The sequence below is a fragment of the Cyclospora cayetanensis genome, unplaced genomic scaffold (genome assembly GCF_002999335.1).
Source record: "Cyclospora cayetanensis isolate NF1_C8 unplaced genomic scaffold, CcayRef3 CcayRef3_contig_81, whole genome shotgun sequence".
Classification (NCBI taxonomy): Eukaryota; Apicomplexa; class Conoidasida; order Eucoccidiorida; family Eimeriidae; genus Cyclospora; species Cyclospora cayetanensis.
Window position 1 is genome coordinate 1 of NW_020312754.1, and position 61,694 is coordinate 61,694.

General features: G+C 55.1%; 12 protein-coding genes across 12 annotated transcripts in view; 8 read left to right on the plus strand and 4 right to left on the minus strand.

Annotated features, from left to right (window-relative positions):
- The first annotated feature begins 2,704 nt into the window (after positions 1 to 2,704).
- Positions 2,705 to 4,680, plus strand: LOC34624040. The gene is made up of 5 exons (XM_026335807.1): positions 2,705 to 3,047; positions 3,195 to 3,334; positions 3,500 to 4,008; positions 4,166 to 4,326; positions 4,511 to 4,680. Exons 1-5 carry the CDS (start codon positions 2,705 to 2,707, stop codon positions 4,678 to 4,680), a joined length of 1,323 nt encoding a protein of 440 aa, XP_026191592.1.
- A 3,851-nt stretch (positions 4,681 to 8,531) lies between these two features.
- On the plus strand, positions 8,532 to 10,265 carry LOC34624041 (the record flags this gene model as incomplete). The annotated part of the gene is made up of 4 exons (XM_026335832.1): positions 8,532 to 8,606; positions 9,184 to 9,259; positions 9,464 to 9,780; positions 10,197 to 10,265. Coding segments are annotated over 4 exons (537 nt in total), but the record flags the coding sequence as incomplete, so codon positions are not given.
- A 6,318-nt stretch (positions 10,266 to 16,583) lies between these two features.
- LOC113146944 lies at positions 16,584 to 17,105 on the minus strand. The gene has a single exon (XM_026335810.1). The coding sequence runs from the start codon at positions 17,103 to 17,105 to the stop codon at positions 16,584 to 16,586; it is 522 nt and encodes a 173-aa protein (XP_026191595.1).
- Positions 17,106 to 18,659: 1,554 nt separating this feature from the next.
- LOC34621480 (uncharacterized protein DDB_G0271670) lies at positions 18,660 to 20,572 on the plus strand. The gene is made up of 3 exons (XM_026335811.1): positions 18,660 to 18,984; positions 19,361 to 20,337; positions 20,456 to 20,572. Exons 1-3 carry the CDS (start codon positions 18,660 to 18,662, stop codon positions 20,570 to 20,572), a joined length of 1,419 nt encoding a protein of 472 aa, XP_026191596.1.
- Positions 20,573 to 23,264: 2,692 nt separating this feature from the next.
- Positions 23,265 to 27,669, plus strand: LOC34622870 (spidroin-1). The gene is made up of 6 exons (XM_026335812.1): positions 23,265 to 23,609; positions 23,834 to 24,427; positions 24,662 to 25,195; positions 25,372 to 25,743; positions 25,852 to 26,364; positions 26,779 to 27,669. Exons 1-6 carry the CDS (start codon positions 23,265 to 23,267, stop codon positions 27,667 to 27,669), a joined length of 3,249 nt encoding a protein of 1,082 aa, XP_026191597.1.
- A 4,538-nt stretch (positions 27,670 to 32,207) lies between these two features.
- On the plus strand, positions 32,208 to 37,529 carry LOC34622871. The gene is made up of 10 exons (XM_026335813.1): positions 32,208 to 32,460; positions 32,652 to 33,216; positions 33,555 to 34,069; positions 34,283 to 34,330; positions 34,527 to 34,769; positions 34,910 to 35,211; positions 35,584 to 35,730; positions 35,888 to 36,043; positions 36,448 to 36,612; positions 37,332 to 37,529. The coding sequence occupies exons 1-10, from the start codon at positions 32,208 to 32,210 to the stop codon at positions 37,527 to 37,529; spliced, it is 2,592 nt and encodes an 863-aa protein (XP_026191598.1).
- Positions 37,530 to 37,858: 329 nt separating this feature from the next.
- Positions 37,859 to 43,566, minus strand: LOC34622872 (the record flags this gene model as incomplete). The annotated part of the gene is given in 7 exon segments (XM_026335814.1): positions 37,859 to 38,055; positions 38,271 to 38,747; positions 39,120 to 39,375; positions 40,576 to 40,660; positions 40,870 to 41,064; positions 41,173 to 41,505; positions 43,535 to 43,566. Coding segments are annotated over 7 exon segments (1,575 nt in total), but the record flags the coding sequence as incomplete, so codon positions are not given.
- A 100-nt stretch (positions 43,567 to 43,666) lies between these two features.
- LOC34622873 (60S acidic ribosomal protein P0) lies at positions 43,667 to 45,326 on the minus strand. The gene is made up of 2 exons (XM_026335809.1): positions 44,741 to 45,326; positions 43,667 to 44,028 (listed from the first exon to the last, which is right to left on the minus strand). Exons 1-2 carry the CDS (start codon positions 45,324 to 45,326, stop codon positions 43,667 to 43,669), a joined length of 948 nt encoding a protein of 315 aa, XP_026191594.1.
- A 1,531-nt stretch (positions 45,327 to 46,857) lies between these two features.
- Positions 46,858 to 51,595, plus strand: LOC34621641 (pre-mRNA-splicing factor prp46). The gene is made up of 7 exons (XM_026335815.1): positions 46,858 to 47,749; positions 48,068 to 48,205; positions 48,596 to 48,660; positions 49,692 to 49,820; positions 50,388 to 50,509; positions 50,662 to 50,821; positions 51,506 to 51,595. The coding sequence occupies exons 1-7, from the start codon at positions 46,858 to 46,860 to the stop codon at positions 51,593 to 51,595; spliced, it is 1,596 nt and encodes a 531-aa protein (XP_026191600.1).
- Positions 51,596 to 54,206: 2,611 nt separating this feature from the next.
- Positions 54,207 to 56,741, plus strand: LOC34621639. Its single transcript, XM_026335816.1, has 7 exons — positions 54,207 to 54,214; positions 54,296 to 54,804; positions 54,939 to 55,041; positions 55,194 to 55,276; positions 55,487 to 55,620; positions 56,395 to 56,438; positions 56,612 to 56,741. Exons 1-7 carry the CDS (start codon positions 54,207 to 54,209, stop codon positions 56,739 to 56,741), a joined length of 1,011 nt encoding a protein of 336 aa, XP_026191601.1.
- A 1,304-nt stretch (positions 56,742 to 58,045) lies between these two features.
- Positions 58,046 to 60,553, plus strand: LOC113146945 (myb-like protein Q). Its single transcript, XM_026335817.1, has 3 exons — positions 58,046 to 59,545; positions 59,815 to 59,851; positions 60,372 to 60,553. Exons 1-3 carry the CDS (start codon positions 58,046 to 58,048, stop codon positions 60,551 to 60,553), a joined length of 1,719 nt encoding a protein of 572 aa, XP_026191602.1.
- Positions 60,554 to 60,567: 14 nt separating this feature from the next.
- LOC34618038 (chromatin modification-related protein eaf-1) overlaps positions 60,568 to 61,694 on the minus strand; it is a gene marked incomplete at its 5' end in the record, with an annotated part of 9,752 nt that continues 8,625 nt past the window's right edge. The window contains 2 exons of the mRNA XM_026335818.1: positions 60,568 to 60,621; positions 60,940 to 61,001. Of these exons, the coding sequence (XP_026191603.1) occupies positions 60,568 to 60,621; positions 60,940 to 61,001 (116 nt within the window). The remainder of the gene's footprint in view (positions 60,622 to 60,939; positions 61,002 to 61,694) is intronic.

Below are 61,694 nucleotides of genomic sequence, written 5' to 3' on the forward strand. Positions count from 1 at the left end.
CTCAGGTGGAGAGGAGCGCAGGCAATTCTCTCAGGCGTCAATAGCCGTTTTTCGCCATCGATATCCCCGAAAGTTGAAGGTGTAGTAGACCTATCGATTGTGGCCTCCTATCAATGTTTACAAGCACTATGAATTGATATGGACTTTGCAGCGCAGGCAAGTGGTCCATGGGGAAGCGAAGGGCGCACAGGGAACCATAAAAGCTCTCGATTCTACAACAGTTTAGCACCAAAGACAAAGGAAAAGGTAATTTTCTAGTCGAATGATGCGGGCAACTCCGGCCTCAGTGGTCGACGAAAAACGGTTTGTTCCCTGATGGAGAATTTGTGGCTTTGTTTGGCTAACATGGTTGTCGCCATGGGCGGCAACACCCGAGCTCCTTGGTAATTATCCTTTCCTAGCACACGTTCTGCCCAAAACGTCTGCTTTTATCGTTGGGCATTTATGTAAAGGTTCCTGGTTATTATGGTCCCGGTGGTTTGTGCACTCAGATACATGCACAGGCACTAAAAGATTTGTAGTCCTCACCTCAGTCCTTTTGCCTCCTTGGTGCATCGAAATCGAGTATAGTGCATGGACCTGTGAATGCGTCGACAGACTGCTCTACAGGACGTAAAGGAGCGTCTGAGCTAGTGATGACGAAAATAGCAAGGGGCCTACACATTTCAGAGCGTTGACGACAGCGAGCCATCGCTCCGCTGTGGTGGTGTCGGTTTGGTCTTTCTTTCGTTGTTGGCTCGTGCGTGTGTCTCTCTTTTTGTGGACTTTACTTTACTCATTAATGCACGTATTTGCCATTGCCTTTGCACTATTCTCGCGTTTCTGCGTGCCTGGGGAGTTCCGATGGGCGGGAAATCTGCCGCTGCGCTGCAGGTAGCTGATCCCGATGTACAAAAAAGAATCACGAAGGCGCATATTCTGAAAATTCAGAGGGGTTAAGGCTGTACTGGGGCAAGCTAAGCCTCCCAAATTTCTAGTACAGTGCTCTATTTAACAAGAATTAGGAAAGAATTGACAATGATTTTGTCTGTCCGTGTACCTTTGCAGCTACTCGCATCCTAGCTGTCCCACTCTCCTCGCGTCGGAGACTGTGGAAAACGCAAGTGGGGAGCAGCGAAAGCTATTTTACAAAATTCTTGATAGCTACTTATCAAGTTTGTGTTGAGTCTGGAGTCAAGTGTGTCCCTACGAGGCATTGGAGCGCTTCACCGCAAGGCTGCGAAGAGTGCTCCGGTTTGTGGAGCTTCTTTAAGCAAATCCCTTCATTGCATATAGTTCCATGCTCTTCACATAGGTGGATACAACAGCTGGAGCTGAAGGGGAAATGGTGTTGTGCTTCTCACTAAATTTGAGGGATCTGGTGCTGCGGAGTCTTCAGCATGCGCTCTTCTCTCTAAGAATAGGGTCACGCGAGCTTAAGTGGTGGCTCCAGCAAGCCGCATTCAAGGCAATGTATTGCGCTCACTTGTCCTTTGTGAGCATTTTAGCTCGTGGAAGCAGGTTCTCAATCTTTTTGGGGCCTTGGGATATGCCTAAGCGCCTCCTGGTTGAACTGTTGGTGCAACAATAGACATTATCTAAAGCAAACCAACTTCTAAGTAACCGCCGTTTCTCAGTCCCCCGATATTTGGAGACTATTAATGCATCAGAAGGATGCCGATCAGAGCTGCGGTATGAGTGGCATCCTTTGGGTTACAAAGAGAGGGAGGCGCTCACCCGAAACCTTAAATGCTAGCCAGCGCTCTAGAATCATACTGATTAAGGCTTCTGTTTTTTTTGCGATACATGTTCCACGTTTTGCCTCGATGAGCTGCGCTTCGGCGTTCGGAAGTGCAGGGTGTCGCTCTTTCAGGGAACAGTGTGCCAGTGTTGCGTGTAGGAACCTTTCAAACCTTCGCACCAATTGGATGTTTCACTGATTGCTTGCATTGCCTGGAAGAATTTTATATAAATGCGCCTGTTGACAGATGCCTTAAGGCGTTGCCAGTGTATTGCTGGAAACGACTTTCCCAGTGACAAGAAGTGCACGTGTGAGCTGCCTGCAAGTACATGTTTTGCAGCAGTCCCATGATCCATAGGTGGCCTTTCCACACTTTTTACAGTTCTCTGATGGCATCGAAGCACACACACTAGTGGCACTGTCCCACAGAGGCCTATAGCATCTCTCGCGAGCACCAACTTAAGTGGGTAATGGCCGATGAAGCGGATACTTATTCTTCAGCTGTAATCTAAGGAAGTGCAAACGTCCAGCTGCAGGCTTTGGGGTCATATATTAGGCCGATGGAGGCTTAAGAGCTTGTAGCCAGAGTTGAAATAAAGCGTGCTAGGTTCGTTGTGGAAGGTGGACTGCCTTTCATCAAAACAATGGAGCAGCTGTAAAGGAACTTTTGTAGGGAGGCACTGCATTCATTAGCACTCACATGCTTGTGTATTCCTCCCCTATTTCTCCTAATCCTAGCTTGATCAATTAGGCAAATGCAGGATATAGGGTTAGCGAAGGCTAAAAAGCTTTCTTATGTCCTCCAGCTTTGGCATGCGCATGCAGCTCGGTGCCTAGTCTGATACCCCTGCAGATTTTGGACTGGCTACACTGAAACCTTTGTAGCTCCAGCACGAAGGGTACTTGCTTACAAGCGTATTTTTTTCCTAATGCAATTTAGTAAAGCAGCACTTTCAATAGCAACTTCGCTCGAGCCATGAGGACATGGAATCCCGGTACCTGAGCGCCTCGGAGAGGGCAGACAATCTGTTGGAGAGTTTTGCGAATGGCTTCTCATTTCTCTATCCAAAATGCTACGCAGATCTAAGTGTTCACAAAGAATCCGCCGGAAAAAAGGCCTTCGGGCCTTTATTTAGCCCCCTGTTGGCTTGGCTCGGGGACGGCTCCGGGGGAGTGACCTCGCAAACCCTGGCAAGACTTGCTGAATCTCTTCGCCTCGGAAAGCTTAGAGGGTTCCATGGGGAAATTGATTTGTCGAGAAACTCTATTTCTGATATAGACCTCGTGCCACTTTTGCAGGCCCTCAGAACCGTGCACTGCGTTACGGGTGGGGTTCAAGATGGGACGGTTCTAAGCGCACGGGAATTTGAAAAGGAGAAATAGGAGTCTGTTCAGTAGCCAAAAGCTTTTAAAGCTCGTGTAAACTTCACAGTCAACTGACTGGTCAAATGTCCATGTTGCTTTCCCCGTGCAGGCCTCCGATTACGAGACACTTGGATAGGCGATGCCTCAGCTCCCCTCTTAGCAAGTATCCTGAAAGAGAGGTCCTCATTTTTGTCTCTAGATGTATCTGGTACCAACCTTACGGATGTCGGGGTCATACGGCTATGCCAGGTAGCCAATGTCTCGGCTGAGCTACTCAGCGTCTGTTAGATAGTTTTTGGTCCCCTCTCCCCTATCAAGCCTCCTGTTAGAGTTATCGATTTGCTGCGTTCAAGGGATGCACAGACCGTCGCATGCTAAGATAAATATTGATTATGCACCAAGTGCCGCCTTCAGGCGACCCGGGTACACCGCTCAGTCAAGCGTCTGTCCCTTCCGAAGCTAAGGCAAAGGGGTCTCTTCGCTGTCATCGCCGTAATCCAGCAGTGTCCTTTCTTAGACGTACTGGAATTTGGCATTCACGAAAATGTCAGCTCGTTGGAGGCCCCTGGGGGCCTCTGCGAGCCGGATGGACCTATGCCGAGCGCAGCAGGAGTCGTACCCAAAAAATTGTTGGGAAGCCGGAAGAACATGCATGTACCCACACAGGAGGAAGATGATGCAAGAAGTTTGAAAGACAGCGAGGAGGGAAGCTCTGGACTGCCTTTTACTGGGGTTGAAGTGACACGCCAAGCCAAATACATTGAGGTACGCAGATCTCACATAGGAGTCCAGCTAGGAGTATTCGCCTGCTGGTATCTGCAGGCGTTTGCTCGGGGGCTCAGCGGAGAAACGCTATGGCATCATGGAGAGAGGAGTAGTTTTTCTAGAGGGCAGCCTTGCCTGTCGCCGGAGAGCAGAGAGGGGTGCTTAGGATGCTCGCCAATAGTTGGCTTCTTTTGAGGCTTGAGGCGCATGATTTGCGTCTTTAGATGCATGATAGGGCATCTGCTAGTGTCTGCAGGAGTTGAGGGAGGTGCTGGAAAAGCTGTTTGGGATTTACGAGAACAAGCCAAGCCTTAGGATCAACTTGACTGGTGGGGGCGTGGAGGATTTTCGCCTTCGTCATGTTGGACTGGCCTTCGAGCAATTAGCCAAAGAGAGAGAGCTCGCTCTGGAGAAAAATGCCAAAAGCCAAGACAATACAATATTGAGTCAAGATGATGGAGAAGGTAAGGCTATGGGCTCTTCTTCCGCCTGTTACATCCTGCTTAAGCTTTTTGGTGGATGAGAATGAGTTCAGGGGTGTTGCTTTAGTTTGGGCTACTACGTTTGCCAGTTTTACCGCGATTTCTTTAGGTCTGCTGCACTTTTTGTTGTGAAGCGTAGACGTTTCTACACTGCTGCTCTGTGTGTTTGCTTCCGAAGCACCCATGCCCCCTGTGCCTCTGCGCGTCTACGTCTCCTCGGTGCTGGAGCAACGGCTGACTCAGGCATTGATGCGGTTAGTTGCAGCAAAGAAAGAGCTGCCGTGGTGTGTTGATACACCTCAGAAGGAGATGGCCTTTGTAGCCAACGAGCTGTATGAGGGCACATAAGGCGGTCTCTGGTGGTTCCGCTACAAGCAAGCGACAAGCCATCTTTATTTCATAAAAGTTTCAAGGGAAGTGGGGCGTATGTAAACCTCATGACACGACAAGCCCCCATGTGCTTCCCACTTCGTTTTACACGCCTCCAAGATCGGGGTCAGGGAAGCATAGAGCATAAGAACCAATAGGCCCTAAATCCACTTGCATCTTAAGCCCTATGGCGAAACCGCAAGCGTTCATCAAGTTGGCTCCATCCCAGCACCAATGGCGCGACAAACAATGAACTGAAAGCGGAAAAAACGAACGAAGCAGTCCCCCTTTGCCCTCCCGCTATTTGGTTCGGCTGTAGCCCATTCAGGTAACCTCTCTAGCAACGAGCTCAGAACGACTGTCTTTCAGGTCTGAACACATTGCAGACGACTGGCTATCTAGGATGACCAGATACATGTGTGCGACTAAGGTTTGTTGCGGTTTCTTAATTAGCTAGTTTGCCTCTGGATTTTACAAGAATCTTCCCAGACATCGCGCTGCCAAAGGGCAGTTGCGGGAGCGCCTGCACATTGCGTGTCGTGAGATCCTGGCAGTCAGGGGTATGTGCCTTTGTCCTCATGATTTCTCGATGCTGTCCTCATTAGAATCCGACATTTAAGGGCATTATTTCCTCCTAAATCCAAAAAGAGAGGATGGCAGGGGGTCAATTTTCCACCTTCTGCCCCCAGGTGTGGAACCATGACAGGGGGCCCCCTAGAAGGCAAACCGGTCTGCGCTGCGCCACAGTGTCTGCTGCCATGTTGAAAGTGCCACTGTAGTCAACTCTGCTTCTTTTCTTGAGATAATCGAACTCAATTGTGTACTCTCTGCACGGAGAGACGCTCTATTTCCTTTCCTCCATGCGAATCACGCCAGTGCCGCTGCCAGTTCAGCTGCAACAAACCGCTGTGGCAACCCACCGATCTGCGGGGCCCCTTTCCCTCCCTGTCTTTGCTACCCCGCTACAAGCGCAGCGCAAGCAACCTCCAGTGCGACGAGAAGAGAAGCATCAAACACTCGTAGAGCCAGCGGCAGCCTCTGATCGGCGCACAGTGCTTCCGCTGCTCCAAAACAGCAACACGCAGATCTCCTTCCCCCACTTCTTGCTACTTGCACTCTGAAGTCGTTCTTTACAGACGAGCGGGGAGTCATCGTGCATGCAGGCGCTCTGGCGACCTGCTGACGGCGGGCAACGCAGGGGCCCCCCGCGGGGGCCCCCCTAAGACACGGATTACAGAGACATTGCGCCGAGCTGCAGACAGCTGCGCCGGACGCTGCAGATCGGATTCCGCCGGCTTTACTCGAAGAGGCACGATAGGTGCTCCGACGGCAATCGCACCGTCCAGTGCTGCAGCACACCAGGCGGCAGGAGCGCTGCACAGAGCCGCACGCTCATACACAGAAACGTTGAATCATGGCGTTTCATGCTGTTTTTGAGCTCTGCATGCAATTTACTTCTTTCAGAAATGTGGACCTGCTGCATCAGGGAACGTACCGTATTGAATCCCAGGTGTACGTACACCCCGAAACGGAGATCCTGTATCCGACGGAGGCCGAACCAGAAGGAAGCTCCGTTTCTTCGGCAGCTGCTCCTGCCTCTGCTTCCGCCGCCAGCCTGAGCCAGCAGCCCTCCAAGCAGCAGCAAGAGCCTGGAGTGTCAACTTCTTCCGTTCCGACGAGAGGCGTCTCAGGGATAGGCGCGGAGCGGAACGGCAGCGTTGCCGTGCTGCAGGGACCCCCTTCTTTCGTACTGCACAATGTGGCAGCCCAATGGGGGGAATCGGCTGTCGCCGCAGTTCCTTGTGTTCATTTTGCATCGGCAGCCTCAACAGCGAGTGGCAAGGCGGGTCGGTGCTCGGCAGGCGTTGGCACATTGGGGGGGGGCCCCCCAAGAGGCCCTCTGGGGGGGCCCCTCTTATGCCCTGGGGAAGGGGACATACACCCGGAGCGAAATGCATTCGCCAGCAAGCCCTTTTACATCAAGTATTCAGATGAACAGGTATTCCCTGGGGCAGCACGCCAATAAGCGCGAGAGTCTGTGGGATGCTCAGCAAGGCGGCAGAGGGGTGACGCACAGAGTCGCTGTGAAGCACACGCTGGATCGGGGGATGCATAGCGTTTCTGAACTGCTTCATTTTTAGCACTGTAGGTCGATCGCAGGTGCCTCCAAAGGCTGCAACACGCATGGCTGCGCTGCAGCTGCTGTATTTTTCGCGCGAATGTGTGCAGGTCGATTTATCGCAAGTTGTCACGTACCGTCTAGAGATGCCCTTTGCCTCTCTCGCCGCGCTGCAGTCTGCAGCATGCGTGCTGCAGCTGCTACTTTTGTACACTCCAGGCAGTCCAGCCGCGGCAGCCTCAGGAAGCGCCGCCAAGGCTGACTGCTGCACGTACAGCAGCAGCGAGATGGAGGTGTCGGAGGCGGCCAGGAGATCGCAGCAGCAGCACCGACAACAAGTGCATCGTGCACTTGCAGAAGGCTCGACTGAAAGCGAGAAAATTGTGGGTCAGAGTGACGAGAAGGCATCTGCGTCAGCAGATCAGCATATCACCAACAAATCACAGCCTCCGCAGAGGCAGAAGCCGCCTGGAAACGAAGAAAAGAAGGCACGAGCAAACTACCCCACTGCAATAGCCGGCCGATGGCTGTTGCTCAGAAACCTCTTTAAAGGTCAGTATCTCCTCCTAAGACTGCCGTCTCGGGCTGAATACGAGCGTTGTTGCGTCTCTGCTGATATCCAACTTGCTGCAGAGCAAGAGGCGATGGAGGCACCCAACTGAGCAATCCTGCCTGTGCGTTGAGTTCCCCCTTCCTTGTGTGTCTAGGCATCTTCTCTTACATCCCAGTTGTTTTTGAAGGCAGCTCGAGCAGCCTCCTGGAGGTGTGTCTCCACGCAAGACTTTAGCTGGCGGAAGGCGTGCTTCTAAGCCGCTTCTAAGCCGCTTCTAAGCTGCTGCTGCTGCTTGGCTCCCGTTTTGCGAGCCGTTTCTCATGCTGTGCGCGTATGAAAGTGCGTCTTCTGTTGCCCCCTTCGCCTTTCATAACAACCTGCTTCTCCCGCTGTGCTTCTTGACGCGGCTCCTAGCACACCCCTTGGACGCAAGTTGTTTTTTTGGCTGCCTCGCTCGCTCTGTTTCTCCGCTTGCTGCAGGCAGTCGTATGTGCGTGTCTTCTGGATGTGAAGATGCGGCTCCGGCCTGAGCTTCCTGCTGCCGACGGGGGAAGTCTCTCCGCTCTCCTGGCTCCTCAAAAGACACTTGCGGAACGAGCTTATGCAACGGCAGTCCAACGCACACGTGCAGTCAACGCTGCAGCTACCCGCGCTGCTGCAGCTGCAGATCCTGCCGCTGGAGTGCAGGAAGAAGAGGAGGGCCGGCTGGAGGACTGCCTGTGGGGATTCTACGAGCAAGAGCTCTGTCAGCAACAGCAGCAGCAACAGCAGCAGCAACAGCAGCAACCGCAGCAGCAACAGCAGCAGCAGAAGCAGCTGCTGCTGCGAAGTCAACGGGTACGGATCATGAGGAGAAGCAGGGGGGAGGAGGGGCCTCTACTGGAGGGGCATCAAGGAGACTGGTTAATTAGCTCTTCCTTACACGCATTCCTGCTGGCTGCAGGCAGACGCCTGTGTCAGGAAGACTCCGCTGCTGCAGCTGCAGCCGCAGCCTCACTTGAGCACTGCAAGCGGCAGCAGCAGCAGCAACTACTAGAGCCGCAGCAGCAGCAACTACTAGAGCCGCAGCAGCAGCAACTACTAGAGCCGCAGCAGCAGCAACTACTAGAGCAGCAGCAGCAGCAACTACTAGAGCAGCAGCAGCAACACGCAGCAGCAGCAGAGCTAGTGGCGTGCGCTGCTGCACTTCATTTGGTGTATCTGCGGAGTCTCATAGAGGCCAACATGCGTCTGGTGCTGCATTCTCGCGCAATCACGAAGGCATGTCTGCCAAAGCCACAGCGGCTCCTGTTATCGCCGCTGCTGCAACAGCAGGATCTGTTGCTACCAGGAGGCTTTATATTGCCGCTGAGCACGATAGTAGGCACTGGCCATGGTAGTTGTGCCACTGCTGCTGCTGCTAATCCTGCTGCTGCTGCTGCTGACGCGAGGGTCGCTAACGCAGCGTCAGCAGCAAATCCAGCAACTATGCAGCTTGTGGAAGTCTGCATGCCATCGCCTCCGTCCCCCTTGCTGCGGAGAGCGTCCAACACACGCACCAAAAAGTGCAGCCTTTCGAAGAGCCAACGCAGCAAGAGAGCAGCCGTTTGGCTGCCTCAATTGACCTCTCGCGTTTCCCTTCCGTGTACTGCTGAGGATCTATGCAGCGCCTTGTCTTCGGTGAGGAGCTTCTTTGGTGTCTCTCTGTCTCTCTCTCCCTTTGCCGCTGCTGCGGCTGCAGGGGCGACCGCTCCCTCAGAGGAGGGTGCTGTCTACTGCACAGCATCAGAGGTGGCATAGCAGCTGTTTTGCGCTTGCGAATGGCGCACAGGATATACACGAGCTTGCTGGACAGCACTATGGAGCCTGGCAGCGGCTCTGCTGCTCGCTCTGCCAATCGCAGCGAGGTAAGGTGGAAGAGCGTCACACTGGGAGCCGTAATGCCTCCCGTGACAAAATGCTGCATGCTCTCGAATGCGCTGCTCGAGGAGCACCGCAAAAAAGGCGTTTGGGCTGATGCAACCCACCATGCATTGCACATGCGGAATGCGAAGAGAAAGAAAGCCGCTGCTGCGCTCCGTGACTCTCTCTGTCTCTCTCTCTCTCCTCAGCTTTGGTTGCCTTTCTGCGCGTGGAGTGGGAAAGACAATTCTGTCAAGGCTTGGCTCCTTTCATTCTCCACCGCACTCTTCCGGCGACGGCAGCTGCCGTCGCAGCCACGCATCATCGCATGCATCCGCAAAAAGCCCAGCAGCAAGAACGTGAGAGAGCCTCCAGCGAAAATGCCTCACCAGCTGCGGAGGAGCATACCCGCGCACTAGAAGATCTCGCAGTTTTAGGAGTAATTGGAGATCATCGTATAGGAATGCAAAGAGCAAAACGACTTCTGCAAGTTCTCAGAACGCGAGTGGAGCCGCAGCAACTGGCTGTAAGCTTTTTGGCGATGCTGTTGTTGCTGCTGTTGCTGGTGTTGCTGTTGCTAGTGTTGCTGTTGCTAGTGTTGCTGTTGCTAGTGTTGCTGTTGCTAGTGTTGTTGCTGTTGCTAGTGTTGCTGTTGCTAGTGTTGTTGCTGTTGCTAGTGTTGTTGCTGTTGCTAGTGTTGCTGTTGCTAGTGTTGCTGTTGCTAGTGTTGCTGTTGTTAGTGTTGCTGTTGCTAGTGTTGTTGCTGTTGCTAGTGTTGCTGTTGCTAGTGTTGCTGTTGCTAGTGTTGTTGTTGCTAGTGTTGTTGCTGTTGCTAGTGTTGTTGCTGTTGCTAGTGTTGTTGTTGTTGCTAGTGTTGTTGCTGCTATTGCTGCGAAGACAGTGGCTGTGGCTCTGTATCCCTCTACCCTTTTTGCTCCTCAGGAAGACTGGCGTAAAGCTCTGAACCTTCTTGACAGCCGTCTCTTGGATGTTGTGGATAACAAACTGTGAGAGAGGCCTCTCGAAAACTGCCAATTTTCTTGTCTTGCCCCCCTGTCGCTGCTGAACTTACTTGAGCACATCTCTTGTTGCTGCTGCTGCTGCTGGCTGTGTGAAGGGCCTCTCTCTGCGCGTAGCAAGCCTTTATTTTCGTACCGTTGAGCCGTGTCTTTCTGCCCCTGCTGCTCTCTCTGTGTTGCCGCTTTCCTACTCTGCATAAGTCCACTACTGGATTTTTTTCTCCCCACACTGCCTCTTGATACAATCACGCGCTGCCTTCGCGGTCTGACTTGGGGTGGATAGTCCTCGCAACTGGCAGCGGCATTAGCAACAGCAGTAGAAGCACTTGTATTTGAGTGTATGTATGTGTGTGTATGGAGGTATGTATGTGTATGTATGTATCTATGTGTATGGAGGTATGTGTGTGTATGGAGGTATGTATGTGTATGTATGTATCTATGTGTATGGAGGTATGTGTGTGTATGTATGTGTGTGTATGGATGTATGTATGTGTATGTATGTATGTGTGTGTGTGTGTGTATGTATGTATGTGTGTGTATGGATGTATGTGTATGGATGTATGTGTGTGTATGGATGTATGTGTGTGTATGTATGTGTGTGTATGGATGTATATCTGTGTGTATGGATGTATATCTGTGTGCATGCATGTATATCTGTGTGCATGCATGTATATCTGTGTGCATGCATGTATATCTGTGTGCATGCATATATATATTATGTATGTATGCTTGTACGCATGTATGTACGTGGATGTCTGCCTGCCTGCCTGCCTGTTTGTGTGTATGCATGTATGTGTGTGCAGCACCATTGCGGCTGCTGATTTCCCAATTTTCTTTGAAGAGACGTACTGCGGCTGTCTGGACGCTGCTGCGAATGGGAGAAAAGGCTGCAAGTCTTGGTGTAGCCGTCGCTGGTGTCATCAAGGAGCCGCTGGAATCATCGGATACAGCCCTCTTGCTGCTGCGAACGCTGGCTATCTGCCGCTTAGGGTGCAAGGGTCCTTAACAGATATGCCAAGCTTTCCCTCAGAGAGGAAAGCCGTTCATCTGTTTGTTCTCGTTCATGGATTTCAAGGTGGGAAAGAAGAGCAATCTGAGTTTCAACTTTTTCGACTGCTGTTTCCCTCCACGCTACCTCTGCGTCTCTCCCCCTGCAGGCTTGTCTCTGCATGCTTTTTCCAGCCTCCTTTAAGCTGCAACACCCCAGGCCCCTAAGTGTACAATATGCAAATGCCGCATTCTCTTGGTCTGCTAGTCTGTTTGTCTGTCTGTTTGTCTGACTGTTTGTCTGACTGTTTGTCTGACTGCTTGTCTGTCTGCTTGTCTATCTGCTTGTCTGACTGCTTGTCTATTTGTCTGCTAGTCTATTTGTCTGCTAGTCTGCTGGTCTATTTGTCTGTCTGTCTGTCTGCTTGTCTGTCTCCTTGTCTGTCTCCTTGTCTGTCTGTTCGTCTATTTGTCTGCTAGTCTCTTTGTCTGTCGTCTGACTGCTCATCTGTCTGCTAGTCTGTCTGTTTGTCTATTTTTCTGTCTGCTTGTCTGCTTGTCTGTCTGCTTGTCTGTCTGTTTGCCTTTCTGTGCTCTCTCCCTGGAGCTAACGGTCTTGACTCTGTGCGGGTGCCGCATCAGCGTGTATCCCCCGCCTATCGCTTTGTTGCCTCGGCTGCGTTTCAAGTCGATATTTGACTCCCCCAATTATCCTGCACTCCTCTTTCTCTTTGCCCTCCACAGTCCGTGTGTCGATCCTTGGCCCTTCTCTCCCTCCATCCCGCTGCCGAGTTAGCAGTGTGCTGTGGAGACTAAGGTGTTTTTCTGCCGTCTGCTGCTCGCTCCGTCTCTTGTGCCGCTCTGCCCGCTTGTGGTGGATGGATATGCATTGAAGCCTCTCTTGAGAGTGTGTCGTGGGGGGGCCAGATCGTCGATCTCAAAAGGGCACCCATGCTCCTAGGCAGACAGCAGCCTGAGACGCTTGCGAGAGAGAGGAGAGGAGAGGAGAGGCTGTGTTGTATCCGAGGGGGAGAGAGGGGGAAGAGGCGTGCATGCATGCGAGGGCAGCCTAACAATGCCTCGAGAGAGAGCGAGAAGCACTCAAGGAGGCCTTTCACACAGCAGCCAGGAACGCCATGCATGCCTTTGTCTGCGATTTGCTGCGAATCGTCTGCCCCCCACTCGCAGGCTCTCCTCAGGATTTTCGTGTCTTCAAAGCGATGCTTTGCGCCTCTTATCAGAACGTGGCTTGTCTTGCGTCTACCGCCAATACGGACGATACAGAGGGTTCGGTTCACGCGCTGCTCCAACGCAGAAGATACTGCTTTTTGTTGCCAGTTTTAGAGGGTGATTGCGAAAACAAGTCTGCTTCTCGGCAGCCCAGTCGCTGCCGTGCCTGTACCCCCGCGAAGGGCATGTCTTCTTTTGACAGTCTCTGCAGTAGTTGCTGCTCTTGTGAATGCTCCAGGTGACATTGCAGTAATGGGGGAACGCCTAGCTGACGAGGTGCTTACCTACGTGAAGAGCTTCTTCGGAAACTCTGGCGTGGAAAGGATATCCTTCGTGGGGCATTCCCTCGGAGGCATTATCGGTATATATGCTGATGTTGTTGCTGCCAGTGGTGGTTGTGTTGCTGCTAGTGGTGTTGCTGCTTGTGGTGTTGCTGCTGTTTTTGCTGCTGCCAGTGGTGGTTGTGTTGCTGCTAGTGGTGTTGCTGCTTGTGTTGTTGCTGCTGTTTATGTTGCTGCTGCTGTTTATGTTGTTGCTGCTGTTTATGTTGTTGCTGCTGTTTATGTTGTTGCTGCTGTTTATGTTGTTGCTGTCGTTTATGTTGTTGCTGTTGTTTATGTTGTTGCTGTTGTTTATGTTGTTGCTGCTGTTTATGTTGTTGTTGCTGCTGCTTTTGCTTGGCTTTCCACGGGGGCTGTTGCCCCTTCGCCTGCCTGTTAAGGGAGGAGGCGTAGGATTAGCGGCAACTGCGATGTGCTTGTTGCTGCGTTGAAATATCGTTGAAGAGTGCTGCCTAGGCCTGTTTAGCAGGCAGTTGCAAGTGTTGGTGCCACAGGCAGCTGTTGCCGATCCTACCGACCCCTCTTTTTCTTCCCCCCTAGCGTGTGTGCTCGGCTGCAGGAGCGTCGGAAGAAGGCCCTTCTTCCCTCTTTCTCTCTGTATGTTTATATATGCACGTATATATACATATTTATTTATATATTCGTTTGTGTTTATGTATGCTCCGCGGAACGTGTGGTGCTGCAGTTCGGGCTGCCTTGCCACATTTGCGGAAGCCTTTAGGCAGCTGTTTTCATCTGTACGTTTCTCTGTCGTCGCCTCACTTTGGTCTGCTCAAGGGCAGAAGCCGCATCGTCTCCTTTGGCCTTTGGCTGCTTAAGAAGTGGAGAAAGAGTCTCTGTCTGCAGCAGCTCACCCTCTCGTACGCGAGATCCGTCCTGCGCTGCTGCTGTCGCTGCTGATGCGCATGCTGCGATTGGCTAGACCGCTTTTTGGCCTCTGCGCTTTGGCGTCTCGCCTCGGAGTTGCTGCTCCTTAAGCCCCCTGCTTGTGGGCATGTTGTGCTGCTGCCTCGAGTCTCGCGCGTCGCATGCGTCTCACGCGGATCCCCCTAGTCGGAGCTCGCCGGTTGCTGCTGCTTGCCGATTGCTGCTGCACAGGGACAGTCGAGACTTGCGGCAGTGTTACTTGTACCGCTTGAGCCGCTGCGACGCACTAAGCCTTTTTGAGCACTTGTGCTTTCTTGCCTCTGCTCAAGACGCGTACGCTCCACTGCACTCTGCGGCGATGCTGCCGCTGCATCAGCAAGACGTAGACACAGCGGCGGGGGCAGCTGCTGCACAGCCTCCTCCTATCTGCGTGCTTTCTCCTCGGGGAGTACACACCGAGTCTAGCTCCGACTGTAGAGAGGCAGTCGAGTCGCGCTGGAATCCCTCGTCGCCAGTCGCTTCACCTTCTCTCGAAGAAGCTCTGGGAGCTGTCAGAAACGTTCTAGATGGCGAGCGCTCAGCACGAGCTTTCCCCGACACGTTGCCAGCAGACAGGCAGCAGCCCTCTCCCATCGATGCGTCTTCAGAAAGCGAAACTCCCAGCGTAGCCTGGACAGATGAAGTTCTCGAAGAACACGCGGATACTCCGCAGAGCTCTCTTCACGAAGGCGTCTCAGACTCTGAAGATGCGCTGCCGCAGCACCAAGCTGCAAGGTACGTCTCTCTCTTTCTCTCTTTCTGGCTGTCTCATGCATAGGCTCATACAACACTTCTAGTCCCGCATTCATTGCACCACAAAAAATGGCATCAAGATATGCATATATATATGGATATGCATATATACACGCTGGCCTATGCACAAATATATCGACATACTGATATACACTTGTACAGACTACCTATATTTACTCATGCATACATATATATATACACATATATACACATATACACACACATGATATACAGATACGCATAAAAAAACATACATACACACATGATATACAAATACATGCACATGCACACTTTCCCCCACATACATACATGTACACATACACATACACACGCATACACCTACAAACACAGATACACACAAACACACACACAAACGTATATATATGCACATACTTACATATTATTAGACATCTTTTCCATCCTAGATGTGTGTGGCCTCTCCCAAAGACATAGCCATATCCTGGCATCCCTCAGTCGGAACATTGCTGCATGGCTACCCCCCGAGAAGGTCATGCGGATTAACGTTATCTTTAAGATCCGGGAGAAGTGAGCTTTCCCCTCGCACATCGTTTGTATGCCTCTCTTTTATATGTACTGTTTTCTGTAGCTGTCCGGCTGTGAGCTCTTCGCGCTGCTGTCTATGGTGCATGCCGTCTTCTTACCTCCTCAAAATGCCTTCTCTTGCATGCGGTCCTGGTTTATCGATGCCGTCCTCATCGACGCCGCTCGTGCCCCCTCCGCACACCCTCAACCCCTCTCGAACGGACTCTGCTGCTTCTGATTCTTCCACGAGAAAAGGGCACCAGACACGAGTTGCTGCATTCGCCTCGATGGCTTGCCGGTGCTTTCCATAGGTCCTTCGACTCGTTCATCGGTAGAGCCGCGCACATCCAGTTCCTCGAGAATGAATGGTTCATGCGACAATTTCTTCTCTTTAGCCCGCACCTCTTCAGATGAGTGAGGCCCTTAGGCAGCGGGCTAGATGGTATACGCGAATAGCCTGCAGAGCTGGTGCCAGAATAAGGGGACTAGCGTGTTAGCAACACGCAGGGGTTTGAAGACTGCTCTCCCCCTCTTTGTAAAGGCGTGGAGGGAAAATGCGGAACGGCGAGTTCTATGCCTAAGCTTACCTACATTGTATACATATAGAGGTACTTCAATGAATCAAGCTATGCAGAAACACGGGGCATGCTGCCATGCATGCCACTCCTTTTCCCGCCTCACACCTCCTTCAGCAGCCAAGAACCCATGTAGTAGCCTCTGAAAGGCGTAGGCTGATGGTCAGCATTAGCAGCAACGACAACAATAGCAGCCCCCTTAGCAGCACCTCTAGACGGTGCGCGAAGGGTTGAAGACGAGGCGACAGTGTGCGTGTCAGCGCTGCGCTGCTGCTTCGCTGATCGCGGTCGACCCTTTGCCTTCTATAGGCGTCTACGGAGGGACTGAAGCCTGCAAGTGGCTGTGCCTCCTCTAGATATACAGCAGCAGCGAGTTACTCGCACGTAGTAGGATGCATGGCGGGAGTGTGCGGGAGGGGCCCTTCTTGCCCCTCTTCCCGTCCCACACTGCGACTCGACAACTGCGCACAGACACTGCGATCGGCTTTTCCAGCAGAATTCTTCAGTGCCGCACGCGATAAGTGTGCATGCAAGACCTAACAACAAGTGCTCCAGAAGACGCTGTGCAGGGAGGGCTGCTGTTAATGGCGCACTCATAAATCTTCCTCGAACTACTCGTCACATTAATAGAGTCTAGAAACTTTGGGAGAAAAAGGGGGGGCCCCTTGAGGGGCCCCGTCTCAGAGGCGACCACCCAGGGGCACCGCCGCGCTGCTAGAGCATTCGGTACAACAACGATGAGTGCGCGGTGGGCTGTTTTGCCTCGACACTTGCTGCTGCGCCTTTGTGCTTTTCGGCTACAAAAAGGCAGCAGCAGCAGCAGTGGCTGCTGCTGCGAAGGGATGCTGCAGCAACTGCAGTAGCAAGTCTGGTTGCTGGCGCTCTTAGACTTTGTACAGTTACGCTACACTACGACAGAGGCGCTCTAGAGTGCCTGTTTCACTGCGCCTACTGTACCGCGCAATGCGTATCCCTCTACATTTGCTGCTGCTGCTGCTGCTGCAACCATTGAGGATCCACTAGCCACCTAGGCCTATTGTCTACTGGGGGCAGCGGCTGCATAGCGGGCGGTATGCGGTCGCCTATTTCCTCATAAAGCCGTTCTTTGCATTCCTTAAGGCCTTGCAGCACTCTGCGGCAGAATTTGTCTTCGCCCTCCCCCCTTCCTGTTGCGCATGCCGCTTCTCCCTTCTGCTCTGCGGCAACGGCAGCAGCCGATTTGTCTTGCAAGTGCAGCAGCAACAGCGTCTCGTCATGGCACTGCTCCCTCAGGAGCTTCGCCAGCTCATAGCAGCGCCAGCCGTTGGTCTCCTTGTCCGCCTGCTGCATGTGCTCCTGCCAGAGCTGGCTGCTTCTGCGGCTGCTGCGGCTTTCCTGCAACAGCAGGAACATAATCAGGGAACCATTGAAGACGAACGAACCGTATATTAGCTTGTTCGTAAACGGCAAAGCCGCCCAGGCAGCCTTCAGGCCACGCCAATGCTGCAACAGGCTCATTTTAATGCAGCAGCAGCAGCTGCTGTTCCCCCCTGTTGGCGCACTTGCTGTTATTTCGCCGTATAACGCGCGGCGTACGAAGGATGCGCACAAAGTATGGCGACAGATAGAAGCCTACCCAAAGCAGCTACACCACCAGCATGCAAGGTCCCTGTAGAGGCGCATGCGTAGGCGGAGGTGGGAGGCGAAAAGGGTTTTCCTAGTGGACTGCAAAAGTTTCCCTGGGCGCTCTCAAGAAGATTTGCCCCGGTAGTGCTGCTCCTCTTAGAACTGCCCCTTGAGCCACCACTGCTTCTGCTACTGCACCAGCCCCTGAGACACTGAGCGCTCTCGAAAGTAAAGACATGAGGCATATTAGCGACTGTCACAGATAGAGTCCATGGGTGCGCGGCGGTTCAAGTTGCCCGGGTGTCACTACAGCAGTTGCAGTGGGCGCTCGCACAAGGGGCCATGACACGAGCCCTTCTTTCAAGCCGCAAATTCCCATAGAAACACTGGATGAAACAGCAGCAAGTTCAGCCCAAAAAGATCATGAAGATCAGCCCGCCCCCCCGTGGAGCGAACTGGAAACAGTCCCAGTGTGGCAGCTGAATGAGGATGCTGCAGCATGCAACGGCTGCCACTCCGGGAACCCCTGCAGCTGCAGCAGCAAGCTTGCAGCACATAAATGCCATTCAGCTTTGTATGAAGAATCTAGAGGGATAGATTCGCTGCAGCACCGCGTGCCGCTACCCCTTCTTCTGTTCGCCGCCCTTAGCCTCCGCCTCTGCAACCCCCGCCACTGCTGCCGCAACAGACACAAACAAACACGTCTTCTGCGGCGTATTCCAGGCGTCCTCGGTAGAGGACACTGCAGCCTAGTCCTTATGCTTGGCGTTCCAGCTGCCTGGAAGCAGCAGAAAACGCAGTAGCAAGACGCGCATCTGGAGGGCAGCATTCCGCCCGAACGTCTGCCGCTGCACAGGCTGCAGCGTCTACACTGCGGCAGCATAACGAGCTGTAAAACATAAGGAGGGATTTTGTGAGGAGGAGCGTCGCCATCTTGCGGCCTTCTGGGTGTCTTTCGTGTTTTGTCGCTTTTCAGGCGCTTTGTACAGTAGCAGCCGCAGCACCAGCGCAGGTGGCTAAATGCGCACGCATCGGTGGGAATAAACAGCGAGCGACGGTGCTTGCCACTCGGGGAACAGCTGAAGAAGCTACTGCTCTCTCTATGTAGACGGAGTCCAGTCATACTATGCGCTGAGAGTGACAGACACAGAGAGAGAGGTACTGCCGCCATCCGTGTAGCAGCCGACACAACAGAACCCCCATTCGTTCGTCTATCTCTCTCTCTCTCTCTCCCCCTCTTGTGGCTGCAGTTCACTCACTGTTCCCGCCCTTCGTAGCAACACCTGCTCCTGCCCGCTGTCTACTTCGTCTGCTGTTTTTCTCTCTGTTGCCTCTGCCCTCCTTTGCCTTTCCGCCTCGCGTCTCCTCTCTGGCGAGACAGCTGCCGCGAGGCAACGATTTGCAGTGTATAGCTCTCCGCAAAGGCGGCAGAAGCAACTTGAGACAATGACGTTTCTTGTCGAGTATACGAAAGACGGCAGCGCAGTGCAGCAGTGGCGCCTGCGTGAAGGGAGCTGCTACTCTCTGGGAAGGAATACCAACTGCAGCATCGTGTTACCACACATCTCGATGTCAAGGCGGCATGCCTTGCTGCTGCTGAGGTCTGCGCCAGCGGCTACAGAGGAAGCCGTTGTGGAGCTTCATGAACTGGGAGCGGTGAACGGCACTTTGGTAAACGGAGAGAGAGTCAGGGGGCGATCCAGAATCGTTCTTCCCAAGGAGGCGGCGCTCTCTTTTGCAGAAAATCCCCATGTTTACAGATTGCTGCCAAGTAAGACATGTCCTGCATGCAGCATCCTGCATGCAGGCTTCGATTTTTACGCTTTTGTTTGGAATTCTCCTCGATAAACGCACACAGAGACTTGCACGGAGACGTTCACAAGTGCTCTAGGAATGTCAGCCATGCGAACCTACCTACCCATGTTGGCAACCAAGTGACAGTGTAGTAAAATTGCTGCTGGTGTGCAGCAGGAACTACTTCATGTTGATGCTAGCAACCTGCCATGCACGAGCATATTTGCTACGACGTTTAGGCTCTTTCACCACTATCCCTTTGTTGACGGCTGATGCGGGCGCTGATATGCTGCTACTTTTGTAATGCTGATATGCTGCTGCTTTTGTAATGCTGATGCTGATGCTGCGTGTAGGATCTGTGGTGGAGGGAGGCGTTGAGGTTTTTCGTCCCCGTAGCTGCTCCCCTCCAAGCTCTGAGGAAAGACGGCAGTCACGTTCTCCAGAGAGGCTTCAGCAAAGCCTCTCCGGACGAAGCAGCAGCACTGCCAAGACAGCTGAGAGCTCGAAGGGAGGCTTTGAGGAGGCAGTCTCGGGTAGCAAGAGGCGCAGCAGCAGCAGCTCCGGGAAGAGTAGAGAGCAACAAGAGGGGGGTGTTCGTGCTGCTGCTGCTTCTGAGTCACTGGAAGGCAAGACGAGGAATGCACTGTCTTTCTCTCATTCACACATGCCGCCTACTGCAGACACGCAGAATTGCCCCCAAAGCGTCAGCAGCAGCGAGGCGCGTGGGGAAGACAACAGCAGTCCAACCATCAACAGCAGCAGCAGCAGCAGCAGCAGCAGCAGCAGCAGTGCTGCTCCTGGCGGTAGACGTCGCAGTCGTTGGACCCGACGTTCGCCTTCTCCGGGAGCAGTTGACTCGAGCAGCGGCTGCCCAGGAGAGCAGCAGCAGGAGAGGCATCAGAACGAGCATCAGAGAGAGCATCAGAGAGAGCAGCTCGAAGCCGACAATCTGAGCGCTCTGCTGGCGAGACTGAACGAGGCCAAGAGGCAGCGGGAGGCTGCGAAGGAGCAGCAGAAGCGACAAGAGCAGGCTGCTGCTGCAGCGGTAGCTGTGACTGCAGTAGCCGCAGCAGCAACGGCCGCTGCTGGCGGCTCTGGTCTTAGCGTTCAGGAGAAGCGGCGTCTGCTGTGGAGCAAGAGGAAGCTGGGAGAGCAGCAGCAGGAGAGGCAGCAGCAGCAGGAGAGGCAGCAGCAGCAGGAGGAGGCGGATGCGGATCCCAACCGATACGTTTTGTCGTTCGGAGGAGACTCGGAGAAGAAGACAAAATTCTTGAAGCTCATGGGTCATAAGGGAGATCCTGTCGCCGCTTCTGCGCCTTGCGAGGCTCCGGTAAGCGAAATTCGCATTCGAGGAGAGGGCTGCACAGCTGCCAGCTGCCCCGTGCAACGTGCGGGAGGCAGCCTCAAGCAAGCAAGTCGGTTGTGCCGTTGTCTTGCTGCCTCCGCAGGCTGCAGTGCCTCACTTGGACCCCAAACAAACGCACCGCATCAACTGCGAGTTGGAGCTGCAGTACTATCAGGGGATTCGTCGCAAGGACGGCAGGAAGACTGGTCTTGGCCTCTAGTCTGCTGCGCTTGCTGCCGTTCGAGTGCGTTGTTGTGTGAAAAAAGGCTCTCGCTATTTCGTAGCGAGCAGCTGTACAGCCTCTGGCTCCCTAGGTAGCTAGTCTGGGCTGCAGACAGAGGTATATATAGAGAGAGAGAAAGAGAGCACTGTCCACGCGCGCGCGACAGCGCGCTACCTACCCCGCCAGGCAACCTCGCGATTCTGCTCTCGCCTCTCCCCCCACAGCGCAGTAGCTGAACTGCACTTCCTCTCCCCTCCCACCGCTACCGTTTCTCCTCGTGAGCCGCCACGGAGGTGCCAGACAAGGCAACAAAAAGTCTGCCCCCTCTGGCACAGTCCTCCGTGCGTCTTTGGCCTTCGTGGGCTGCCACCCACTCGAGTGTGAGGAGCTGCTGTAGCGACAGCGCGCGTGTCTCAGCGTCAGACCCCCGCTGCGAGCCTCCTGCTGCTCATGGCGAGCCAAGTCGAAGGCTTCGCGGAAGGCTCTTCCCCAGCTTTTTCAGTCGTAGAAGCCTTCCCCAGTGTCAGCCAGCGTGCACACCGCTTGCAGGCGCCTCACGCACCAACGCCTCGCTAAAGGTGTCCATGCTGACACACCGTAGAAGGCCCCTCAACCCGCACTCTACACAACTCGGTAGAATGCTTTTGGCTGTGTCTTGCGGGAAAAAGGAGCTTCCACCAGCCTCCGCCCTAAATAGTCTCGAGGTGCCGCGAGGAAAATCGCAGGCTACGGTGCGCGCTGGTGCACAGTAGAGACACTGGGAGGGCGCAACTGGAGGGCCAGTGCAGCCTCCACAGTGTGCGAGGTTTCCACTGCTTTGGCGAACTCACCTCTCCGTCGACATGCTCTACGGAGGGCGAACTCGGAAGGTTAGTTTATTGCTAATGCCTAATTGAATGGAGCAGATGCAAGGCAGTGCGCGCGAGCGAAGCGCAGCCTCTCGCACGTGACCCCTGCCTGCCTCGCCGGCTGGCAATTCCACGCTTGGTGGCGCTTATGCTGCCGACTTTGGGCAGCGTGTCGAGCCTAGTGACTGCCAAAGAAGGAAAAGCGGCTAGAGTGTTTCTACATGCGTGTGTGTGCCGTGTCTTTGACGGGGGTCCCTGTCTCTACGCCGGATGAAACACAGCTCTGCAGCGTGCTCACCTGCGGGCGAAGTGCGTAGTGGCGGCAAATCCATGACGAAGGAGCATGCAAATGGCGAGGGAGGCGTTGCTCTAAGGAAGGCGTTAATAAGAATTCTCAGAAAATCTTTCTCGCCGTGCCGGGCAGGCGTCAATCGTCCCCGAGGGAAGCCTTTTTCTGGCGTGTGGGGAGTCCATGGGTGCAGGATTTAATCGTTAAACGGCGTTTCTTGCTTCCGAGCTCCGAAGGCAAGGTTTGCGAGGCGTTGGTGTCGAATAGGAGGGCCAGGGAGGGGACTTGCAAGCAGACTTTGCACTGCTCGGTGCTGTGTCAGTCGGTCAGAGAGCGGCGCGAATACGCGGCGGGTGGGAAGCAGCGCAGCTGCTGCGGGGAGCAGCCACGAAGGATAGCCAGGGGGTGCCGTTCGCTGCGGCGCCTACCCCATAAACGAAAATAGATTTGGCGGATATTGTTGAAAGAAGGATTTTTACGGGAACAAATTGAGGAATAAGCAAAAGGAGAGGGGAAGAGGACCTATATATACACACGCACACGCTTCAGCAGAGAGGGGGGGTGGTCCTCACCAGCGCTGCTGAGAGTATTCCTCCATAGAGAGTACACAGCATCCACACCGCTTTTGTTGGGTGCAGCCACCTGCTGCCGAAACGCGACAACGGGCATATCTAGCGGCTTCTTTTGCCCAGAAACGCAGCGAATTAGCGTTCAATTACCCTTAGTGACTTTATTTCTCCAGGAAGTAGCCTAAACACGCGCGCTCTCCCAGCAGATAGACCCTAACCCCCACGCCCAGCAACGGTAGTGCCGGGGGGTTGTGTTGCACGCAGCCGTGCCCCCTGCTGCCTTCCGTCGCTCCTCTAATTCTCGTTCTTTGTTTCGTCGGCTGTTTCTGCTGGAGCTTTTGTCTGCTTTTTCCCCTGGCAGCAGAGCTAGCGCCTCCCCGCAGTTCGGAAAGCCGCACTCTTCCGCAGCCCGTCTCGCAGCACCACGGGGTGCCCCTCCCTTCTCCTGCCTTCCCTTCCGCGCAGCTTCTTCGCGGCAGCGCAGACAGCAGACGCACAGGCTGCACGCCATACACCAGCAGGCTGCCTCCTGCGAGCCTACTGCCCCCGCAATCCTCGCCTCCTCACGGTTCGAGGGCAGGAGGGAGCAAGGCTTCTCCGCCCCTCCCAGAGCGTCGTGCTGCTCCGCCTGACACCACCGCGCGCACTCAACGACCTCCTCCGACTGCCAAACTCACCTCGCCGCGCTCTCTAGAGCTGCACGCCTCAAGACTAGCGCCCTGCGGCGGCTTTGAGCCGCCGCAGGGCCTCTTTTTTCTCCCCTTTGGAGACAAAGTCTCTGCGTTTTCCCCTCGCTCTGCATGCGCATGCGTCTGCCTGCTAGCTAGCTAGCTGGCGAAGCCGACGACGACGAAGGGGTCGACGCGAAGCCTGCTTCTTCCCGCCTGCTCGCAGTAGCGGTCGCCCGCGCTCTGCTCCCCACCCTCCGCTTCCACCTCTTCTTTCCCTCTCTCGGAGGCAGCGGATTGCGGAGAAAGGCAATCATGACTGAAAGTTGCGACGCAGACCAAGCCACCCCTGCAGTGTGCCCCACGGATGCGCCTGACGGAGACTGCGGTAGAAGGGGAGCAGCTGTCTTCTCGACTGCCGTCGAGGCTGAGGCTGCGACTGCCCCCTCGCTGCCTCTCCTGGGGAGGACTGCGCCCTTCTCCCCGCCAGGAGAGCAGCAGCAGCAGCAGGAAGCGGCAGCTGCTGCTGCTGCTGCTGCTGGCAGCTCCGACAGTCCAGCGTCGTCTGCTGCGGCGGCGGCTGCTTCCGCCTCCACGGAGGAGCAACAGGGAGCTGCTGCTGCCGCAGTCGCCTTGGCAGGCGAGCTCAAGCTCCCCCTGGTAAGTTCGAGGCAGGCTGCGTCAAAGCGAGCAGTTCGAGGGAAGAACGCCTCAACTTGTCGCATGCAGTGGCTCCATTGGGCGGGCGGATAGGGGTAGAGGGAGACGCGCGCCTTCCGTGGCTTTTAGGAGACGCGAGTTGTTGTGCTGCTGCTGTCGCCGCTGCTGTCTGAGGCGAGATTCCTTTCATGCTTATGGTGTGGCTGCTGCTGCGGCTGCTGCAGATGGCCTCTTACCTCCGGGGGATGGCGCTAGGTTCTCTCTCGATCGACGACTTGCCTTCTCCGCCTTGCAGCACGATCTCTTCCGCGTCTTCTTCGCCAACCGCCGTTGCGGGGAGCAAGCAGCACGCAGGTGTGTCGGCAGCGGCAGCAGCAGCTGCTGCTGCTGCTGCTGTAGCAGCGGGCACGCCCTTTATCGACATCGGGCAGCAAGCGGCAGCAACAGCAGCAGCAGCAGCAGCTGCGCATTTTCCTCAGCTGTCTGTCGGTCTTGCTTCTCCAAGACTTCCAACTCCCCTGCCGCAAGCTGCAGGGAGCACCAGCGCCGCTCAGACGGATGCTCTGCAGCAGCAGCAGCAGCAGCAGCTCCTCTTGCAGCGTCAGCAGCTCCTCCTGGCGTTCGCTAACCAGCACCACCAGATGCTGGGAGCCTTGAACAGGGGGGGAGGGGTCCCCTCTGCGCTTTCGGCAGATGCTGCGACTCTAGCCTCTTTTGGCGGCTACAGTTCTCTGCTGATGGATGCTGCAGTTGGAGGCGGCGACGGCACTGTGCCTTCCTCCGCTGCTCTAGGGAGCACTCCTGCAGGAGCGACAAACGCAGCAGCAGCAGCAAATGCAGCAGCAGCAGCAAATGCAGCAGCAGCAGCTGCTGCTCAGGGTCCTTTGGCTTCTGTGGGGGGGGGGGAGTCGTCTGCTGCAGCGGCAGCAGCACTGGGTGTGTTTGACGCGTCTAACAGCTGTGCGCCTCTGCTGCATGCACTGCCCTGCAACGCGAGCAGCAGCAGCTCCCCCCCCCAGCAGGCTTCAGCCGCGAATGTTTCTGCGCTTGAGGCGACTGTGTCTGGGCGTGGTACTGTGGGGAGGGGGGAGAGCTCTTCCAGTGCCTCTTGCGCTGCTGCCACTGCTGCTGTCGCGCCGTACAACTCGACGTGTTTCAGGCTCGCCTTGACCTCTGCGGAAGGGGGGGGGGGAGGCTCCAGCGCGCTGAGTGGCATGGCTACCCCTTCCTCTGGAGTGGGGAGTGGAGCAGCTGCCTCGGGAGCTTTGCCGAAGAAGTACAGTGGCGTCTGGTTCGACCCGCAGCAGAATTGCTGGAGAGCATCGTGGGTGTGCGCTGCAACAGGCAAGCGACGCTTTCGATACTTCTCCGCCGCTAAGTTCGGGCATGAGCATGCCTTGCAGCTAGCCACGGAGACGAAGGAGCGAGCTTTAGAAAGGAAGAAGGTGAAGACGCAGCAGCAGCAGCAGCAGCAGCAACAAGGGGATCTTGGCGGAAGTGTCTCTGGCCTTGTTTCGAGATTTCCGAGTGCTGCTGCGCTCGGCGCAGCGGCAGGCTTGCACGGGGGAGACACCCCCCAGCTAGCCGTGAAACATGAGACGCTAGAGCAGCAGCATCTACAGCAGCAGCAGTTGCACCAGCAGCAGCTTCCGCAGTCTCGCCGCCTCCGTCTTCGGAAGCTATGCCCCCCCTCCGGGGGAGCAGCAGCACCGGCAGCAGCACCGGCAGCAGCACCGGGGGGGGGAAGCCTCCGGATCCTCAGATTTTAGCAGCGCGAGCTCGAGAAATTACAAAGGTTCCCGGGGTGTATTACGACGGCGCGCGAATGATATGGCGTGCCTTCTGGCACGAAGGCGGTCGTCGAGTTATTCGGTACTTTACGGTGAACAAGCATGGCTTTAGGAGGGCGCACCAGCTGGCGCTGCTCACGAGGAAGCAAGCGGCGGAGGCGATGCAACAGCGACGTCGAAAGCTTCTTGTCGGGGAGGGGCAGGGAACGGGCTTGCAGCAGGGAGGCTTAAATCGGCCCCAACTGTCGCACTTGGATGCTCAGTACGATGCTGCGAACGCTCGCCTAGAACGCGCGTTGAAGCAGATCGAGGAGATGGAGGAGGAGGAGGCAGCAGCAGCTGCTGCTGCAGGTGCAGGTGCAGGTGCGGCAGCGAGTGGCGCGCATCCCGCCGATGCTGTTTCGTCGAGCGTCGCCGTTCGTGGAGGGGTTGCTTGCCTCGGCGCTAACCAGGCCCCTTCTTGCAGTGCTGCACGGGAGGCGGAAGGCGGCAGGGACCGTTTAGACATCGCTGGCGACACGGGAGCTGTGGGGCAGAAAAAGAGCCTCGTGTCTGCTGTCGCTGGGGGGGGGGGCCCCTCTGTCGGGTCGGTCGCCGGGTGTAATGACAGCGCCTCGGGGGCGGGGGCGGGGGGCCCCCCTGCGTATTCTGGCATTAGCAGCCGCGTCGACTACGTGGAGAGGGTCGCTCAGCTGCCTCCTGAACCGCAAGTGGAGTGGTGCGAAGCTCTCAAGGCGTGGGTTGTTACGCCGGCAGACGACGAGGAGGGGCCCCTTGGGGGGGGCCCCCATCGGCTTGTCATTCCAGAATCCGGCAAAACCGTCCTCAAGATGTTCACGATACGCAAATTCGGATTTCGGGTGGCTCGCGAAAGAGCTTTGGAGTGGAGAAATAAGCGGAGGGAGAAAGCCATGCAAGAATCTAGTGGTCGCAGAAGTCGCCCGGCGACACACGCCAATGCGACGGTGAGGCAGAAGCAGAAACTGTAGCAGCAATAGCAGCAAATGCCATGCAGTACAAGCTGAAGCCTCAGCGCCTCCTGTCATGCCTTTTCGAAAGGTGTTCGTGTATGGAGGTGTTTGTTTGTTTCGTGAGGGTCCGTGTTTGTATGCGTGGGTGGCGTGCGCGCATGTGCTCATGTGCCCACCCAGTGCATATGAATGTGTACTATGTATGTATCTATGTATGTAACTGTGTTTCTATGTATGTAACTGTGTTTCTATGTATGTAACTGTGTTTCTATGTATGTATCTGTGTTTCTATGTATGTATCTGTGTATCTATGTATGTTTCTATGCATGTATCTATGTGTGTTTCCATGCATGCATGTATCTATGTATGTTTCTATGTGTGTTTCATACTACGTGCGCCAATGTGCAGATGCTGTTGGAGCCAACGCCCTCGGCTGTCTCGGCGCCTGCTTCTGCTGTATCACCGAGTTATTCCACGAGCACATGTGCATCGACGCCAAGCCCTTCAGCGTCTCCAGCGGCTGCAGTTGTACCCGCATCGGCTGCAGCAGCAGGGGCGTCTTCGGGATCGGATGTGTGGAGTGGCATGTGCAGCAGCGGCAACAACAACGGCAGCAGCAGAAAGCGGTTGGCAGCGGCAGCCGCTGAGACGTCTGCTGCCGCTGACTGTGCTACCCCCGATTTATCTGCCCTTGTGCCGGAGGCGCTGCCTGTCGGAAGTGCAGGAGGTACGGCAGCAGCATCATCAGGAGGAGGGAGCGGCAGCGTGGAGGTTATGCGAAGTGCAGTTTGTCACATCTTGCGTAATTTGCAACAGTGTATTAGCCGTATCTTGACGTCGGAGAGGGCGTCGGGAGCCGATGAGCAGCTGGCGGTCGACATTCACAAGTGGAGCCAGGCGGTGTATGTACAGCTGGATCTTTTCTCGTCGTTTGCACAACTGGCGTGTGAAAGTCGGCATCCCGACGCGGAAGCGCTCGTTTCGGAGATGCTCATGCCCTACTTGCGGCTTTTTGCTCATTGCATCCGTCTCAACAAACTGCCTAGCCAGCTGCCTGAGGAGTATCAGCTGCTTCTCCTGGATGCGTTGTGTATCTTGGGAACGCCAGATACCGCAGGCAAGGTCGAGCTGCAGCAGCAGCAACAAGAGGAAGCATTGAGGGGGGCTGCTGCGCTTATGCTGCCTGACACAAATGCGGATCTCTTGTCTCTGCCTCCTACTCCGGATGCAACAACGCCTTCTGGTGCTGCTTCAGCTCTTGCCGTGTCACCAGCAGCTCTGGCAACGCCGCATGCGTAAATTTCTCAGGTGCTTCTGTTGTGCACCGTGTGCAGCAGCAGCAGCAGCCTCAGCCCACAGCCCTCTTGCCCGTGGTTTTTCGAAGCTTGCTGCTGCTGGTGTAGCTAGCGTTTTGTTTGTGGATGCTGCCGCTGTCGAGAGGAGGTTTGTCGATGGATGCTGCCGCTGTCGAGAGGAGGTTTGTCGATGGATGCTGCCGCTGCTGAAATGGCAGAGAGGGCGCGTCTGATGCTCACGAAAGTCTCCGTGGAGGCGGTGCTGTGTCTCTCCGGCGGGTGTAGTCTTGCTGCCGCACGTGTCTTGCTGCTGCTGCTGCACGCAAACGCAGCATTTCCGGAGTCGCTGCAAGAACAGCAGCGCTGGCAGTCAGAAGGCCAGGGGGCATGTATACATATATATATACATATATGTATACATATATATATACATATATGCAGTAGCGCAGGCTGCATGCTCCATTGCTGCCCTTTGTTATTCTAAGGCGCAAGCTTCCGCGCGTTCAGGCGGAGATTCAGGAAGTACTTTATGCTCAATCCGCTTGAGACGCTGCAACGTGTAGGGGTGTGTATGCGTATTTCTCACTATTAATAGAGTGGACGGGTTGTGCTGAAGAAAGCAGTCGAGCGCCAGCGCTTGCGTGTAGCGCATGCTGCCGCGTGAGGCGGTCGGTGCGAAGCCTTTTGCAGTACTAACTAGATGTGCATCTACTTTTAATAAGAGACGAGCAAGACGCGTGTGCGTGCCTGCCTGCCTAGTCAGTGTCTCGTGGACTACCTGCTAGAACGCTGTCTAGTGGCTCGCGGAGGAAGCCTAGGTAGGGGAGCTTACTCCTCCAGCCTAGCAAGGAATGCGTTTAGGAAGGTTTTTTCACACAGGGAGCTCAGGCTAGTCGAGTTACCACCCGCTCAAAGGCTCTGGCCAGGGGCATATGCAGCGCTTCTGATGGGGTTACACGGAAAAAGTGTGCAAAACTGCACCCTCGCGCATGAGTAATTCGTTTTTCCTTTCCCACACGGTCTATCTCTGCTGGAATGGGGAAGAGCGCGAAGGGAAGAATCTTGTTTCGAGCTATGGCGTTTCCCTGGGGCGGCTGGCGCACAGAGCAGAAGAATCCGCCGCTGAAAAGGCCGTTCGGGGTATCGACAGAATGAAATTCGCGGGAATTTTTATTCTAAGAGACAGCAGTTATCACACCCAAACTGTCCGTTTACCGGCTAAAACGCCTTTTCTGTCGGGAGCGCCGGGGTGGCATGGCGTTCATGTTTGAAACGCGCTAGCATTGCCACCCCTGGATGACTGAAGCTGTTGCAGTATTCCGCATGCTATGAACTTCATTCTAATAAGTTTTTATTGTGGAATCTTCCGTGCTATTACTGAGCTCACTTCCGCATACGTGAGTTGCGCATCAGCACATGCGGCACAGCGGGACTGTCGCCGCGAGATGGTTACGACGAGGAAAGCAGCGTTTTCAAACTGCACGAACAGCAATTTTCAGTGCTTGGGAAAGTCGGGAAGTCGGCAGGAGCCAGCGCTTGCTCGGAGGGTGCCGTGCGGCGGCAGTCTGCAACCGTCTTGTCTTCCACCCTCTCCTTCGGCCTGTAGGTGAGCCGCGCGTGTCTGCGACACCCTGTGACGGCATTATGGCCCCTCACGAAGCAGCCAAAGTGCATTTCTCGTCCTCAACAGCGCCATGCAGAGCTGCAGGCGGAGTTCCTTCCAGCTTGATGAGGAGGCTGGGAAGCCTCCGATGCCCTCTGCCCATAGGACTGCTGGGCGCTGCGTTCGAGGACCTCGTGCTGTGGCTGGAAACAGCACACATTCGCCACCTTTCCAGACTGCAAAGAGAAGAAAAGCTCGGCAAGAAGGGTGATGGGTGGTGGGCACGCTTCATTCAGGTGCGCATCGATTCAAGTGTTGCATGAGCTGTATTGCATGAGCTGTATTGCATGAGCTGTATTGCATGAGCTGTATTGCATGCGCCGTGTATGTCCGCGGCTTTCACTGGCCTGGCCTGACCAATCGCATGCAGCTGTGGCATTTTGTGTTTTGGATGACGCATGCAGCTCTCTCGGTGAGGGGAGGGGAAGGGCGGACGGCTCTCACTGGGGTTGGCGTGCGTAAAAATGCCTCTTCTAGCATGCGCATCGACCTACATGCGTGTTTATCGTGTTGCAGACATACACCCGTGCGTGCGTGTGCGTGTGTGTGTGTCTATGCGCCTGTGCGCAAGTCTTTTGCCATGCCTCCCCGTCTTTCGACTGCTGCTGTGTTGCAGTACTGCAAAGACGCGCGGCTGAAGGTTGAAGCCTCGCATTCAGAAGACACGGCGACATCTCGTTTAGCCCTTCTAAGAGGCATGACTAACCTAGCAATCAAATATCAATACGAAGACGCTCTCATGGGTATGGGCAGTGCCGGCAGCCATCGTCTCTATTTTTGTATCGTTTGCCTGAGCAACAACAGCGGGGGATGCTATTGCCGCTGTTCGTGAGTACTGCAGTACATTCCAATTTCCCCCAATGTATGTATATATGTACATGTAGATAGATGCATGATGCATTCTAGCAATCGGCGTATGACAGCGGATGGCTTGCGGAGCGCACGTGCTGGGGTGGTACACGTGTGGTGTTGAGATTTAGGGTTGGTACCGTGCGATGTGCTGCTTTTTTGCAGAAAATCGTCTTGAGGGAACTTCCGACGCAGGTGCGTCCATGAGCAGAGGGCAACCCATGCCTACTCAGCATCAGCAGCAGACGGAAGATGCGGATGCAGCTGCGATCGTGAAGCTGCTGCATGCGCCTCTAAACGAGGCGCTTGCAGCTCTCCACTTGCCGCCCCTCCTCGCCTGCGAGTCTTCCGTTGGGGAGACACTGGCGGCTCTTCAGGTGAGGCTGCTGCCGTCGCTTCGAGCATCTCTTTGCTGCCTGTGCTCTTGGTGCTGTCGCGCTGTGCCCTCATGGCGAAAACAGCAACAGGAGAAGGTTGTTACTGCGAAGGTGTTGTACTACGGAACGCTGTGTCTCTTTGCCGTAGGCTATTGCCGCTCGAACAGGAGCCGACACGGCAGTAGCTGGTGAAGACGACTGCCTTACAGAGGAGGAAGCTCGCGAATTGCTGCAGCAGCTGCCAGTATTGCTGGGGGCCCCCCAGGGGGGGCCCCCCGGCGGCAAATCGCCGTGGAGGGATTTTGAGCGTCGATTTGCGTCGGCCTTGCGGGTGCTACACGTCATGGAGTTACAGCGCACACAAGACACCATTAATGAGGCGCTAGAACGCATGCAGCTGCTCACGGCAGACCCTCGAACGGACCATAGGCTCGCCAGAGTTGGCTTTTAGTGCAGACTTCTGCAGTGTTACGCAGTGTCAGTACTGCGGCGAGTGGCGGCAGGGAGCGGTGGCTACTGCTCTGTGCTGGCGTGCATGTGCTGCTGCTGGTGCAGCAAAGGGGGGTCTCTCGGGGTAGATACGCCACTGCTGTGAACTGCGCCGGGGTAGTTTCGGATTGCACAGCGCCTTTGCCCTTCCCGAGAAGCCGCTGTCAAAGCGGGCATGCGATCCCTTGTCTCCCACGTCAGCGCTGTGAGCTTAGCTGCTAGAGACAGAGAGCTTCTTTCTCGCTGCCCTAGTGCAGTTCTTTCGCGTGGCTCGCCCTCTGCGAATTTTCGTTCCAGCAGCAAGTTTGAGTCCTCTAGGATGAACTCTTGAGTAACAGGGGAAGGGGGGAGGGGGGTGGGGTTGGGAGTGTAGGCGGGGAAGGCGTGCATGCGAGCGCCAGTCTGGCAGCCAGCAGATGCGCGCTAGAAACTAGGGTCGTGCTGTGAGAGTGGCAGCCCTCTACGGTGTCTTTTTGAGGCGGGGTAGTGTATGTACACTGTTGGAAGGAGGGCGCAAGGTTTCCAGTGCGAGAGCACCAGGCACGCACGCTTGCACGCACTCCACATGTCTGGCGGGGTGAAGGGCCGTCGTGTATGCGTATTTTTCTCGTTTCACACGTAGCCTGCGATTCGCGCGAGACGCTCTCACGCAGGGGGCTTGCGGAGAGCGAGAAAGCGTTCGTTACCAACTCCTTCGAGCCATATTCCTATCGCGACTTGAGACTCTAGAGGCACCCGCGAAATTATTCGCACAGGCAGCCAATACACCTCACTACGGGGGTCGTTCATTGGGCTGTCGCTTCTGTAACCGCCTCCGACGGCCCCTCCTGCCTGGACCCCTACCCTGACGAAACACTCCGAAGAGTGGCTCGCTAAGCCCAAAATCACGTGCAATCGAGGATTTAAACGCGCTTAAAAGAGACAAACACCCTCAGAATGCAGGGGGAAAAACCTCGAATTCGGCTTCGTCGCCGCCCGCAACAAGGGGGGGCCCTGTTGCCCGTGTGTGTCTTGCAGAGCGAGGCCCCCTTCCCACAGCGCCTCTGCGTTAGCGCTGCTGCGCGATTCGTTCTTCTGCTGTATTTTTCAGTTTATTTGTTTTTTGGGGTTATTTGGGTTTGTTGGATGTGCCACCTCAGACTCGGGAGTCGGAAAAAGCCCGCAATGGCAGACCTCGCTGCAGCCTCCGCCGCTGTCGGCGATGCAGCTGCATCTTGGCGAGCCTTCCTGCCGTCCAGAGAGGCAGTCGTGGAAGCTCTGCGGCAGTATCCCCCTCTGGACGCCAGACACCTCCCTTATGGCACGTCAGGTAGGAAAGAGGTCGTCGAGGATCCGCGTAGACAGCCATGCAGTAGACGCACGCAGTCGAGGCACCCCCTAGCGGCGAGAAACCCCGCTCACAAGAGCGTCTTCCAAGGCTCTATAGAAGTAGAAATTTAGTCTGCCTCCAGCTGCGAAAAGCGGACTGCATGCGCCGAGCAGCGTCTTCCGCTTGCATGACCGCAGGAAGTTTCCTCCAGACAAGCCGCTCAAGGCAGCGTCTGCAGCAGCAGCAGCGGGCATCAACATACGCAAACATACATATGTGTGTAGATATATGTGCATAAGAGAATATAACGACTGTATCTATCTGCACCGAAAGGGCTGTCTCGGAGAGGGCCCTTCGCAAACTCCTTCTTTCGAAGCGCTCGTCTTGTGCGCCTGCAGTGCACTTGGTTGCAGGATACGCCTCGCTTACGGCCTTTCCTTCTCTCAGCACCCTCTATTTCATGCTCTTTCCTTCTCTCTCGTCTTTTGATTGTGCCCCCTCCTTGGATGCATGCATCAGTGCCGTCCCATGCCCACATCCATGCTGGTGCAGGCGCAACACAGACGGCCTCTTCTTCTGCCGCCCCCTGTGCTGCACTGAAGGAGGAGACGTGTATCTGTCTGCCTCCGTCTGCATGCGTAGTCGATGCATGTGGGTGCCTCTTCTTTCTCACGGAGAGACTCCCGCCTCGGCTCCTAGAGGCAGCGCTCGCGAAACTGCAACACACAGCCGCCCTGTCCATACACCGCACGCCCCTGCTCATTGTGATGTCTCTTTCTGCATCCATTGCACGAAGCGACCTCCCTCTGCAGTCCTAGAGCGTTTTTTGTCTTTTGAGCGCTTCCCTGCACTTGTCTGCGTCCAGTAGCCTGCGCGCCTTGGCAGACATACTAACACCAAGGCTGCCTGTCTCGTGCTTTCTGCTCAGGCTTCCGTTCTTCCGCCGAGCGGCTTCCCGCTGCTGCACATCGCTGTGGGCTCTTTGCGGGCCTCTTTTCTCTTGCGCTTTCTCTCGCTCGCGGAGAGGCTTCTCCTCGGAGGCACTCTCCTCCCTCCGCCGGGTGCGTCGTTGGCGTCGTCGTGACAGCTAGCCACAACCCAGCTAGCGACAACGGTCTGAAGGTGACAGGACCTTCTGGAGCGCTGCTCTCGCCTTTCCTGGAGAGCCTCCTCGAGCGGCTGGTGAACGCGCACCTCGTGAGGTGCGCTCTTGAGGAGGCAAGCCAAGGAGGGAGGCGCTCAGCAGGAGAGCTTTCTGCCGATGCGGCGATCGAAGCGCATGCGGACTGCTTCTTCGCCGTTGCAGAGCAGCTCTTCGAGCACGCCAGCTGCCTCGCTGCAGACGAGGAGGCAACACTGCCTCAGGGCATGCAAGGAGAGGCATTTCCCACTTCTCCTCCTGCTGCTGCTGCGTCAGAATTTTCCGAAGAAGAGCAGGCTCAAGCTAGGTCGCGTCTGCACTCCATGGGGGCTTGCGTGCTGCAGGCGAGAGACTCTCGCGCGTCGTCTCTCGCTCTCGAAGAGGCGCTCACTGCAGGCGTGTCTCTTGTTGGCGTGCAGTCTGTGAGGCTGGGAGTGGCAGCCACTGGCCAGCTGCAGTTTCTTGTGCTGCTCTGCAACGAGGCTCTCTCGGGAGTTTCCCCCCCACGTCTACCGGAGAAACAGCATCAAGCGCTTCGCGCTGCGCTGTATGCCCTCCGATCGTGCCAGGAGAACCGCAACCAGCAGCGGCTGCAGCACCTTGGAAAACTGCTGCTAGACATGTATTTCCGCTACTTTGAGCAACACATGAGCGCTCTTGTCGACTTTCTACGCAGGGGCAACTTCCTGCAAGGTGAGACGCCGCCGCAGCTGCGAGTGCCCTGGGGTGTATATACATATATATATGTATATATGTATATGTATATATGTATATGCATATACATCCCAGAACCAGCCTTATTAGCAGGTGCAGAAAGGAAATATACGCAAGGATATCGTATCCAAATATGGCCTCCGCTCCCTCCCTCCCGGAGAACTGACTGAGAGCCTTTCGTCGTCTTTCTCTGCTGCCCTCTAGCAGACGTTCTTCCCCCCCCTCCCCTTCTACGCTGTCGCTCTGCTGGCTTCCAAGACAGCCTGCCCTTCACGCAGCAGCTTGCGAACCGCGAACGCTGCTCCGCGTTGCGATGCAGGCAGCGTGGCATCGTCTCCGGTGTATGTGGACTGCGGAAACGGAGCTGGCTCCCCTGCCTGCGGCGAGCTGCAGAAGCTCCTGCGGCTGCTTGGAGAGAAGCCTCTCTTCGCGCGCAACACAGGGCTCAACACGACAAGCAGCTCCGACACAACGAGCAGTGACTGCAGCGGCAGCCACCTGATCAACGAGAACTGCGGCGCAGAATTCGTCCAGAAAGGCGTGCGACTGCCTCAACGCTTCGGTAAGGGCTTCTGGTGTAAACTTCGGTATCGCCGTCGCTGCTGCTGCAGCCTCTATTTCTGCCCGCTGCTGCATGCTTTCTGCATCCACCTGCCAGCGTGTGGCGCTTCTGCCGCCGTCTCTTGTGGGCTGCTTGCACAGGCTTCCCGAAGGATGCCTCAGAGGGTGCTCCCTGCTGCGCCTTCGATGGGGATGCCGATCGCATTGTGTACTTTGCGTGGCAGCGACAGCAGACTCCTTCCGATGAATGCTCTTCTTCGGGGTTTTCTTCGTTAGAGGACTCTCCCGCTGTGGCGGCAGCAAACGACGAGGAAACGATGAGGGTGCAGCTGTTCGATGGGGACCGTATTGCCTGCCTCTTCGTGCTGCTGATTGCAAGTCTGCTGAAAGCTGCTGAGGAAAACAGAGTAGGAAACAGCCTGCACAAAACGACGGCGGCTCGGGTGATAGGCGCGAGGGGCGACAGCGCGGCATACTCTGTTAAGCCTTTTCGATGTTGCGACACTAAAATAGCGCATCTTGAAAGTGGAGTAGGGTAGCCTGTGTTGCTGTCTCGTTCTGCTCTCTCTCTCTCTCTATGTCTATATATATATATATCTTTTCTCTTTCTTTGCTCTCTCCTGTGTTCTCACTCTTTCTCGTTCTCCTTGCGAGTCGGCCTTAGGGAAATGGAGTAAACCGCGCACGCCCTCTCCGCTGTTATCGGGTGGATGCGAAAATATGCTTTCTTGTTGCATGCGTGTACAGCGTGTTCTGCGAGCTGCATCCGTGTCTCTGACGCGTCAAGAAAGACTGCGTGGCTTCTGCGTGTTCAGAGGGAGCAAGCAAACGATGCCCCAGCAGCTGCTCTAGAGCCTCTGCGGGTAGGCGTAGTGCAGACGGCGTATGCGAACGGTGGAAGCACCAGATTCTTGGAGAATCTCAGCAAAACTGTGCAGCAGTGGGAGTACTTGAAGATCCAGGTGCGCGTTTTTTATGGGCCTGTGTAGTACCCACCCACACCACGAGCTCACTGCAACTGTGTAGATGCCTTTCTGGAGAGAGTCTGGGAGTTTTGTCTTTCGGCATGATTTTCTTTGAAGAGACACCAGGACGCGCAGAGCGTGTGTTTCTCATCAGATAGAATTGCGCTGCGTCAAGACTGGCGTCAAGAATCTGCACCGGGAAGCCTCGCAGTTTCCACTGTCGGTGTACTTTGAGGCAAACGGCCATGGGACTGTGCTGAGTCATCCAGCAGAACTTGCGGCGTGGGGTGTAAAAGTCGGAATCTATCAGGTATAGATATGTATATATATGTTGACACATCCTTGTCGCGTTTCTTACTGGAAATAAGCAAAAAACCTTGTCTCCAAATAGAAAGAGGAGCTTCGTGACTGCCCACGCGAAAGCACCCCACGGTGTGTGTGATTTTATTTTTGAGCGCGCGAGCCTCCTGCTCAAGCTACCCACGCAGCAACACCACTGTCCATACGCCTCGACGGCAGAGCTGCGTATTTTTTTCTGCATGCATGCATGCGCATGACGCGGCCTTAAAAAAAGACGCCTTGCCTCCTGCTGCCGTCTCTCAGCACGTTTTCCAACGAGCAACCCTCCTTCTCTCTGCACACGAGTACCACGCGACCCAAGACGCCGGTGTACATACAGCCCCTTCGCTGCGTGCATGCATGCATCTCTGACAGACCGAGGCCTTCCAGTTTCTACAGCACTTTGTAGCCTTATTCAATCCAGCAACGGGAGACGCCTTGGCAGACTTGCTCGGTGTGGAGATCGCTCGAACAAGGCTCTCTCTCTCGCTCTCCCAATGGCATTTGTTGTACGACGAGTTCCCCTCAATTACCGCTAAGGTATCCCAGCACACGACGTTTCCTTTTTTGCGATCTTCTCGCAACTTCTGTAGTGTCTCTCAGTCCTCCGTCTCTCAACCTCCTCGGCACATACACTAAGCTTCGGACTGCTTTTCTCCTGCCCGCCTTCGCCCCCTTCCCAAGCGATGCCTTGCGCTGTCGCCTCGTACTACCCTGCGCATCCTTCTTAATTGTTTCGTGCCACAGCCATATGTGTATATATATTCTTTAGTAGAATGCCAAAATATCAGTACATGCCTGTATATATATATATGAATGTGAACATATATATATATACATATCTGGACTTGGAGTATAGTGACGCGTTTATGGATATGCTTGTTCCTGTATTACTTTATTCTGCATTTATGCAGGTGGTGCTGCCACGGAGCTTTCTTTCTACGCTCAAGCCCCACGAAGGACACGAGATGTGGCTTCTGGAACCAGAGGCTCTCCAGGTGCGTTGTTGTTTTGTTCGTGTTGCTGGTGCGGAGGCTACGGTACTGCTGCTTTCTTTTGCTGCCAAGCCGCTGCTGAACCCCGACAGCAGCCTCCCCCCGAGGAAAGAGGAAGAATTCATGTCCTAATTGCCAGCCAAAAAGCGGCAAAAGACGCCGTTGCGCTACTTCAAGGAGTTAGCCCGTTCTGCGGAGCAGCTGGCCGCTGCTGCTGCGCTTTGCATGCGGCCTTGTTGCGGGCAGTTTCTTGTGTCTGTACAGGCAGCGCTGTGGGATCTTGCCAACTCTACAGGGCCCTTCTGCAGGGTGTTTGTGAGGCCGTCCGGTACAGAAGACGTTGCGAGGATCTACGCCGAGGCTCCCCACAGGAGAGAGGCGCAAAAGCTCGCCGATGCTGCCGCGCAAATCGTCCTACAGTTTGCGCAGTCAGAGGTAGCAGACAGGGGAGTGCAAGTCTAGGCACGTCAAAGAAGCCTCATGCATGCAGTTAGCCTGGATCGGTGCAAAGCAGCGAGAGTCCCGAGAGCTTCCAGAGGGGCCTCGCTGCCGGAGATACGCAAACGAGCAAACACGCATGCATGCATAGATGTAGGCATACGCACACGCATATAAATACACGCGCCAACATGCAAACACACAAGAGTAAGAGAGGGAGGACGGACTCTCGCATGCGGGGAACGGGAGAAGACGGAACTGGGGGTTATACGGGTGGGCTGGTGGCGGTCTTAGAGGGGGCTGTAGCGTCGAAGCCTTTCTTATAGGGCCTCTAAATCTTCTGCTTTGCCTAATTATGTGTTTGGGGGGTTTTGTAAAAGTTCCTTCTGCGGCACCGCGCCACTAAAGCGCAGCTGGGCTTCGTCTACTATCGCCACAGCCACTACTCTGGCGATGGTCACTCCTCTTGCGCAGCTGTTCGTACGAGCAGAGCCTCTAGCTCGAGTACTTTGGCTAGCTGCATAGCTACCGTCTCCCCAAGGACGCCTTCCTTCCTACACTTTAGGCGTCCACATAACAATGCTCAGAAGCAGTGGGAAAGCCAGGGGGGAACGCAATCTGCGCACTGCATAGCGGTCCCCCCATGCGCCATGGGTCTAGGCAGCACATGCAGAGGTGGAGGCGCAGCGGCTGCACTAACAGCCGCTGCTGCATAAGCAGCAGCGGCAGGATGCCCTCCTACGCTTCGTTATGGAAACTTCCTACTTGCATCTCTGCGAACCCCCTTACCCCCTTTATTAGTGCCCAACCGCAGGTGACCCCGAGAAAACGTGAGGCCTGAGGCACTCCACACGCCCTCCTTAAGAAGGGGTGGCTGCGCTGCCTCTGGTGGTGTCTCTGCTGCTAGTGGTGCTGCGCATGACTCGATTGGCGTTTTTCGTGGCGTATCGTCGGGAGACGCGGCTTGGGGTGAGGAGGACACCGCCGCTGCACGCTGAGGAGGCACTTTTCGCGACGTCGCAGCAGGTGTAGCACCAGCTGCCGATACACCTGCGAGGTGTCTCGGCACCCCGGGAACGTTGAAATACCGCTCCCAGCAGTCGTCGCCGCTGGAATTCGGGGTGCAGTGCGCCGCTAAATTCATGTTTTCCTCGTCTTCAGCAATCAGTGCCATCAGCGAGGTACGACTGCTTCTGCCGCTGCAGCCAGAGAGTGCCATGAACTCCCCCTCAGATCGGCGTGCTGCAGGCGCAACGCCGAGCCGCAAAAAAACATGCAAGTACGCGACATGCAAGCTAAAACTGGATTTTTTTGCCACCTCTCCCCCAAATTACCCTATGGATAAAACACGCCGTATAATTCAGCAGTTCCACTTCGTGACTGCCATAAAAAACGCCCCCATGCCACCGCAGCACACCCTCCACGAGCCATCAATCCGCAGCACACCCTCCACGAGCCATCAATCCGCAGCACACCCTCCCCCTTTCTCGAGAAGCCCTGTAGAGTGTATGTACGCACAGCAGCGGAGGAACACACACACAGATATATATATATATATGGGAAGACGGAGAGAAGCGGTTGCACGCACAGGGAACAACGTACACTTCAATTCACAGGGAGCAAAGAGGGTCTTATCCGAGAGAGAAGCGGCGACATAGGCTGCTGTCGCAGCTACCGCCACAGGCTGTGCAGCGGCGGCAGGCTCAGCAGCAGCAGCGGCAGTTGCTAGGCTCTCTGCCTCCAGGTGCTGCTGCTGTTGCTCCTCTAGCAAGACGGCTTTCGCGGCAGCGGGCAGCAAAGGGTCAACTGTGGCTCCCACCCAAAGCGCTCTGAGGTCTTGCAAGGATAAGAGCGAGCTGCTGGGCAGCTCCTGCATGCAACCGGCAGCCATGACAGCGCAGCACACAATTGTGCAGCGCCAAAAACACCACGGACGAGAGGCACAGGCCATGAAAAAGGTTCAATTGATCTTTCTTCCCCTTCGTGCAAATCGCGCCTCTTCGATGTGCCCATACACCGGATGCTGAGTATCTGTCATTGTCTTCTGCTTGTCTCTACCGCTCTCTTCGTGTCTGGCTCGTTCTGCGTATGTCTATATATATATACATATATATATATATACATATATATATATACATATATATAGATATATACATATATATAGATATATGTATCCATCCATATGCGTGCCTCTTTCTGTGTCTCTGTCGCTGTGAGTGTGTATGGCCGTCCCTCTTTCTCCCTCTTTCTCTCTGTCTCTCTCTTTCTCTCTCTACATATGCATATATATATATATGTCTCTATCTCTGTGTCTGTCTGTTTCTTGCTAAAATGGCTTCCTCGAACAAGAGCTAAAGAGTCATGGACTCACACGAGCGCAGCAAGGGGAGTGAGGAGCTCTCTGTCGCAGCGGGCAGAGAGCTCCTCAGGCAGTGTCTTCCCGCGCTCGCGCCACTTACTTGCTGCAGCAGCAACTGATTGCTGCGAAGAATGTGCCTCTGCCGCCGGTTCCTACAAAGGGCAGCGGCTAGCCACGCTGTTCTCAGCAGCTTCCTTAGATTCAGCTCCCACGGCCAGACAGAAAGACGGTGGAGCTCGCTTAGAGACACCAACAGACGCTGCAAAAGTATTCCAAGCGCATCGCTCTCGCATCCCCAGCTTAGCAATCCCCCCACTCTTCGCCGCTTGCAGCCTCGTGCCAGTGGCAGCAGAAAAACTCCGCTCAAAAGCGGCAAGAAGCCACGCAAGAGAACAGGAGGCAAGCATTCGGGGGCACTTGAAAAGCTCGCAAAATACGACGCCTTCCTGCAGAGCAGGGCAGGGGACGGTGCGAAGAGTCTTACCTGATTGAATCGGATGAGTGTAGGATGAACACCTAGAGCCTTCATCTGCCAGAGCGCTTCCCACGCCTAAGAGGGCAAAGGCACAGCGTCTCGCATTGAAAGTCTCGAAGCAGTATTCGAAGCGCATCCCGCATCGACAGAAAAACAAAAGAATACATTCTGAGCGCCTCTAGCAGAGGGGTCCCTGTACCTCCAGGAGCCGTAGCAGATTGCGAATCGATCCTCACCTTTTCTATATGCGGCTCTCGCCGAATCAATGGACCATACAGCTGCAGCGTCAAAGAGACTTCATCTGGCGGGAGACGACGCGAGCTGCGTAAAGCACCGCGCAGGCATCCGTATGAAGTGGCTTTTCTGCGCGGGTGCTTTCTTGGAGGCTTGGGGGAGGAAGGGGGAAAGAGACTTGGATTTGCTGTAAGGAAGAAGCGAAAAGAGGCTGCCAGACGTGGTGCTGCTCAGTCTCTATCAAAAAACAGATACGGCAAAAAATAACGGCAGCAAACGCTGTGAAGCAGGCGCACAGGTAGTCTTCTACTAGCTCCTCGAAGTGCTTTGGCTTATGAGCTCTGAGGCTTCTCCACATTTGTTTCACAAGTCTTCCCTTCAGCTGCTGCACGTCGGCGTCATGCTGCAGCAGCGGCTGCTGCTGCGCCTGCTGCTGCAATGCAGCATCTTTCGGAGCACGCTGCAATGCAGCATCTGCCTGCTGCTGGTGGCTACGGCAAGACAGTGAGCGCTGCGCTGGACTCTGCCCTTTTTTCGCACGAGAGTTGGCGGCTCCAGCCACGGCAGCAGGCTGCTGCTGCTGATGCTGCTGCTGCTGCTGCCGTTTTACTGCAAGGAGGGCTTGCTGTTGCTGCTGCTGCTGCAGCACAAGGGCTGCCTTCAGCTGCTCCCATGGTCGAGCGCTTGCATAGCTGCGCGGGATTCCTGCTGCGGCAGGAGGCGCAGCACGATCCGCAGCAGCGTTTTCTGGTGTCTGGATACCCACGGCATCGACAGCGGCTGCTCGCTCTGTTGCGCCACGGCGATCGCTGTTGCTGCGGCTGTCTTTCGCCAGTTGCTGCAGCAGCTTCTGATACGGAGATCTGTGGGGAGAGGACACGCCAACGGAAGAACGGATATCCGACGCCTTCAAGTGCTGCTGCACTTTGCTGCTGCCGCCTTTGCCACAGCTGAGCCCGCGGATCTGTGCGCTGGTAGCACAAACTGCATGTGGAGCACTTTCCTTTGCAGCTGCTGCTCCCGAAGGCAGCACCCACGGGCTCACCAGACGTCGCATCATTCGCATTCTGCTCGAAATCCTGCAGCAGCTGCTGCAGCAGCTATTGCAGCAGCTGCTGCAGCAGCTGTAGGCAACCCGTAGAGGGGGGTAGCCGCTGCTGCTGGCTGCTGTCGTGGGAGCCCCTGATTTACGGTCTCTTTAAGAAACACAAATGAATCATAAATGCACAAATAAATCGTGGAGGAGCATCAACTAGCCAGTATCCCCTACTGAGGGGAAGTCGAAGAGGAACCCGCCCTAGGGAGGGGGGCCCCCACCCAAGGGGCCCCCCAGCCCATGTCGGATTCCCCTGAGAAAAATACCTCCACCAGAACCCCTCTACTTGTGAATTTCTCCCCTATCCACATATCTATATTTATATATATATCTATGTCTTTCAAAGAGGCCCCCTACCGGCGAGATCTCCCCTAACTTAGAGGCCCCTCGGTGAAACACCACTTGACTGAGCGCAGAAACCCCCAATAAACCCCTCATTGTGGCTCCCTCAACCTGTTACTTCTAGTGTATCCCTAGCGTGAGTGTGTGCCTCGCTGGAAGGACGGGAAAGGCACGATTTCCCGCAGCACAGCACCTCCCGAAGGCTTTGCGCCTGCCACTGGCGACTTTTCCCCTCGAAGTGCCTTTTATGAACCGAAAGCGGGTGAATCGGGGGGGAAAGCCTCTCAAGGAGGCATCCCATCAATAGTCAGTCAAATTTTCTACGGAGGCTGAACACGCATTGAGACCTTCTTCGATCAGTAATCTCACGTTTGGGCGCATGCTACACCCAATCTGCGCACTAGGAACCCATCGTTTCAAAGAAAGAAACCGGGGCCTTCTCTGGTGTTCATACATACCTACACGCAGCGAGCAGTAAAGCATACCCACGGCTTTCTTCTGCAGGGAGATTGAGCCTCAGAAAACTAAAAGAGACACTCAACACAGGGGGGTTTATGGGGTCTGTGTTAAGGCGCACTCCGCTTGGCCCCCCTGAGGCACCTCCCGTCCACACTCGTTAGGTTCCATCAAGAAGCAGTGGGGATTCCAGTGTTTGGTGCGCACGTTTTTGCACATCTTGCTGCACATTACAACTCGCCCAAAAAGACAAGAGTCTACGCTGCCTGCACCTGGCGAAGAGGGCATAAGTGTAGCTACCCATGAATGCGCCGCGCGGCTTCAAGAGTCACCAAAAACGTCCACAACGCTCTGCCCTCTCCGTTCCCCCGCATGCCCGTATCACGTTACGTGAGGACTGCATCAAGGGCAGGAAGAAGAGATCTGCTTCGTATTAAGGCTCTAGAAGGACTCCTCTCTCGAGCATGTAACCCTAACAAAAGCCTAGATGGCTAAAAGGGTGCCCCTCCTTGCCCACCTTCCTTCCTCCAACCTTTACCGCACGCGCACAAAACTCCCACTGTGCACCCTATAGCGAAAGCTGTAGAACGTGTCCGCTCCCCTCGACTGACTCCAACGCACTGCCCCCCCACCGTAAACACCTTCTCGATGCGCTTTTAGCCAACCTAAGCAACTGAAAAGCTCCTCTTCGCTATACGCCCCATACATATACATATATATCTATCTATCTACACCCGGCTAACGGCCAGCTAGCTGTCAACGCGACTCCCAAGGCCAGCGCCACGACTTCAGAGGAACGGAAGAAGGGACTGCCTTGCCGCAGAGCGACATCCCCGCCACGGGAAGCCTTCCTTCCCAACCCTGTCTCTGTCATCTCAGCACCTCCCACAAACGACGCCCGCGCATGCGTGGGGTGTACACGCAGCACTCGGGCTGCGTCGTGGATACATGTGCGTACATGATATATGCATATAAAATATATGCATTCATACGTACAGGCGGCACATAGAGAGGTGAGGTCATGTGGCACAGACCTTTTTTTTGGGAGGCCTTGGACTAGAACTAACCTACTGCTGTCGCTGCTATTTTAGAAACTTCGTCACAACAACAACACTGCAGCAGCAGCAGGCGAGCTCTCCTCTAGCGCACGTGCCTGCAGCAATTGGGCAGACACGTGCCGAGAGGTCTCTCTCTTTTGTTTAGTCAAACAGGGAGAATCCCATGTCTGCGTCTTCTTCCTCTTCCTCCTCTTCTTCTTTGGCGGCGGGAGCGGCAGCGGCGCCTTCGGTGGCAGTGCCAGCGGCAGGGGTGGCTGCAGCGGCGAACGCTTCGGGGTTGTCGATCATTTGCTTGATCTGCTGCATCTCGGGGAACACGAAGTCAGTATCCAGGCAGAGCGCAGCGCAGTATTTGAACCCTTCGATGATGGAGTGTGGCGCCGAGGCGGCCGTCGGCAAGGCCAGCTCGCGTGAGAACGCAGCCAGCGACGACACACCAGAACGGAAAGCGGTGAGAATTGTTTCATCCGTAATGTCGAGAACGGAGGCAGAGTATACGGATCCTGCGCAGCGCACCAGCAGCACACAGACGTCCACACGCCAGGAGGCATGAAAAGGGAGCGCTGGAGAAGCAGGCTTTTAAAAGGTATATGATGAATGAAGATCGTCAACATATTTTTTGGCATAAAGATAATCGCGAAAAAAAACGGAGGAAGCATTTCTTAACGCTTGGCACGAAATATTTGGCAGTAAAAAGGGGGCCCACGAAAAAGTGGGCTGGGCGGAAAAAGTTACAAGACAAGAGACAGTCAGATGCCAGCGATTCAGAAGAATGGAAAAGACGTCCAGTGAGCTCTTGAAAGAAAGGAGCAAAGGGGTCACGTAGAGGGGGAAAACCCGTGCGGCAAAAGAGAGGAGAGAGACACAAAAAAGGGGTATACACAAGGCGGGATGCGTGGCTGCATGTGGGCGAGCATGCAGAAGCGTGCAGCAGCAGCAGATCAGCCGCATGAAATTTGACAACAGCACAAGAAACGCTTAAGGTAATCAGCACAGCTGCTTTTGCCCCGTGCCCTCTCGCCCTCCTGTGTGAGCGTTGGCTTTTTGCCGGCTCCCTTCTGTACAGACACCCCGTGTATAGGGCCTCATTGCAAGAAGGCACTCTCTCTTTCTCTCTCTCTCTCTCTCTCTCTCTCTCTCTCTCTCTCTCTCTCTCTCTCTCTCTCTTATATATATATACATATATATATGTATATATATATATATTTTGCGCACCATTGTCATAGATGTGCTCCACTTTGAGACCATATTCGAAGGGCTTGATGTTGAGCTTGTGAAGCAGTGTAGCGGCACTGGCGGACACCTTGTCGCCTTGCTTGATCAGATGCACTTGATTCTGAATTTCGATTTGGCCCTTTACGATTTTGGTGCTGATGCCAAGAGCTTGGAAGAAAGAAGTGCTTCCAGGATCCATACCAGTAGGCCCTGCAGGGATGAAGACGTCTACGGGAGCGAAGACGCCTTGTCTGGCGGGAGCAGGCACCTTGTGCTCGCCGATGATGTCTCTAACCTCTGCTGGTTCTACGCCGCAGAAGACGAAGCCGATGTTCAGCTTGATCAGCGGCAGCAAGGCAGCCAGCTGAGGCATCTCGCCGAGCTTGGTCCTTAGCGCCGTTCGAATCATCGTGTTCTTTCCCATGAGCACTTGCGCCTTCCCCCTCAGCGCAACACGTATCCCCGCCATCTGCTTCGATCCCACGTGATCAGCAGAAACGATCAACAGGCGCGGATACTCCGAAAGCAGCTTAAACAGCCGCGAGAAGTACCCCCTGCGGTTTGCGGCACGCTCAGCTTTCCCCATCGTGCTTACACAAAAAGAGACGAACCGACACACAACCCAAGCGAAAAGGAGATCCTCGAGAAACGCAAAGTACAGACGTAATAGGATTCACGGGCCCTATGTACAGCCAACCACTGCTATAGACCAAAATGCAAGAGAGGGAGACTTGTGGAGACTGACAGAGCGACGAGGCCTGCCAATCAATTTAACCTGCAAACAACACACAAAAACATTCACAGAACACACGAACGACATTTATCACATACACACATAGAACATGTATATATTTATACCCATAAACATGTAGACAAGCACCAAGGGAAACTCCCTTTTTGGAAGCGATGGAACCGTGCATTTGGAATGAAAAAACGCTTATGCCCCTGCCTGCTCCCACCAAAGCGCACATGCACAGAGCGAAACCGACAAAACAAGACAGGCTAAAGTACACACGCCCCCACTTTACGCCGTCGCGTAAGGAAGGTTTCAGTATTTAGAGAGAAAGAAAGAGAGAGAAAGAACGCTCCCTCTCTTTGTCTGTCTGTCCGGTAGTACTCTCGCAACATCAGAAGGGGCAGGCAGCCGCATGTGGCGGGGAATACAATCGACCCCAAAGAGAGCATACGCAGACACACACAACCCACAAGATCGTCAAAAGAACAAAGATGCAACAGCCGTAAAATTGAGGCGCTGGCACCAGCCTCCTGCCCTCCTCGTGCTGCTACCACAGACGCGACAGTGAGGGGAAGGAAAAGAGGACCCAGTCAGCTCCTCTAGTCACCGCAGCCGCTGCTGCCAAGTCGTGATCTGGCACCACATATGACGTGATTTCCTATTTAAATCCAGCGAGGCAGCTGCAAGAGGAGGATGACTGTCTACTGGTCAGGGAACGAAAAAACTGTGACGCGTGAGAAGTAGAAACAAGAGCCGGAACGACAGCCCAGAGGCTTCGCAGCGGCAGCAGCTGCTCGACTCACCACAAGTCCAAGGATATCTCCGGTAATTACACCAGAAAAAAGGCAAAAGGCTTTTATGGAGTGGCGAGAGAGGAGCAGCAAGGAGCTCCTCGGCAGCAACGCTGCCGCACGGCCTCCCCACAGAGGGGCAGCCGCTGCAGCAGCCGCAGCAGCAGCAGCAGCAGCCGCAGCCGCTGCTGCTGCTCCCGTTCGGCGTTGCGTGGTAGCCTGTGGAGCTGCATGCATGCGCCTGGAGAACTGTTTCTAAGCGGCTCGAATGCATGTTCGCTCCGACTGACGGCATTGCTCATCTCTAGCGCAGGAAGAGCTGCAAGCTTTGCCTCTATTGAAAGGCAGCAGCAGCAGCAGCTCTCCCGCCACAGACTGGACGGAGGCAACGCCTCTCTTCCGTTTGTGCTGCTGCGTATTTTTAGCCGCGTTGTTTTGCCCTCCTGCTGCTGCGTGTGAGGCAAAAGGCGGGGAAGCGGAGGAGGAGGAGAGGCTACAGCCACCTCTGCGGCAGCAAGCACAGCTGCACTGCTGCAGCTCTACTTGATTTGTGCATTGTCGCTCGAAGGTAAAGGCGCACTCCCATCATCATGGGGCCCTCCCCTGCGACAACCGCGCCGTCCGCCTCGGGGATGCCGAGCAGCAGCAGCAGCAGCAGCAGTCGTGGCAGCAGCAACAGCAGTAGCAGCAGCAGTAAGCCGCGCGCAAAGCGTTCCTGGGATCCACTGGATTACGAAGGCCCCATCAGATCTTTGCCGCAGCTTTGTCAGGTGTCGGTACGCCGCACGAGGGAGTTATTTGCCGCAAACGAGGGTTTGAGAGCTCCCCCGTTTGCTGCCGCCGTAGAGTTGGCGCTTCGGCTCAAGATTGGCGACGAATACACGTTTACAAACAAGCGTATTGCAGCGGCAGCGGCACAGCCTGTTCCCGAGAAGGCTTCTGGGACTGAGTGCCAGCCAATGCTGCAGCAGGGAGAGAAGAGACAAGCGATTGAAGACAGCTCTGAAGCATCAGCATCATCAGCAACAGCAGCAGCAACAACAGCGGCGGCGGGGGGGGAGGGGCCTCCTCCTCCTGGTGCGCAGCTGCCACTCGGCGCTTCCTTGTCGGAAATGATTCACGCACTTTCACCGTTAGCGGGGAGCACAGCCGTGCCGCTAGGGGCAGCTGCGGGAGGGGTGTCGGAAGGCGGATCGAGCAAAGCCGCTGCCACTGGAGGAGGAGGAGGAGCTGCAGCGGCAGTCGTTCCTTTAGGTCTGTCTAGCGGAGAGCTCGTCGGATTGCGGCTTCGCCAGGTGTTAGAACCGCTGAAGCCGCAGTGGCACGCTCCGTGGAAGCTGCAAAGAGTCATTAGCGGACACCTGGGGTGGGTAAACTGCGTGTCAGTCGATCCGACAAACAACTTCTTCGCTACGGGCAGCAACGATCGCCTCCTAAAGATATGGGATCTAGCGACGGGACAGCTCAAGCTGTCGCTCACGGGTATGACTAGCGAGTGCTCATAGCTGCACGGAGGCGCAGGCAACGGCCTTTAGACGCTCCTCCGGCTGCCCCCTTACATCATGCTCGCTCTCTCTCTATTCTCTAGATTTACATTTGTAGAGCCACTGGCCTTCTCTTGAGGGGTGGCAGCCTCCCGCTGGAGTGCTGCATTCGTATGGTGCGTGTGTGCATGTGTGGTGGTGGTGTTACGTGCAACGGCGTGCGCGGTTGTGCATGTGTGTCTTTGGATGTTTTGTGCGTGTAAATGAGTGTGCATGTATCAACAGTATACTTTCGCATGCGAATGGTATTTTGCAGGTCACGTCTCCTCCTTGCGAGATATCCAAATATCGGACCGCCACCCCTACCTGTTCAGCTGTGGAGAGGATGGTCGAGTCAAATGCTGGGACCTGGAGCAGAACCGCGTTGTCAGAGATTATCATGGGCATCTTTCTGGTAGGCAGACGCGCTCTTGCAGATGCCCCTGCTGCATGAACGTGCGCAGCGGATCTTGGTCGTGCTTTCTTCCGACAAGGTGTAGTGACACCCGAGGCCGCTACGCACCACGGGCATCGGCTGCCGCCTCCCCTGCCGTGCTTTCGCGTTTCGCGAGTCATTTATTCATCTCGATTTATATATTTTTAATCCCCATGTGCACATATACACATATTATGCGCTGTGGCATATAGAGTAGAAGAGAGGCCCTTGCAACTTGAGGTGTAGTAGGATGGACGTGCAGGGTGTTGCCATTTGAAATTCCCGTAGATATCTCGTTTCTGCAACGCTTTGCTCGAAGGAAGGCCTTCCATGCCGCTCTGGAGCTTTATATGCCTTCATTTTTTGCAGGCGTCTACACGTTGGCACTGCACCCCTCCTTGGATATCCTGTGTTCTGGAGGCCGTGATGCGGTGGTTCGCGTGTGGGATATGAGGACAAAACAGAGCATCTACACGCTTGCTGGACATACCGGAACGATTATGAAGGTGCAGATGCAGACGCTCATGCCGCACATCGTCTCTGGATCTCAAGATAAAATGGTGAGCGATTTTTCTGCTCGCAACTTGGGGCCTAATAAAACTCGCCTTCGAATGGCGGCGTAGAAAATGCACGGCGGCTGGCGTCCCTAGTGGTGTATAGAGGTACATTCATACGCACATAAGTACATGCGTACATGAATACATGCGTACATAAATACATGCGTACATAAATACATGTGTACATAAATACATGTGTACATATATACATACGTACATAAATACATGTGTACATAAATACATGTGTGCATATATACATACGTACATATGTACATACGTACATAAATACATGCGTACATCAATACATACGTACATAAGTACATGCGTACATATATACATACGTACATATATACGTACATACAGATTTACATACAGTCGTACATACGCACGCGTGTTCGCTCATAAAATACCATCATTTTACATGCATCCAACACACGGCCACCCATCCATATACGCACATACTCCATTTTACGTTCCTGCATACACCGCACTTCCCCGTACACCCATTGATTTATTAAAACAGACGATTATGTGCACACATGCACTTATACATGCATTAATACGCACTATCCCATACATGCATGAAATTCATTTATGCAGACGCCTGTATACAAACATGAATGCCTACCTAGCTACATGCATTCCTACCCCCCTTCCCATACACACATCCATGCACACTTGCATGCAAGTGTGCATGGATGTGTGTATGGGGCAAGCATCGATGGATGTATATCCATGGGGGCTGCGGAAACCGCTTTTTTTTCTCATGATGAAGCTTGCTTGCTGGTTGTACACAGGAAGCGTCGAGCGACAGTCCAGACATACGGACAGGCGCATGTGCACCTACCCTGTGTCTATACTCTAAGGGCTTTTCCCGTGCCTTGTGCTGCCTTTTTTTCTTGATTCAGGTCCGATTGTGGGACCTCTCTGCCGGCAAGTGCCAAGCAACGCTCACGAATCACAAGAAGAGCGTTCGATCATTAGCCATCCACCCGACGGAGTACTCGTTCGTAACTTGCGGGGCTGATAGGGTGAAGGTGCGTTGAAAGGGGATAAAAAGGGTGAGGGGGTCGAGGTGTTTTGAACACCCTGCGGTGGTCTTCTTTCGAGCGAAAAGCTTCCCGTTGGTGGCTTTTGTCTCTTCTCCTCATGGCGTGTGTTGTCGCCCCTGCTTGTCCTACGAGGGCAGCAGCGGCTCTCTCTCTGTCTCTCTCTGTCTCTCTCTGTCTCTCTCTGTCTCTTTCTCTTTCTCTTTCTCTCTCTCTGTCTCTCTCTCTCTCTCTCTGTCTCTCTCTGTCTCTCTCTGTCTCTCTCTCTCTGCCGCTGGTGACTTTACACTTCTTGTAGCCTTCTTTCTGGGGTTTATCGGAGGAGGTAGAGGGGCGTTTTAGGAGGCCTTTTAGCCTTCGGATACTTGGACGAGCGCTGCTGCGCATGCGCAGACATAGCCATGTCTAGGGGGGTTAGTGCAGATCACACGGCAGGAGGCCCCCTCAGCTGCGCTTGACGCAGCACGATCCCTACTCCAGGGATATTTACTCCTTTCACCATGCCGCCTGTTGAATGGTTCGTAATGTGAAGTGGGGTGGGGTGGGGTGTCGCAGGTGTGGAGGAGCCCCTTGGGGGTATTCGAGAGAAACGTGGAGGGCCTTAACGCGATCCCCAATTGTTGCGCCATCCGGAGCGAAGGCGACAAATCCTCTCTTGTAGTTGGCAGTAACAATGGGTAAGCGGAAAAGTTCTTTGGAATGCGCCTTTTAGCAGCCGCAGGTGTTACGGGAACGTGTGCCTGCATGTCTGCGGCTAATGAGCGTTTGTTGGCACTGCGGCTTTTCTCCGTTTTCTGTGGGGCCTGGTGCCCACTTTTTCCGCGCGCAGACAGCTGCACTTCTGGGATTGGAAGTCAGGCTACAAATATCAAACACTCCAGTCTCGGGTGCAACCGGGGTCGCTGGAAAGCGAGAATGGCATCTTCTGCTGCACCTTCGATCGGTCCGAAACGCGGCTTATCACGGGCGAATGCGACAAGACCATCAAGGTAAGGTATTGCATACCTGGCGATCTCCTCAGCTGGACACGAATTATACAGAGAGGGCTTGAAGAGGCACAGTCACACCGGGCCGGCAGATGGATGCATGCAAAGGCAGAAAGAGACGCTAGAGGAGCTTCCGAGTACCACTAACTGTTTAGGGGGCACAAAATGCGGGGAAACGACGACTCAACTACAAAACTTTTCCATTGGGACTCCTTGACAGGGCCCTAGATGAACCGCCACGAGAAACAGACATCTAGTGCAACGCCTCTTTTATTGGCTGCTAACGCATGCATCTTATACGCGTGTATGCATGCATGTGCATACATATATATATGGCAGTTCCACGTATGTATTTGTATGTGCACGTCTATTACATGAACTGCATATTCCACTCGATATTACAGCTCCAGGTTGGTGCATCTCGTGCAAGAAAATCTCAGCATCGACGTCTACGTATCTACGTACATGTATACACATATATATATACATATATATATATATACATATTTGTACACATGCAGGACAACATAAGCACTTGCATTTAGTGGTCTATCGTGTGCGATGTTTTGCTGCGAGGCAGACGCGGTGTCGTCTGTGCGTGATACCGAGGCCAGCTTGCCCTAGGGTATGTGTGAATACACATATTATAGGTATATATGGTGTTGCGTGTGCTGCGTGTTTCTCTAGATTTGGAAGATGGATGAAGACGCAACCGAAGAGACACACCCCATTAGCTGGAGACATGGGAGGGATGCCCGCAAGGCTCTTGCCTTTTGATCGTTTGTGCGCCTCTTCCCTAGACCCCGTAACTTGTGCGGAGAACGTAGGCAGCGATATTGTGTTGTGGACGTGCTGCCTGTGTCGCTCTCCCCAAGCATAGTCGCTTCTCAGTCCATGTAGCGAGGTCTAAGGCTGCCTGCCATCCCCCCTAGACGCACGAACTACGCAAAAGTTGCATCGAACTCAGGCTCGCATCTTCACCGCTCTGGAGGCGCCAGCGTGATAAATAGCTCCGGGAGGAGGTGCCGCTTTTTTGGCAGCTCAGCATTCTCGATAGAATGCGAGCAGAAGACTCAAAGCGTCCTACACTCTGCGACCGGCTCTTTCACGTCTGGTGTAGTGTCTGTTTGTCGTGGAGTCGGGGGGTTGTGGTGAGGGCGCACTGCAGGAAAAAGCAAGGCTTCTTCCACCCTCCCTCCCTCTCCCTCTCCCCTCCCAACGGTGCGAGACACAGTCAGCTGCTCGCACTGGTGAAAAACCACGGCTTAGACAGTCGCCACCGATGCGAAAGGCGTCAGGGGCCTCTAGCGGAAAGTTTGACCCCACGGACTAGGTGGAAGCGTCTGAATTTTACTTTTTGTACTGACGCATGCAAGGACCTGCACAGAACTACTACGCGCTCCGTCTTTGTCAACGAAAATTCGTGGCCTATTTGCATCTGCTTAGCTGCCATCAACAGCACTGGCTAAATCACATACACGTATAAGCACCCTGGTGCAAAAACTCCTCAGTGGCTTGTACCGCAGGCCGCATTCTTGCAACGTATCTGCATGCATGCAGGCTTTTGAATCCTTTATCTGCGTGTCTCGAAAGTGCCCTCCCGCCCCTCCTACTCATTCGCTTGCAGTGTCTGTACTTCTTGATGATACTGAGCCGCGACGCAGTGTGGACAGCAGTCAGCTCGAGCACTCCCTCAACCGCCCGTCCCTTCTCCCCTACTGCTCGCCGTAATTTTGCTGCTGCCAGTCGGCAGAAGGAAAGCAACGGCGAGCGGCGAGCAAGGCGCGAGGCTTTCGAGGCCGTTGGAAATAAACGAAAAGACACTTCTTCTCGCCCCGTGTGCACAGTTGCTGCAGACGCAGTGTTGCAGACGCAGTCTTGACTTCTACAGAAAGCTGCTACTAAGACAGCGATTGCAACAGCTGTCCCCGCAGACCGCTGTACGTACACCCGTGCCGAAGGCAGACTAAGTGAAGGTCGCTCTATCAGCCTCTACGCTGCAGGGGCGAGTCGAGGGAGCAGCTCCTTCCGCTGCCTCCTCGACTTGCTCTTCTGGATGGTGCCATCATGTTTCCTTCGTGAGAGCCCCTTACGCGCCTCCCTCAGCAGTCCTAGAGACTCCGTTACACACTGCGGCATTTCCACAGATCAACAGATAGATAGCGGTTTACGGCTTGCCACACGCCTTCCCCCGGGAAGAGAGGAAGTGTGAACGGGCTGAGCTGCTGCAGAGGAGACCTTTCCTGAGCCTTCGCGCGGTCGAGTTGAAGAAAGCAGCGGCACACCCGGGAGAGACACTGATGAAAGAAGACGGCAGAGAGGCGCAAACGCCCATGAATAGATGTCTGTGTGTTCTCACTGGCAGATCGCACAAAACTGCCGAACTCAGCCCTTACTGCACGCGCTGCCTGCCAGCCTCGATAGCCTTCGTCACGTTTGCCTTCAGAGGCAGCAAAATCTTCTGCTCTGCCGCCGTAACTGCAGCAGTCAGGTACTCATCGTAGTGCGCAAGGGCGAAAGAGACGATTTGGGGGGGGAGAGACAACGCTGGAATGGCAAGGGCTGAGGCTGCTGCGAGCTTCAGCAGCAGTGCCAGACCGGCAGGCAGCAGGTGCAGCACTGTAGACACCGGGAAGCATTGCAAGAGCTGTTGCAGGCAGCACAACACCAAGAAGTACTCCAACAGCCGACGGGCTGCTGCTGCACCAGCGGCATCCCTACCCTTGGTGGACAGCAGGTGCACAGACACCACCGTTGGAACCACCAGAGACACGAACAGCACCAGAAACTGTAATATGCACGTTGCTACCGTCATCTTCCTTCACGCAGAAAGCGCATGCCGCAGCCCTTGTGGCGGCAACAGCAACAGGCTTGCCTGCTACAGCGAACTGATGAATGAGAGTGTTTGGAGGATTATTGTCCTCCGCTGCCTTCTCGGAAAAACAGGCAAACACACAAAGGAGTGCCCCCTCGAACGGGGTGTACTTAGAGCGGGGAGTACACACAGGCACGGACGGCTGCGGAGAGGGGGTAGCGACAGCAGCAGCACCACACACAGTGCAGCTTGACCGAAGCAAAAGCGTTACTAGCTTGATAATAAAGAAAAGAAAGGAAGAATGCGTGGCTTTTGCGCGATCGAGTGCCACTGAACGGACGGGCAGTGCAAGAGCCGCAGCAGCTGCAGCACCGGCACAAGCAGCAGCAGTAGAGTGGCAGCATGCAGACTGGATCGTTTCATGCTGCGGCGTGCTCGGTGTCTCACCCTCCCCTCGGGAAAGAACGACTGTCTGTCTTTGTCTTGGCATTTTTAGAGGCTAGAAGGGGTCCTATGTGCTGAATTAACTGTCGCGCTAGTACGGCAGCGCCCGTGCAGCTGGAGGGTGAACGAATGGACACGTAGATCCCGAGGGGATGAAATAACGAGGGATATTGCTAAATGGCATGCCTTACATCTTGAACCTCTGAGGTGTTGTACAGACACGTCAATGTCTGTGCTGCTGCTAGTGCTGGGAACTTCCTCCATGAGTGCCGCGCACGTACAGTGCGTGTGGATTCGGCTCTGAAGGGAGCATCAACCGTAACACCAGGAGCTGTCTCGCCTCCCTTCGTCGCAGGTGTATCAGCAGGAGAGTCTCATGCAGCTCTATGGCGAGAGGCAGCACTGGGCACGCCTCTAGCAATTGCAGCAGCAGCAGCCGTGGTGAAGTACAGCAGAATGCAGGGCAAGAAAAGCCTGTTGTTTGTAGCAGCCGCTGTGGCCGTGCTGGTGGTTTTCCCTTGCAAGGTGGTCGCTGCGAACGAGGAAATCTTATCGTCGCGGTTTGAGAGTGCTGCAGACGAGGCTGCGGCAGTTGCGCAGCTTAAGGCACAGCAGGAGGCGCAGCAGAAGCCGCAGCAACTGCAGCTGCAGCGAGACGTCGAGTTTGCTCTGCACAAGGGATGGTGGAAGCTTGCGCAGGAAATTATCCTCGAGTCGCATGCAGTTGGTACGCTAGGCCTGCTCCTTGTTAGCCATACATTTCCTAGGCAGGCAGTGTTTGGGGATGTTGCTTTTGGTCGAGAGTGGCTGTAGTGCCTGCTGTACGGGGGAGTTGCCTGTGCATCTGTGTGACCATCTCAGGTGTGGATGTTGGCTCAAGCGTGCGTCGCGTGGTCATGGAAATCCGCAACCATCTACTAGAGGTCGAGAGGCTGCTGAGCAAGCAACACGATGCCATAGCCGTGTATGTTTGTCCTCTCTACCTGCAGCAGAAGAGCCGGCACAGCCTGCTGCAGCGTGTTTCCGCGTGTTAGCGTTAGCTTCTCTGCTGAGAAAAGCTTCAAGGGGTGGCTCAGTAAATCCAAGGTCTGCAGTGCGTGGAGTGCTCTGTTGCAGGATGTCGCCTGCGTTTCAATGGGCCGAGTCGCCTTTGGATATTTTCTTGAACATAAAATTCGCTTACCGCTGGAGCAGTCCAGGTGTGCAGATAGCAGCTGCAGCTGCTGTGGCTACTCGCGTTGTTGAGGTGAAGGGGCAGCGTCAACTCCGAAATCAAGGGGAGAGTGCTGTCTCGCCTCGTAGAAGCAGTTTCCTGAGCGGTTTTCCCCACAAGACGCTGTCACACTTCGGCGTTTCGGTCCTTTCAGCTGCTGCTGCTGTTGTTGCTACTACTGGCGGTGTGTTTGCAGGAGCTTTATCGCTCGAAGAAAGCTCCTTCTCAAGTGATGCGCAATCGTTCACCTTCAGCGGCCTTGCGCAGCACTCGGGAGTAAAGCGACAGTATCGCCTGGAGTTGTCGCTATTCAAGCAGATCGTTCCTGAGGTGAGGCTGTGCTTGCCTTTTTTGCTTGCGCGCGCAGCAGTGCAAAAAAGCTTCAAGAAGCAGGCAGTTTTGCCGATATATAAATATATATATATATATTTATAGAGAGACTGCGGAGGCGATGGGTGCTTTAGCCGCTGCCAACTGCACAGGCCTTGTGTGCAAGGCTGTGCATGCGAGGCGTGTCGCTCACAATTCAACTGGTGTCTCTAGCGCTGCACAGTATGCGGTGTCTTTTGTCTGAATCCTCTGTAAAGCGGGGTGCCCGTCGTGTGTGTTTCTGTCGTATCATCCGACACTCTTCGAGGGTTGTTCACTATACCCTTGTGGAGGAGAGGTACACACTCATTGATCTCTGCATGCACCTATGCGACTGTCCTCATGCTGTGAATCGTTTGCTGTTTCTGGCTCCGCTGCTTCCTCAGAAGACGAAGTGGAATTTCGCATCCGTGGGAAAAGTCGTGTAGGGCTGTCTGAGGCTGCAGCACGGCTGCTGCTTTGTGTGCTGTTGCTAGCAGCCATGCTGCTGCGGCTGGACGGTTTGCTGCTGTGACTCTCCTTTCTGCATTCGCTGCGCCTTCGTCAAAGGCTGCCTGCCACTGCGTGTTTCTTCAGTGTCTCCCTGAGGAAGAAGGAATTCGGCGTGTGGGGGCGCCTAACTGCAGACACCGTGAGGAAATCCCTGCCGCCCTTTGTTGCTGCCATGGCAGTCTCTTCTGCGGTGTATAAACACCGCTATCCGTGCACTTCTCTTACTTCTGCTGGTGCCTGCAGGCGAAGATCGCCAACATGAACGTTTGGCTGGACATGCGAGAAAAGTTAGTGCTCGAGCCACAGCACCGGTTGCCCTTAAGGCTGCCACGAGGTAGCAGCTGAATGCCTTAATACGTATCCTGTGCAGTTCAGCTGTACCCTCGTGACGTTCTCTGTCGCGCCTTTGGGGTACTTGTTTGAGATCCACGGCTGCTGCTGTCGCCGCTTGCCGCTTCAGGATGCAAAAAGACATTGACGCCTTCCATGCGGGGAACTACACGGTTCCCGTCGATGCAGACGTTGACGAGTCGGTGCAGCAGGAGCACCACCAGGCCGAGCATGCCGGGCAGAAGAAGGATGAGCTCTGAATTGAGACTTCTCTTTCCGTCTCTTGGGCACGGGGGTTGTGCAGTTGCTGCAGCAGTGTGGGTGTGCAATGCGCTGTTTGATGCTGCTCGCCTGAGAAGTGCCGTTTTGTACGGATGCAGAGGCTGCAGAAGGGCCAGTTCAGTGGATGGAGGCGGGGTGCTTTTGCTCCCTGCCTGAATGCTTTTGTAACGGTCCCTGGCGTTTGCAGCTTGCTGCAGACTGCATGCGGACGCCAAAATAGCTATAGTGCAACCCTTAGCTCGATGTGAGCAGCAGCAAGTAGATGGGTTACAGGCTGGCAAGCGGCTTCTTGCATGAGCACTGACACTAATACAAGGTTCGCACCTTCACACAAGGGCCGATGCCTTCGTTTAGCGTTCTAAATGGGCTGCTGGTGCTCAAATGGCAGAGATATCGACTCACAAATAAGACAAAACGCAGCCTCTGCAATTGCATTGCAGCCCCTTCTGCTATGTTGCTCGTGGAGCTAAATAGGGTGCAGCTCAGTGCCTGCTCGCCACGGTGCGTGGCTCGATGACTTCCAGCCGCTGCACTGCCTAGAGCTCCTAGTGGAATTAGAGCTTACATGCACGCCTCACTCGAAACGTTACTTTTGTGTACTTTTTCTAGCCAGTACTTTATTCGGTAGGCAGTGAGTCTCGCTTTCGTTCTGTTGACCCCTGCAGCGTTTTGCTAGGGGTGCTTGCGCCTCCACCGATCGGTTAGCGTCGAGAGTGCGAAGGCGGCAGCTAGCCATCTTGCGACTGAAGATGGAGTATAGGAGTGGCCCTCTCTCTGTGGAGGATCCTTCCTAGAAGGCTCCTCCACACATGCCATTAAGACAGCTGCCGAGGCAGCATCAAGCCGCCGCCAGTGCGGCGACCACTCGCACTCTTGCCTCGGTGAGGAGGCCTTTTTTTCACATAAATAGCAGTCTCCCGCGGCGCGAAATCCTGCAGCAAGCCGGGGAAGAGAACAACAACCCCACCCCCCCGGGGGTGGCCCCGAGGGCCCCGTGCCAGCCCATGGAATGCAGGGCCCCCCGAGTTGCCGTCTCTTTCTCCAGCAGGTAATTTCTGAAATTTTTATTATTTATTTCGTGAAAGGCAGAGGCAGCGGCGAAGGGAAGGGCAGCAGCTGCATCAGCAGCCGCCGCAGATGCAGATGGCAAGTCTACCTCTGGGTGACCGTTCACCAGTGCCCTGCTGCAACACATCCCCCTAAAGCACCACGAAAAACACAGATATCGCAGCAAACGGATCTACAGTGTCGAAGGTGGCTACATCTCACGCCAGGCACAAGCATGGACTCTTCTCAGCGACCTCTTCTCCACACAGACCCCCGCCAGCGCAGCCCCTTTGCCCAGCCTGCGACAGCAGCAGCTGCTGCTGGGCGAAGCAGCCGCAGCAGCAGCAGCAGCACTGGGGAGTTTGTGCTGGTTCCCTCGACGTCTCCCTTTGCCAGGCCCTCCACCTCCTCACTAGAGAACAGCTGCAATCCGCAGGTGCTTCCCCCGAAGAATACGAGCATCGGCAGCGATAGCAGCGATAGCAGCGGCAGCGATAGCGGCGGCAGCGATAGCAGCGGCGGAGATGGCGGCAGCTCTATGGGCGATTCGGTGTCTCTGCGCCTCGCCACTGCTGCAGGCACGGCTATAGTGAGCAGCAGCAGTAGCGCAGCAGGAGAGGATCATCCTGGAAGTCTTCCTCAGCAGCAGAATTTGCAGCCCAAGCCTTATGCTTCTGCAGAGACGCCGCCTTTAGTGAGCTACGGCGCTCTCCAGCAGCAGCCACACGTTCGGCAGTTGGGTAACTCTAGGCCCTTGCTGCTGAGCGAGCTGGATACTCCCTTTGACGTGGCTAGAACAAACAAGGCAGCTCTCTTTCTCGCTGGCAGATCCTCGATGCCTCCCAGTGCGCCCCTGTCTGCACCCCCCCAGCAGCAGCAGCAACCGGTGCAAACAACTGCAGGCAGCGGTCCTGTCAGCAGCACAAACAACAGCAGCAACCCTCCAAACACCACCAATCTCGTCCCTGCTTTTCCAGAGCGCAGCTCGGCTGCACTCAGAAACAGCGCTGCACTGGCACCTGCTGCACTCCCCAGCAGCAGCAGCAACAACAATTGCAGCAGCAACAACAATTGCAGTAGCAGCAACAACAATTGCAGTATCCTGAAATCGTCAAAAACCTCTCATAGGGATGCACAAAGGCCTAACAGCAGCAACCCTGCTGTCTCCGGGCTTTCCAACAGCAGCAGCAGCAGCAGCAGCAGCAGCAGCAGCAGCAGGGCAGAAGCAGCAAAAACAATTGCTGCCTCTCGAGAGTTGATCGCTCGAGTGGGGAGAGTACTCAGCTCGCAGCCAGCATCTCTGGCAGCACAAACACTCGCTGCACGGGGTGCTGCTGCGCCTCAACTGCCAGATCTCACTTTTCCGTTGCCACACGCTGCATTGGAAAAGGCTTTTCATGCGCGACTGCCTGCTGCTACGCCTCTCGCCACTGCACTGCGCACTTCTCGACAGTCGTCCTCCTCCCTTGCAACGTCGTCGCTCCATGGCAGCCAGCAGCAGCAGCAACAGCAGCAACAGCAGCAGCAACAGCAACAACAGGTGCTGCTGCAACGTGTCACGCAAGTGCACCGGCCGTCTACAGCCTCAGAGGCACTCGCTTGGTCCTGGTCGGATGAAGACGCTGAGGCAGCCATGCACCAGCTGCTGCTACCCCAACAACAGCACCAACAACAAGTACAGCAGCAGCAACAACAAGTACAGCAGCAGCAACAACAAGTACAGCAGCAGCAAAAGGTCTTGCGGCGACAGCACGGCTCCTATGGAGAGCTGCCCGACGGCAAAGGCGCAGACAGTGAGCTGAGCAGCAGCAGCAGCAACGACAGCAGCGATAGCAACAGCAGCTTTAGCAGCAGCAGTGACTTACCGGCTTTTCAGGGAAGATCCTCCCCATGTGATGCTTCGAAGCTCCACCAGAGGCCTCTCTCGCAGGTTGGTGGCGTGTCAGCAGCAAAAAACTCTGTCGTTCAGCCTGCTGCCCTCTCCCATGCGATAAAAGACAGCAGCAGCAACAGCAGCAGCAGCAGCAGCAGCAGCAGAGGCGCAGCTCGCACGAACAGCAAGCTGATGGCGTTGACAGAGGGGAAAGATGCCTTCGCTGCAGACGGAGGCGGTCTAGAAAGTCGCTGCACGACTGCAGGTTGGTCAGAAGGACGGCTCTACGGGGTGTCGAACGAATAGCTCACTGCTGTTGCTGCTGCTGCTGCCGTTGCTAGTTGCAAAAAATGTCTTGCTGCTTGAGCGTAAGCGCCTCCTTCCTGTGCTTTTTTGGCGTATGTCTGCTGCTGCTGCTGCAGGAGGAGCGACGGAGTCAGCAACACCCACCCCAACTTCAGCTGTACGGACATGGCAGCAGCCTCCGCAGCAGCCGCTGCAGCAGCCGGATATGCAGTTTGACGAGGTTTGCGATTTCGACGAAAGTGGCGAGAGTGACGCTTCTTCACTGACCCCTAAACCACAGCAGCAAGAGCATCAGCAAGAGCAACACAACAAGCGTCACCTCCAGCCACTGCTGCAGCAGCATTCGCATGAAAGCCTTTCTTCCTCCTTGCATTCTTCAGAGCTGGATGCAGTGGAAACAGCTCTCGCCGCCAGTCCAGACGACCCCTTGAGCCTCTCGCTGGGAAGTATGCATCAGCAGCAACATCAGCAGCAACATCAGCAGCAACATCATCAGCAATATCAGCACCAACATCATCAGCAGCAGCAGCAGCAGCTGTGTCTCTATCCAACGCTGTTGGGTAGGCCACCCCACCACGCTATGCAGGCAGAGACTGGTAACGGTGGCGTTTTAGCGCCGCTGCATGCGGATGCTTTGGATCCTGCTGAGGAAATGTCTGATGCAGAGATCAGAAGCAGCAGGAGTGGCAGCAGATGGCCTCATCACATGTCGCCTTCGCTGACGCAGACAGCGGATTTTGGACGGCTGCAGGATGACTCGTCTCGCACGTCTTCTCCTGCTTCCTTAGTCAAGGCGGCAGCAGCAGACACAGCTGTGCAGCTCGCTCTTCTTGTCTCTCCAGTGCCCTCCTTTGGCAGCAGTGGGAAGCTTCTGTTGTCGCCTCCCAGTGCTGCCGCGCGAACTGTTGCGTCTGAACAGAGCAGTCCGCTGTGGCTACAGCAGCAGCAGCCGCTGCAGCAGCCGCCGCTGCAGCAGCAGCAGGAGCAAGCGCACTTGCAGCTCCTGCAGCTGCTGCAGCAGCAGCACGCAGCAGAGATCAGGTGCAGCAGAGAGCGGCTGCGAGATACGCTTTGGCCTTCTTTGCAGCGGCTCGATGGTCTGCTGCACGATGCAGAGCTACAGCCAATGCAACTGTGGCGAGCAGCAAGTCGCTGCCATCCGCAAACGTCTTCCCCCGAAAACGAGGAACTAGGAGAGGAGGAGCAGCAGCAGCAGCAGCAGCATGTTGACGAGTTCTCAAACGAGATCGAGGCTACCGAAATTTACATCCAACACGTCGTTGAGTGCTGCTGTGACGCAGTCACGAGGGTATTGCAAGCCCACCAGCTTAGAGGGCAGCTGCTGCTGCAGGTGCAGCAGCTGCAGCAACAGCAACAAGCAGCAGCAGCAAAACACAGCGAAGCGCTTGGCAGACTGCGCAAGCAGAACGATGCACTTGCTGCAGAGGTGAGCAGCGGGAGTTGCGGTGTCTCCGCAGGTGTTGTTGGTGCGGGATCTCTTGGGGCTGCGTGCTTTCTGAAAGCGAAGGTACTTAAAAGTGGCGTCGCTGTAGGGTATAAGAGCCGGTGTATGTACGTGGAGTCTTGCGCACACCTAACGAAGCGCTGAGACAAAGCACTGCTGCCTGACTGCAGGCAGACGCCGCTCGTGCAGTGTCGTCAGAACTGCAGCGGCGAGCCGCTGCCGCTGCAGCCACGCAGCAGC

Coding starts and splice junctions, on each gene's coding strand:
- LOC34622870 (XM_026335812.1), top strand. CDS start 23,265: ATGACTGAAAGTTGCGACGCAGACCAAGCCACCCCTGCAGTGTGCCCC. Junction 24,428..24,661: donor CTCCTGCAGGAGCGACAAAC/GCAGCAGCAGCA, acceptor TCTGCGCTTGAG/GCGACTGTGTCTGGGCGTGG. Junction 25,744..25,851: donor AGGAGGCAGCAGCAGCTGCT/GCTGCAGGTGCA, acceptor GGCGCTAACCAG/GCCCCTTCTTGCAGTGCTGC.
- LOC34624040 (XM_026335807.1), top strand. CDS start 2,705: ATGGAATCCCGGTACCTGAGCGCCTCGGAGAGGGCAGACAATCTGTTG. Junction 4,009..4,165: donor TCGCCGGAGAGCAGAGAGGG/GTGCTTAGGATG, acceptor GCCAAGCCTTAG/GATCAACTTGACTGGTGGGG. Junction 4,327..4,510: donor TGGAGAAGGTAAGGCTATGG/GCTCTTCTTCCG, acceptor TTGCTTCCGAAG/CACCCATGCCCCCTGTGCCT.
- LOC113146945 (XM_026335817.1), top strand. CDS start 58,046: ATGGACTCTTCTCAGCGACCTCTTCTCCACACAGACCCCCGCCAGCGC. Junction 59,546..59,814: donor AAGTACAGCAGCAGCAAAAG/GTCTTGCGGCGA, acceptor AAAAGACAGCAG/CAGCAACAGCAGCAGCAGCA. Junction 59,852..60,371: donor GCAGCAGCAGCAGCAGAGGC/GCAGCTCGCACG, acceptor CATTCTTCAGAG/CTGGATGCAGTGGAAACAGC.
- LOC34622871 (XM_026335813.1), top strand. CDS start 32,208: ATGGCAGACCTCGCTGCAGCCTCCGCCGCTGTCGGCGATGCAGCTGCA. Junction 34,770..34,909: donor GCGACTGCCTCAACGCTTCG/GTAAGGGCTTCT, acceptor CTGCTTGCACAG/GCTTCCCGAAGGATGCCTCA. Junction 36,613..37,331: donor TCCCCTCAATTACCGCTAAG/GTATCCCAGCAC, acceptor GTGTCTGTACAG/GCAGCGCTGTGGGATCTTGC.
- LOC113146944 (XM_026335810.1), bottom strand. CDS start 17,105: ATGAGCCTGTTGCAGCATTGGCGTGGCCTGAAGGCTGCCTGGGCGGCT.
- LOC34621639 (XM_026335816.1), top strand. Junction 55,621..56,394: donor TCAAGCAGATCGTTCCTGAG/GTGAGGCTGTGC, acceptor TGGTGCCTGCAG/GCGAAGATCGCCAACATGAA. Junction 56,439..56,611: donor TGGCTGGACATGCGAGAAAA/GTTAGTGCTCGA, acceptor TTGCCGCTTCAG/GATGCAAAAAGACATTGACG.
- LOC34621480 (XM_026335811.1), top strand. CDS start 18,660: ATGACGTTTCTTGTCGAGTATACGAAAGACGGCAGCGCAGTGCAGCAG. Junction 18,985..19,360: donor TGTTTACAGATTGCTGCCAA/GTAAGACATGTC, acceptor TGCTGCGTGTAG/GATCTGTGGTGGAGGGAGGC. Junction 20,338..20,455: donor CTGCGCCTTGCGAGGCTCCG/GTAAGCGAAATT, acceptor CTGCCTCCGCAG/GCTGCAGTGCCTCACTTGGA.
- LOC34622873 (XM_026335809.1), bottom strand. CDS start 45,326: ATGGGGAAAGCTGAGCGTGCCGCAAACCGCAGGGGGTACTTCTCGCGG. Junction 44,029..44,740: donor GGAGCACATCTATGACAATG/GTGCGCAAAATA, acceptor TGCGCTGCGCAG/GATCCGTATACTCTGCCTCC.
- LOC34621641 (XM_026335815.1), top strand. CDS start 46,858: ATGGGGCCCTCCCCTGCGACAACCGCGCCGTCCGCCTCGGGGATGCCG. Junction 48,206..48,595: donor TTATCATGGGCATCTTTCTG/GTAGGCAGACGC, acceptor CATTTTTTGCAG/GCGTCTACACGTTGGCACTG. Junction 48,661..49,691: donor CTGGAGGCCGTGATGCGGTG/GTTCGCGTGTGG, acceptor TTCTTGATTCAG/GTCCGATTGTGGGACCTCTC.